Below are 71,931 nucleotides of genomic sequence, written 5' to 3'. Positions count from 1 at the left end.
CAGATATGGGGAATCAGAGGTGGGGAATCAGAGGCGATGAATCAGAGATGGCGAATCAGAGGTGGGGAATAAGACATGGGGAATCAGAGGCTGGGAATCAGACGCGGGGAATCAGAGGCGGGGAATCAGAGCTGGGAAATCAGAGGCGGGGAATCAGAGTTGGGGAATCAGAGGCGGGGAATCAGATATGGGGAAACAGAGGCGGGGAATCAGAGGCAGGGAAACGGAGGCGGGGAATCAGATATGGGGAATCAGAGGAGGGGAATCAGAGGTTGGGAATCAGAGGCAGGGAATCAGAGGTGGGGATTCAGAGGCAGGGAATCAGATGCGGGGAATCTGAGGTGGGGATTCAGAGCTGGGGAATCAGTGCGGGGAATCAGAGTTGGGGAATCAGAGGCGGGGAATTAGATATGGGGAAACAGAGGCGGGGAATCAGAGGCGGGGAAACAGAGGCGGGGAATCAGATATGGGGAATCAGAAGTGGGGAATCAGAGGCAGGGAATCAGATGTGCGGAATCAGAGATGGGGAATCAGAGGCAGGGAATCAGAATCAGAAGCGGGGAATCAGAGGCCGGGAATCAGAGGCCGGGAATCAGATGCCGGGAATAAGAGGCCGGGAATCAGATGTGGGGAATCAGAGTCCGGGAATCAGATATGGGGAATCAGAGGCGGGGAATGAGATATGGGGTATCAGAGGCGGGGAATCAGAGGCGGGGAAACAGAGGCGGGGAATCACATATGGGGAATCAGAGGTGGCGAATCAAAGGCGGGGAATCAGATATGGGGAAACAGAGGAGGGGAATCAGAGGCGGGGAAACAGAGGCGGGGAATCAGATATGGAGAATCAGAGGTGGGGAATCAGAGGTTGGGAATCAGAGGCAGGGAATCAGAGGCAGGGAATCAAACACGGGGAATCAGAGGCGGGGAATCAGAGCTGGGGATCAGAGGTGGTTAATCAAAGTTGGGGAATCAGAGGCGGGGAATCAGATATGGGGAAACAGAGGCGGGAAATCAGAGGCGGGGATACAGAGGCGGGGAATCAGATATGGGGAATCAGAGGTGGGGAATCAGAGGTTGGGAATCAGAGGCAGGGAATCAGAGGCAGGGAATCAGAGGCAGGGAATCAGAGGCAGGGAATCAGATGTGCGGAATCAGAGAAGGGGAATCAGAGGCAGGGAAACAGAGGCGGGGAATCAGAGGCGGGGAATCAGAGGCCGGGAATGAGAGGCCGGGAATGAGAGGCCGGGAATGAGAGGCTGGGAATCAGAGGCCGGGAATCAGAGGCCGGGAATCAGAGGTGGGGAATAAGAGGCAGGGAATCAGATGTGCAGAATCAGAGATGGGGAATCAGAGGCAGGGAATCAGAGTCGGGGAATCAGAGGCGGGGAATCAGAGGCCGGGAATCAGAGGCCGGGAATGAGAGGTCGGGAATCAGAGGCCGGGAATCAGAGGCCGGGAATCAGAGGTGGGGAATCAGAGGCAGGGAATCAGAGGTGGGGATTCAGAGGCAGGGAATCAGATGCGGGGAATCAGAGGCGGGGAAACAGAGGCGGGGAATCACATATGGGGAATCAGTGGTGGCGAATCAAAGGCGGTGAATCAGAGATGGGGAAGCAGAGGCGGGGAATCAGAGGCAGGTAATCAAACACGTGGAATCAGAGGCGGGGAATCAGACCTGGGGAATCAGAGGCGGGGAATCAGATTTGGGGAATCAGAGGCGGGGAATCAGATATGGGGAAACAGAGGCGGGGAATCAGAGGCGGGGAAACAGAGGCGGCGAATCAGATATGGAGAATCAGAGGTGGGGAATCAGAGGCTGGGAATCAGAGGCCGGGAATTTGAGGTGGGGAATAAGAGGCAGGGAATCAGATGTGCAGAATCAGAGTTGGGGAATCAGAGGCGGGGAATCAGATATGGGGTAACAGAGGCGGGGAATCAGAGGCAGGGAAATGGAGGCGGGGAATCAGATATGGGGAATCAGAGGAGGGGAATTAGAGGTTGGGAATCAGATGCGGGGAATCAGAGGCGGGGAATAAGAGGCAGGGAATCACAGGCAGGGAATCAGACGTGGGGAATCAGAGGCGGGGAATCATAGCTGGCGAATCACAGGCGGGGAATCAGAGTTGGGGAATCAGAGGCGGGGAATCAGATATGGGGAATCAGAGGCGGGGAATCAGAGGTGGGGAAACAGAGGCGGTGAATCAGACATGGGGAATCAGAGGCGGGGGATCAGAGGTGGTGAATCAGAGATGGGGAATCAGAGGCGGGGAATCAGAGGCAGGGATTCAGAGGCAGGGAATCAAAGGCGGGGAATCAGAATTGGGGAATCAGAGATAGGGAATCAGAGATGGGGAATCAGAGGCGGGGAATCAGACGCGGGGAATCAGAAGCGGGGAATCAGATATGGGGAAACAGAGGCGGGGAATCAGAGGCGGGGAAACAGAGGCGGGGAATCAGATATGGAGAATCAGAGGTGGGGAATCAGAGGACGGGAATCAGAGGCCGGGAATTAGAGGTGGGGAATAAGAGGCAGGGAATCAGATGTGCAGAATCAGAGTTGGGGAATCAGAGGCGGGGAATCAGATATGGGGTAACAGAGGCGGGGAATCAGAGGCAGGGAAATGGAGGCGGGGAATCAGATATGGGGAATCAGAGGAGGGGAATCAGAGGTTGGGAATCAGAGGCAGGGAATCAGAGGTGGGGATTCAGAGGCAGGGAATCAGATGCGGGGAATCAGAGGCGGGGAATAAGAGGCAGGGAATCACAGGCAGGGAATCAGACGTGGGGAATCAGAGGCGGGGAATCATAGCTGGCGAATCACAGGCGGGGAATCAGAGTTGGCGAATCAGAGGCGGGGAATCAGATATGGGGAATCAGAGGCGGGGAATCAGAGATGGGGAAACAGAGGCAGTGAATCAGACATGGGGAATGAGAGGCGGGGGATCAGAGGTGGTGAATCAGAGATGGGGAATCAGAGGCGGTGAATCAGAGGCAGGGATTCAGACGCGGGGAATAAGAGGCGGGGAATCAGAGCTGGGGAATCAGAGGCGGGCTATCAGAGTTGGGGAATCAGCGGCGGGGAATCAGATATGGGGAATCAGAGGCGGGGAATCAGAGCTGGGGAATGAGTGGCCGGGAATCAGGTATGTGGAAACAGAGGCGGGGAATAAGAGGCGGGGAAACAGAGGCGGGGAATCAGATATGGGGAATCAGAGGTGGGGAATCAGAGATTGGGAATCAGAGGCAGGGAATCAAAGGCGGGGAATCAGAATTGGGGAATCAGAGATAGGGAATCAGAGATGGGGAATCAGAGGCGGGGAATCAGACGCGGGGAATCAGAGGTGGTGAATCAGAGCTGGGGAATCAGAGGCGGGGAATCAGTGTTGGGGAATCAGAGGCGGGGAATCAGATATGAGGAAACAGAGGCAGGGAATCAGAGGCGGGGAAACAGAGGCGGGGAATCTGATATGGGGAATCAGAGGTTGGGGAATCAGAGGTTGGGAATCAGAGGCATGGAATCAGAGGCGGGGCATCAGAGGCGGGGAAACATAGGTGGGGAATCAGATATGGGGAATCAGAGGTGTGGAATCAGAGGCGATGAATCAGAGATGGCGAATCAGAGGCGGGGAATCAGAGGCGGGAAATAAGACATGGGGAATCAGAGGCTGGGAATCAGACGCGGGGAATCAGAGGCGGGGAATCAGAGCTGGGGAATCAGAGGCGTGGAATCTGAGTTGGGGAATCAGAGGCGGGGAATCAGATATGGGGAAACAGAGGCGGGGAATCAGAGGCAGGGAAACGGAGGCGGGGAATCAGATATGGGGAATCAGAGGAGGGGAATCAGAGGTTGGGAATCAGAGGCAGGGAATCAGAGGTGGGGATTCAGAGGCAGGGAATCAGATGCGGGGAATCTGAGGCGGGGATTCGGAGCTGGGGAATCAGTGCGGGGAATCAGAGTTGGAGAATCAGAGGCGGGGAATTAGATATGGGGAAACAGAGGCGGGGAATCAGAGGCGGGGAGACAGAGGCGGGGAATCAGATATGGGGAATCAGAAGTGGGGAATCAGAGGCAGGGAATCAGATGTGCGGAATCAGAGATGGGGAATCAGAGGCAGGGAATCAGAATCGGAAGCTGGGAATCAGAGGCCGGGAATCAGAGTCCGGGAATCAGATGCCGGGAATCAGATGCCGGGAAAAAGAGGCCGGGAATCAGAGGTGGGGAATCAGAGTCCGGGAATCAGATATGGGGAATCAGAGGCGGGGAATGAGATATGGGGAATCAGAGGCGGGGAATCAGATGCGGGGAAACAGAGGCGGGGAATCACATATGGGGAATCAGAGGTGGCGAATCAAAGGCGGGGAATCAGATATTGGGAAACAGAGGCGGGGAATCAGAGGCGGGGAAACAGAGGCGGGGAATCAGATATGGGGAATCAGAAGTGGGGAATCAGAGGTTGGGAATCAGAGGCAGGGAATCAGAGGCAGGGAATCAAACACGGGGAATCAGAGGCGGGGAATCAGAGCTGGGGATCAGAGGTGGGGAATCAGAGTTGGGGAATCAGAGGCGGGGAATCAGATATGGAAAACAGAGGCGGAGAATCAGAGGCGGGGAAACAGAGGCGGGGAATCAGATATGGGGAATCAGAGGTGGGGAATCAGAGGTTGGGAATCAGAGGCAGGGAATCAGAGGCAGGGAATCAGAGGCGGGGAATCAGAGGCAGGGAATCAGATATGGAGAATCAGAGGTGGGGAATCAGAGGTTGGGAATCAGAGGCAGGGAATCAGAGGCAGGGAATCAAACACGGGGAATCAGAGGCGGGGAATCAGAGCTGGGGATCAGAGGTGGTGAATCAAAGTTGGGGAATCAGAGGCGGGGAATCAGATATGGGGAAACAGAGGCGGGAAATCAGAGGCGGGGATACAGAGGCGGGGAATCAGATATGGGGAATCAGAGGTGGGGAATCAGAGGTTGGGAATCAGAGGCAGGGAATCAGAGGCAGGGAATCAGAGGCAGGGAATCAGAGGCAGGGAATCAGATGTGCGGAATCAGAGAAGGGGAATCAGAGGCAGGGAAACAGAGGCGGGGAATCAGAGGCGGGGAATCAGAGGCCGGGAATGAGAGGCCGGGAATGAGAGGCCGGGAATGAGAGGCTGGGAATCAGAGGCCGGGAATCAGAGGCCGGGAATCAGAGGTGGGGAATAAGAGGCAGGGAATCAGATGTGCAGAATCAGAGATGGGGAATCAGAGGCAGGGAATCAGAGTCGGGGAATCAGAGGCGGGGAATCAGAGGCCGGGAATCAGAGGCCGGGAATGAGAGGTCGGGAATCAGAGGCCGGGAATCAGAGGCCGGGAATCAGAGGTGGGGAATCAGAGGCAGGGAATCAGAGGTGGGGATTCAGAGGCAGGGAATCAGATGCGGGGAATCAGAGGCGGGGAAACAGAGGCGGGGAATCACATATGGGGAATCAGTGGTGGCGAATCAAAGGCGGTGAATCAGAGATGGGGAAGCAGAGGCGGGGAATCAGAGGCAGGTAATCAAACACGTGGAATCAGAGGCGGGGAATCAGACCTGGGGAATCAGAGGCGGGGAATCAGATTTGGGGAATCAGAGGCGGGGAATCAGATATGGGGAAACAGAGGCGGGGAATCAGAGGCGGGGAAACAGAGGCGGCGAATCAGATATGGAGAATCAGAGGTGGGGAATCAGAGGCTGGGAATCAGAGGCCGGGAATTTGAGGTGGGGAATAAGAGGCAGGGAATCAGATGTGCAGAATCAGAGTTGGGGAATCAGAGGCGGGGAATCAGATATGGGGTAACAGAGGCGGGGAATCAGAGGCAGGGAAATGGAGGCGGGGAATCAGATATGGGGAATCAGAGGAGGGGAATTAGAGGTTGGGAATCAGATGCGGGGAATCAGAGGCGGGGAATAAGAGGCAGGGAATCACAGGCAGGGAATCAGACGTGGGGAATCAGAGGCGGGGAATCATAGCTGGCGAATCACAGGCGGGGAATCAGAGTTGGGGAATCAGAGGCGGGGAATCAGATATGGGGAATCAGAGGCGGGGAATCAGAGGTGGGGAAACAGAGGCGGTGAATCAGACATGGGGAATCAGAGGCGGGGGATCAGAGGTGGTGAATCAGAGATGGGGAATCAGAGGCGGGGAATCAGAGGCAGGGATTCAGAGGCAGGGAATCAAAGGCGGGGAATCAGAATTGGGGAATCAGAGATAGGGAATCAGAGATGGGGAATCAGAGGCGGGGAATCAGACGCGGGGAATCAGAAGCGGGGAATCAGATATGGGGAAACAGAGGCGGGGAATCAGAGGCGGGGAAACAGAGGCGGGGAATCAGATATGGAGAATCAGAGGTGGGGAATCAGAGGACGGGAATCAGAGGCCGGGAATTAGAGGTGGGGAATAAGAGGCAGGGAATCAGATGTGCAGAATCAGAGTTGGGGAATCAGAGGCGGGGAATCAGATATGGGGTAACAGAGGCGGGGAATCAGAGGCAGGGAAATGGAGGCGGGGAATCAGATATGGGGAATCAGAGGAGGGGAATCAGAGGTTGGGAATCAGAGGCAGGGAATCAGAGGTGGGGATTCAGAGGCAGGGAATCAGATGCGGGGAATCAGAGGCGGGGAATAAGAGGCAGGGAATCACAGGCAGGGAATCAGACGTGGGGAATCAGAGGCGGGGAATCATAGCTGGCGAATCACAGGCGGGGAATCAGAGTTGGCGAATCAGAGGCGGGGAATCAGATATGGGGAATCAGAGGCGGGGAATCAGAGATGGGGAAACAGAGGCAGTGAATCAGACATGGGGAATGAGAGGCGGGGGATCAGAGGTGGTGAATCAGAGATGGGGAATCAGAGGCGGTGAATCAGAGGCAGGGATTCAGACGCGGGGAATAAGAGGCGGGGAATCAGAGCTGGGGAATCAGAGGCGGGCTATCAGAGTTGGGGAATCAGCGGCGGGGAATCAGATATGGGGAATCAGAGGCGGGGAATCAGAGCTGGGGAATGAGTGGCCGGGAATCAGGTATGTGGAAACAGAGGCGGGGAATAAGAGGCGGGGAAACAGAGGCGGGGAATCAGATATGGGGAATCAGAGGTGGGGAATCAGAGATTGGGAATCAGAGGCAGGGAATCAAAGGCGGGGAATCAGAATTGGGGAATCAGAGATAGGGAATCAGAGATGGGGAATCAGAGGCGGGGAATCAGACGCGGGGAATCAGAGGTGGTGAATCAGAGCTGGGGAATCAGAGGCGGGGAATCAGTGTTGGGGAATCAGAGGCGGGGAATCAGATATGAGGAAACAGAGGCAGGGAATCAGAGGCGGGGAAACAGAGGCGGGGAATCTGATATGGGGAATCAGAGGTTGGGGAATCAGAGGTTGGGAATCAGAGGCATGGAATCAGAGGCGGGGCATCAGAGGCGGGGAAACATAGGTGGGGAATCAGATATGGGGAATCAGAGGTGTGGAATCAGAGGCGATGAATCAGAGATGGCGAATCAGAGGCGGGGAATCAGAGGCGGGAAATAAGACATGGGGAATCAGAGGCTGGGAATCAGACGCGGGGAATCAGAGGCGGGGAATCAGAGCTGGGGAATCAGAGGCGTGGAATCTGAGTTGGGGAATCAGAGGCGGGGAATCAGATATGGGGAAACAGAGGCGGGGAATCAGAGGCAGGGAAACGGAGGCGGGGAATCAGATATGGGGAATCAGAGGAGGGGAATCAGAGGTTGGGAATCAGAGGCAGGGAATCAGAGGTGGGGATTCAGAGGCAGGGAATCAGATGCGGGGAATCTGAGGCGGGGATTCGGAGCTGGGGAATCAGTGCGGGGAATCAGAGTTGGAGAATCAGAGGCGGGGAATTAGATATGGGGAAACAGAGGCGGGGAATCAGAGGCGGGGAGACAGAGGCGGGGAATCAGATATGGGGAATCAGAAGTGGGGAATCAGAGGCAGGGAATCAGATGTGCGGAATCAGAGATGGGGAATCAGAGGCAGGGAATCAGAATCGGAAGCTGGGAATCAGAGGCCGGGAATCAGAGTCCGGGAATCAGATGCCGGGAATCAGATGCCGGGAAAAAGAGGCCGGGAATCAGAGGTGGGGAATCAGAGTCCGGGAATCAGATATGGGGAATCAGAGGCGGGGAATGAGATATGGGGAATCAGAGGCGGGGAATCAGATGCGGGGAAACAGAGGCGGGGAATCACATATGGGGAATCAGAGGTGGCGAATCAAAGGCGGGGAATCAGATATTGGGAAACAGAGGCGGGGAATCAGAGGCGGGGAAACAGAGGCGGGGAATCAGATATGGGGAATCAGAAGTGGGGAATCAGAGGTTGGGAATCAGAGGCAGGGAATCAGAGGCAGGGAATCAAACACGGGGAATCAGAGGCGGGGAATCAGAGCTGGGGATCAGAGGTGGGGAATCAGAGTTGGGGAATCAGAGGCGGGGAATCAGATATGGAAAACAGAGGCGGAGAATCAGAGGCGGGGAAACAGAGGCGGGGAATCAGATATGGGGAATCAGAGGTGGGGAATCAGAGGTTGGGAATCAGAGGCAGGGAATCAGAGGCAGGGAATCAGAGGCGGGGAATCAGAGGCAGGGAATCAGATGTGCGGAATCAGAGATGGGGAATCAGAGGCAGGGAATCAGAGGCGGGGAATCAGAGCCGGGGTATCAGAGGCCGGGAATCAGAGGCCGGGAATGAGAGGTCGGGAATCAGAGGCCGGGAATCAGAGGCCGGGAATCAGAGGTGGGGAATAAGAGGCCGGGAATCATAAGCGGGGAATCAGACGTGGGGAATCAGAGGTGGTGAATCAGAGCTGGGGAATCAGAGGCGGGGAATCAGTGTTGGGGAATCAGAGGTGGGGAATCAGATATGAGGAAACAGAGGCAGGGAATCAGAGGCGGGGAAACAGAGGCGGGGAATCAGATATGGGGAATCAGAGGTGGGGAATCAGAGGTGGGGAATCAGAGGCGGGGAATCAGAGGCAGGGAATCGGATGTGCAGAATCAGAGATAGGGAATCAGAGGTGGGGAAGCAGAGTCTGGGAATCACAGATGGGGAATCAGAGGCGGGGAATCAGAGGCGGGGAAACATAGGTGGGGAATAAGATATGGGGAATCAGAGGTGGGGAATCAGAGGGGATGAATCAGAGATGGCGAATCAGAGGCGGGGAATCAGAGGCAGGAAATCAGACATGGGGAATCAGAGGCTGGGAATCAGACGCGGGGAATCAGAGGCGGGGAATCAGAGCTGGGGAATCAGAGGCGGGGAATCAGAGTTGGGGAATCAGAGGCGGGGAATCAGATATGGGGAAACAGAGGCGGGCAATCAGAGGCAGGGAAACGGAGGCGGGGAATCAGATATGGGGAATCAGAGGAGGGGAATCAGAGGTTGGGAATCAGAGGCAGGGAATCAGAGGTGGGGATTCAGAGGCAGGGAATCAGATGCGGGGAATCAGAGGCGGGGAATGAGATATGGGGAATCAGAGGCGGGGAATCAGAGGCGGGGAAACAGAGTCAGGGAATCAGAGGCGGGGATTCAGATATGGGGAATCAGAGGCGGGGAATCAGAGGTGGGGAAACAGAGGCGGTGAATCAGACATGGGGAATCAGAGGCGGGGTATCAGAGGTGGTGAATCAGAGATGGGGAATCAGAGGCAGGGAATCAGAGGCAGGGATTCAGACGCGGGGAATCAGAGGCGGGGAATCAGAGCTGGGGAATCAGAGGTAGGGAATCAGAGGTTGGGAATCAGAGGCAGGGAATCAAAAGTGGGGAATCAGAATTGGGGAATCAGAGATAGGGAATCAGAGATGGGGAATCAGAGGCGGGGAATCAGACGTGGGGAATCAGAGGTGGTGAATCAGAGCTGGGGTATCAGAGGAGGGGAATCAGTGTTGGGGAATCAGAGGCGGGGAATCAGATATGAGGAAACAGAGGCAGGGAATCAGAGGCGGGGAAACAGAGGCGGGGAATCAGATATGGGGAATCAGAGGTGGGGAATCAGAGGTTGGGAATCAGAGGCATGGAATCAGAGGCGGGGCATCAGAGGCGGGGAAACATAGGTGGGAATCAGATATGGGGAATCAGAGGTGGGGAATCAGAGGCGATGAATCAGAGATGGCGAATCAGAGGCGGGGAATCAGAGGCGGGGAATAAGACATGGGGAATCAGAGGCTGGGAATCAGACGTGGGGAATCAGAGGCGGGGAATCAGAGCTGGGGAATCAGAGGCGGGGAATCAGAGTTGGGGAATCAGAGGCGGGGAATCAGATATGGGGAAACAGAGGCGGGGAATCAGAGGCAGGGAAACGGAGGCGGGGAATCAGATATGGGGAATCAGAGGAGGGGAATCAGAGGTTGGGAATCAGAGGCGGGGCATCAGAGGCGGGGAATCAGAGGCAGGGAATCGGATGTGCGGAATCAGAGATAGGGAATCAGAGGTGGGGAATCAGAGTCCGGGAATCAGAGATGGGGAATCAGAGGCGGGGAATCAGAGGCGGGGAAACATAGGTGGGGAATAAGATATGGGGAATCAGAGGTGGGGAATCAGAGGCGATGAATCAGAGATGGCGAATCAGAGGCGGGGAATCAGAGGCAGGAAATCAGACATGGGGAATCAGAGGCTGGGAATCAGACGCGGGGAAACAGAGGCGGGGAATCAGAGCTGGGGAATCAGAGGCGGGGAATCAGAGTTGGGGAATCAGAGGCGCGGAATCAGATATGGGGAAACAGAGGCGGTTAATCAGAGGCAGGGAAACGGAGGCGAGGAATCAGATATGGGGAATCAGAGGAGGGGAATCAGAGGTTGGGAATCAGAGGCAGGGAATCAGAGGTGGGGATTCAGAGGCAGGGAATCAGATGCGGGGAATCAGAGGCGGGGAATGAGATATGGGGAATCAGAGGCGGGGAATCAGAGGCGGGGAAACAGAGGAGGGGAATCACATATGGGTAATCAGAGGTGGCGAATCAAAGGCGGTGAATCAGATATGGGGAAACAGAGGCGGGGAATCAGAGGCGGGGAAACAGAGGCGGGGAATCAGATATGGAGAATCAGAGGTGGGGAATCAGAGGCCGGGAATCAGAGGCCGGGAATTAGAGGTGGGGAATAAGAGGCAGGGAATCAGATGTGCAGAATCAGAGTTGGGGAATCAGAGGCGGGGAATCAGATATTGGGTAACAGAGGCGGGGAATCAGAGGCAGGGAAATGGAGGTGGTGAATCAGATATGGGGAATCAGAGGAGGGGAATAAGAGGTTGGGAATCAGAGGCAGGGAATCAGAGGTGGGGATTCAGAGGCAGGGAATCAGATGCGGGGAATCAGAGGCGGGGAATAAGAGGCAGGGAATCATAGGCAGGGAATCAGACGTGGGGAATCATAGCTGGCGAATCACAGGCGGCGAATCAGAGTTGGGGAATCAGAGGCGGGGAATCAGATATGGGGAATCAGAGGCGGGGAATCAGAGATGGGGAAACAGAGGCGGTGAATCAGACATGGGGAATCAGAGGCGGGGGATCAGAGGTGGTGAATCAGAGATGGGGAATCAGAGGCGGGGAATCAGAGGCAGGGATTCAGACGCGGGGAATCAGAGGCGGGGAATCAGAGCTGGGGAATCAGAGGCGGGCTATCTGAGTTGGGGAATCAGCGGCGGGGAATCAGATATGGGGAATCAGAGGCGGGGAATCAGAGCTGGGGAATGAGAGGCCGGGAATCAGATATGGGGAAACAGAGGCGGGGAATAAGAGGCGGGGAAACAGAGGCGGGGAATCAGATATGGGATATCAGAGGTGGGGAATCAGAGGTTGGGAATCAGAGGCAGGGAATCAAAGGCGGGGAATCAGAATTGGGGAATCAGAGATAGGGAATCAGAGATGGGGAATCAGAGGCGGGGAATCAGACGCGGGGAATCAGAGGTGGTGAATCAGACCTGGGGAATCAGAGGCGGGGAATCAGTGTTGGGGAATCAGAGGCGGGGTATCAGATATGAGGAAACAGAGGCAGGGAATCAGAGGCGCGGAAACAGAGGCGGGGAATCAGAGGTTGGGAATCAGAGGTATGGAATCAGAGGCGGGACATCAGAGGCGGGGAAACATAGGTGGGGAATCAGATATGGGGAATCAGAGGTGGGGAATCAGAGGCGATGAATCAGAGATGGCGAATCAGAGGTGGGGAATAAGACATGGGGAATCAGAGGCTGGGAATCAGACGCGGGGAATCAGAGGCGGGGAATCAGAGCTGGGAAATCAGAGGCGGGGAATCAGAGTTGGGGAATCTGAGGCGGGGAATCAGATATGGGGAAACAGAGGCGGGGAATCAGAGGCAGGGAAACGGAGGCGGGGAATCAGATATGGGGAATCAGAGGAGGGGAATCAGAGGTTGGGAATCAGAGGCAGGGAATCAGAGGTGGGGATTCAGAGGCAGGGAATCAGATGCGGGGAATCTGAGGTGGGGATTCAGAGCTGGGGAATCAGTGCGGGGAATCAGAGTTGGGGAATCAGAGGCGGGGAATTAGATATGGGGAAACAGAGGCGGGGAATCAGAGGCGGGGAAACAGAGGCGGGGAATCAGATATGGGGAATCAGAAGTGGGGAATCAGAGGCAGGGAATCAGATGTGCGGAATCAGAGATGGGGAATCAGAGGCAGGGAATCAGAATCAGAAGCGGGGAATCAGAGGCCGGGAATCAGAGGCCGGGAATCAGATGCCGGGAATAAGAGGCCGGGAATCAGATGTGGGGAATCAGAGTCCGGGAATCAGATATGGGGAATCAGAGGCGGGGAATGAGATATGGGGTATCAGAGGCGGGGAATCAGAGGCGGGGAAACAGAGGCGGGGAATCACATATGGGGAATCAGAGGTGGCGAATCAAAGGCGGGGAATCAGATATGGGGAAACAGAGGAGGGGAATCAGAGGCGGGGAAACAGAGGCGGGGAATCAGATATGGAGAATCAGAGGTGGGGAATCAGAGGTTGGGAATCAGAGGCAGGGAATCAGAGGCAGGGAATCAAACACGGGGAATCAGAGGCGGGGAATCAGAGCTGGGGATCAGAGGTGGTGAATCAAAGTTGGGGAATCAGAGGCGGGGAATCAGATATGGGGAAACAGAGGCGGGAAATCAGAGGCGGGGATACAGAGGCGGGGAATCAGATATGGGGAATCAGAGGTGGGGAATCAGAGGTTGGGAATCAGAGGCAGGGAATCAGAGGCAGGGAATCAGAGGCAGGGAATCAGAGGCAGGGAATCAGATGTGCGGAATCAGAGAAGGGGAATCAGAGGCAGGGAAACAGAGGCGGGGAATCAGAGGCGGGGAATCAGAGGCCGGGAATGAGAGGCCGGGAATGAGAGGCCGGGAATGAGAGGCTGGGAATCAGAGGCCGGGAATCAGAGGCCGGGAATCAGAGGTGGGGAATAAGAGGCAGGGAATCAGATGTGCAGAATCAGAGATGGGGAATCAGAGGCAGGGAATCAGAGTCGGGGAATCAGAGGCGGGGAATCAGAGGCCGGGAATCAGAGGCCGGGAATGAGAGGTCGGGAATCAGAGGCCGGGAATCAGAGGCCGGGAATCAGAGGTGGGGAATCAGAGGCAGGGAATCAGAGGTGGGGATTCAGAGGCAGGGAATCAGATGCGGGGAATCAGAGGCGGGGAAACAGAGGCGGGGAATCACATATGGGGAATCAGTGGTGGCGAATCAAAGGCGGTGAATCAGAGATGGGGAAGCAGAGGCGGGGAATCAGAGGCAGGTAATCAAACACGTGGAATCAGAGGCGGGGAATCAGACCTGGGGAATCAGAGGCGGGGAATCAGATTTGGGGAATCAGAGGCGGGGAATCAGATATGGGGAAACAGAGGCGGGGAATCAGAGGCGGGGAAACAGAGGCGGCGAATCAGATATGGAGAATCAGAGGTGGGGAATCAGAGGCTGGGAATCAGAGGCCGGGAATTTGAGGTGGGGAATAAGAGGCAGGGAATCAGATGTGCAGAATCAGAGTTGGGGAATCAGAGGCGGGGAATCAGATATGGGGTAACAGAGGCGGGGAATCAGAGGCAGGGAAATGGAGGCGGGGAATCAGATATGGGGAATCAGAGGAGGGGAATTAGAGGTTGGGAATCAGATGCGGGGAATCAGAGGCGGGGAATAAGAGGCAGGGAATCACAGGCAGGGAATCAGACGTGGGGAATCAGAGGCGGGGAATCATAGCTGGCGAATCACAGGCGGGGAATCAGAGTTGGGGAATCAGAGGCGGGGAATCAGATATGGGGAATCAGAGGCGGGGAATCAGAGGTGGGGAAACAGAGGCGGTGAATCAGACATGGGGAATCAGAGGCGGGGGATCAGAGGTGGTGAATCAGAGATGGGGAATCAGAGGCGGGGAATCAGAGGCAGGGATTCAGAGGCAGGGAATCAAAGGCGGGGAATCAGAATTGGGGAATCAGAGATAGGGAATCAGAGATGGGGAATCAGAGGCGGGGAATCAGACGCGGGGAATCAGAAGCGGGGAATCAGATATGGGGAAACAGAGGCGGGGAATCAGAGGCGGGGAAACAGAGGCGGGGAATCAGATATGGAGAATCAGAGGTGGGGAATCAGAGGACGGGAATCAGAGGCCGGGAATTAGAGGTGGGGAATAAGAGGCAGGGAATCAGATGTGCAGAATCAGAGTTGGGGAATCAGAGGCGGGGAATCAGATATGGGGTAACAGAGGCGGGGAATCAGAGGCAGGGAAATGGAGGCGGGGAATCAGATATGGGGAATCAGAGGAGGGGAATCAGAGGTTGGGAATCAGAGGCAGGGAATCAGAGGTGGGGATTCAGAGGCAGGGAATCAGATGCGGGGAATCAGAGGCGGGGAATAAGAGGCAGGGAATCACAGGCAGGGAATCAGACGTGGGGAATCAGAGGCGGGGAATCATAGCTGGCGAATCACAGGCGGGGAATCAGAGTTGGCGAATCAGAGGCGGGGAATCAGATATGGGGAATCAGAGGCGGGGAATCAGAGATGGGGAAACAGAGGCAGTGAATCAGACATGGGGAATGAGAGGCGGGGGATCAGAGGTGGTGAATCAGAGATGGGGAATCAGAGGCGGTGAATCAGAGGCAGGGATTCAGACGCGGGGAATAAGAGGCGGGGAATCAGAGCTGGGGAATCAGAGGCGGGCTATCAGAGTTGGGGAATCAGCGGCGGGGAATCAGATATGGGGAATCAGAGGCGGGGAATCAGAGCTGGGGAATGAGTGGCCGGGAATCAGGTATGTGGAAACAGAGGCGGGGAATAAGAGGCGGGGAAACAGAGGCGGGGAATCAGATATGGGGAATCAGAGGTGGGGAATCAGAGATTGGGAATCAGAGGCAGGGAATCAAAGGCGGGGAATCAGAATTGGGGAATCAGAGATAGGGAATCAGAGATGGGGAATCAGAGGCGGGGAATCAGACGCGGGGAATCAGAGGTGGTGAATCAGAGCTGGGGAATCAGAGGCGGGGAATCAGTGTTGGGGAATCAGAGGCGGGGAATCAGATATGAGGAAACAGAGGCAGGGAATCAGAGGCGGGGAAACAGAGGCGGGGAATCTGATATGGGGAATCAGAGGTTGGGGAATCAGAGGTTGGGAATCAGAGGCATGGAATCAGAGGCGGGGCATCAGAGGCGGGGAAACATAGGTGGGGAATCAGATATGGGGAATCAGAGGTGTGGAATCAGAGGCGATGAATCAGAGATGGCGAATCAGAGGCGGGGAATCAGAGGCGGGAAATAAGACATGGGGAATCAGAGGCTGGGAATCAGACGCGGGGAATCAGAGGCGGGGAATCAGAGCTGGGGAATCAGAGGCGTGGAATCTGAGTTGGGGAATCAGAGGCGGGGAATCAGATATGGGGAAACAGAGGCGGGGAATCAGAGGCAGGGAAACGGAGGCGGGGAATCAGATATGGGGAATCAGAGGAGGGGAATCAGAGGTTGGGAATCAGAGGCAGGGAATCAGAGGTGGGGATTCAGAGGCAGGGAATCAGATGCGGGGAATCTGAGGCGGGGATTCGGAGCTGGGGAATCAGTGCGGGGAATCAGAGTTGGAGAATCAGAGGCGGGGAATTAGATATGGGGAAACAGAGGCGGGGAATCAGAGGCGGGGAGACAGAGGCGGGGAATCAGATATGGGGAATCAGAAGTGGGGAATCAGAGGCAGGGAATCAGATGTGCGGAATCAGAGATGGGGAATCAGAGGCAGGGAATCAGAATCGGAAGCTGGGAATCAGAGGCCGGGAATCAGAGTCCGGGAATCAGATGCCGGGAATCAGATGCCGGGAAAAAGAGGCCGGGAATCAGAGGTGGGGAATCAGAGTCCGGGAATCAGATATGGGGAATCAGAGGCGGGGAATGAGATATGGGGAATCAGAGGCGGGGAATCAGATGCGGGGAAACAGAGGCGGGGAATCACATATGGGGAATCAGAGGTGGCGAATCAAAGGCGGGGAATCAGATATTGGGAAACAGAAGCGGGGAATCAGAGGCGGGGAAACAGAGGCGGGGAATCAGATATGGGGAATCAGAGGTGGGGATTCAGAGGTTGGGAATCAGAGGCAGGGAATCAGAGGCAGGGAATCAAACACGGGGAATCAGAGGCGGGGAATCAGAGCTGGGGATCAGAGGTGGGGAATCAGAGTTGGGGAATCAGAGGCGGGGAATCAGATATGGAAAACAGAGGCGGAGAATCAGAGGCGGGGAAACAGAGGCGGGGAATCAGATATGGGGAATCAGAGGTGGGGAATCAGAGGTTGGGAATCAGAGGCAGGGAATCAGAGGCAGGGAATCAGAGGCGGGGAATCAGAGGCAGGGAATCAGATGTGCGGAATCAGAGATGGGGAATCAGAGGCAGGGAATCAGAGGCGGGGAATCAGAGCCGGGGTATCAGAGGCCGGGAATCAGAGGCCGGGAATGAGAGGTCGGGAATCAGAGGCCGGGAATCAGAGGCCGGGAATCAGAGGTGGGGAATAAGAGGCCGGGAATCATAAGCGGGGAATCAGACGTGGGGAATCAGAGGTGGTGAATCAGAGCTGGGGAATCAGAGGCGGGGAATCAGTGTTGGGGAATCAGAGGTGGGGAATCAGATATGAGGAAACAGAGGCAGGGAATCAGAGGCGGGGAAACAGAGGCGGGGAATCAGATATGGGGAATCAGAGGTGGGGAATCAGAGGTGGGGAATCAGAGGCGGGGAATCAGAGGCAGGGAATCGGATGTGCAGAATCAGAGATAGGGAATCAGAGGTGGGGAAGCAGAGTCTGGGAATCACAGATGGGGAATCAGAGGCGGGGAATCAGAGGCGGGGAAACATAGGTGGGGAATAAGATATGGGGAATCAGAGGTGGGGAATCAGAGGGGATGAATCAGAGATGGCGAATCAGAGGCGGGGAATCAGAGGCAGGAAATCAGACATGGGGAATCAGAGGCTGGGAATCAGACGCGGGGAATCAGAGGCGGGGAATCAGAGCTGGGGAATCAGAGGCGGGGAATCAGAGTTGGGGAATCAGAGGCGGGGAATCAGATATGGGGAAACAGAGGCGGGCAATCAGAGGCAGGGAAACGGAGGCGGGGAATCAGATATGGGGAATCAGAGGAGGGGAATCAGAGGTTGGGAATCAGAGGCAGGGAATCAGAGGTGGGGATTCAGAGGCAGGGAATCAGATGCGGGGAATCAGAGGCGGGGAATGAGATATGGGGAATCAGAGGCGGGGAATCAGAGGCGGGGAAACAGAGTCAGGGAATCAGAGGCGGGGATTCAGATATGGGGAATCAGAGGCGGGGAATCAGAGGTGGGGAAACAGAGGCGGTGAATCAGACATGGGGAATCAGAGGCGGGGTATCAGAGGTGGTGAATCAGAGATGGGGAATCAGAGGCAGGGAATCAGAGGCAGGGATTCAGACGCGGGGAATCAGAGGCGGGGAATCAGAGCTGGGGAATCAGAGGTAGGGAATCAGAGGTTGGGAATCAGAGGCAGGGAATCAAAAGTGGGGAATCAGAATTGGGGAATCAGAGATAGGGAATCAGAGATGGGGAATCAGAGGCGGGGAATCAGACGTGGGGAATCAGAGGTGGTGAATCAGAGCTGGGGTATCAGAGGAGGGGAATCAGTGTTGGGGAATCAGAGGCGGGGAATCAGATATGAGGAAACAGAGGCAGGGAATCAGAGGCGGGGAAACAGAGGCGGGGAATCAGATATGGGGAATCAGAGGTGGGGAATCAGAGGTTGGGAATCAGAGGCATGGAATCAGAGGCGGGGCATCAGAGGCGGGGAAACATAGGTGGGAATCAGATATGGGGAATCAGAGGTGGGGAATCAGAGGCGATGAATCAGAGATGGCGAATCAGAGGCGGGGAATCAGAGGCGGGGAATAAGACATGGGGAATCAGAGGCTGGGAATCAGACGCGGGGAATCAGAGGCGGGGAATCAGAGCTGGGGAATCAGAGGCGGGGAATCAGAGTTGGGGAATCAGAGGCGGGGAATCAGATATGGGGAAACAGAGGCGGGGAATCAGAGGCAGGGAAACGGAGGCGGGGAATCAGATATGGGGAATCAGAGGAGGGGAATCAGAGGTTGGGAATCAGAGGCGGGGCATCAGAGGCGGGGAATCAGAGGTAGGGAATCGGATGTGCGGAATCAGAGATAGGGAATCAGAGGTGGGGAATCAGAGTCCGGGAATCAGAGATGGGGAATCAGAGGCGGGGAATCAGAGGCGGGGAAACATAGGTGGGGAATAAGATATGGGGAATCAGAGGTGGGGAATCAGAGGCGATGAATCAGAGATGGCGAATCAGAGGCGGGGAATCAGAGGCAGGAAATCAGACATGGGGAATCAGAGGCTGGGAATCAGACGCGGGGAAACAGAGGCGGGGAATCAGAGCTGGGGAATCAGAGGCGGGGAATCAGAGTTGGGGAATCAGAGGCGCGGAATCAGATATGGGGAAACAGAGGCGGTTAATCAGAGGCAGGGAAACGGAGGCGAGGAATCAGATATGGGGAATCAGAGGAGGGGAATCAGAGGTTGGGAATCAGAGGCAGGGAATCAGAGGTGGGGATTCAGAGGCAGGGAATCAGATGCGGGGAATCAGAGGCGGGGAATGAGATATGGGGAATCAGAGGCGGGGAATCAGAGGCGGGGAAACAGAGGAGGGGAATCACATATGGGTAATCAGAGGTGGCGAATCAAAGGCGGTGAATCAGATATGGGGAAACAGAGGCGGGGAATCAGAGGCGGGGAAACAGAGGCGGGGAATCAGATATGGAGAATCAGAGGTGGGGAATCAGAGGCCGGGAATCAGAGGCCGGGAATTAGAGGTGGGGAATAAGAGGCAGGGAATCAGATGTGCAGAATCAGAGTTGGGGAATCAGAGGCGGGGAATCAGATATTGGGTAACAGAGGCGGGGAATCAGAGGCAGGGAAATGGAGGTGGTGAATCAGATATGGGGAATCAGAGGAGGGGAATAAGAGGTTGGGAATCAGAGGCAGGGAATCAGAGGTGGGGATTCAGAGGCAGGGAATCAGATGCGGGGAATCAGAGGCGGGGAATAAGAGGCAGGGAATCATAGGCAGGGAATCAGACGTGGGGAATCATAGCTGGCGAATCACAGGCGGCGAATCAGAGTTGGGGAATCAGAGGCGGGGAATCAGATATGGGGAATCAGAGGCGGGGAATCAGAGATGGGGAAACAGAGGCGGTGAATCAGACATGGGGAATCAGAGGCGGGGGATCAGAGGTGGTGAATCAGAGATGGGGAATCAGAGGCGGGGAATCAGAGGCAGGGATTCAGACGCGGGGAATCAGAGGCGGGGAATCAGAGCTGGGGAATCAGAGGCGGGCTATCTGAGTTGGGGAATCAGCGGCGGGGAATCAGATATGGGGAATCAGAGGCGGGGAATCAGAGCTGGGGAATGAGAGGCCGGGAATCAGATATGGGGAAACAGAGGCGGGGAATAAGAGGCGGGGAAACAGAGGCGGGGAATCAGATATGGGATATCAGAGGTGGGGAATCAGAGGTTGGGAATCAGAGGCAGGGAATCAAAGGCGGGGAATCAGAATTGGGGAATCAGAGATAGGGAATCAGAGATGGGGAATCAGAGGCGGGGAATCAGACGCGGGGAATCAGAGGTGGTGAATCAGACCTGGGGAATCAGAGGCGGGGAATCAGTGTTGGGGAATCAGAGGCGGGGAATCAGATATGAGGAAACAGAGGCAGGGAATCAGAGGCGCGGAAACAGAGGCGGGGAATCAGATATGGGGAATCAGAGGTGGGGAATCAGAGGTTGGGAATCAGAGGCAGGGAATCAGAGGCGGGGAATCTGAGGCAGGGAATCAGATGTGCGGAATCAGAGATGGGGAATCAGAGGCAGGGAATCAGAGGCGGGGAATCAGAGGCGGGGAATCAGAGGCCGGGAATCAGAGGCCGGGAATGAGAGTTCGGGAATCAGAGGCCGGGAATCAGAGGCCGGGAATCAGAGGTGGGTTATAAGAGGCCGGGAATCAGAAGCGGGGAATCAGACGCGGGGAATCAGAGGTGGTGAATCAGAGCTGGGGAATCAGAGGCGGGGAATCAGTGTTGGGGAATCAGAGGCGGGGAATCAGATATGAGGAAACAGAGGCAGGGAATCAGAGGCGGGGAAACAGAGGCGGGGAATCAGATATGGGGAATCAGAGGTGGGGAATCAGAGGTGGGGAATCAGAGGCGGGGAATCAGAGGCAGGGAATCGGATGTGCAGAATCAGAGATAGGGAATCAGAGGTGGGGAATCAGAGTCTGGGAATCAGAGATGGGGAATCAGAGGCGGGGAATCAGAGGCGGGGAAACATAGGTGGGGAATAAGATATGGGGAATCAGAGGTGGGGAATCAGAGGGGATGAATCAGAGATGGCGAATCAGAGGCGGGGAATCAGAGGCAGGAAATCAGACATGGGGAATCAGAGGCTGGGAATCAGACGCGGGGAATCAGAGGCGGGGAATCAGAGCTGGGGAATCAGTGGCGGGGAATCAGAGTTGGGGAATCAGAGGCGGGGAATCAGATATGGGGAAACAGAGGCGGGCAATCAGAGGCAGGGAAACGGAGGCGGGGAATCAGATATGGGGAATCAGAGGAGGGGAATCAGAGGTTGGGAATCAGAGGCAGGGAATCAGAGGTGGGGATTCAGAGGCAGGGAATCAGATGCGGGGAATCAGAGGCGGGGAATGAGATATGGGGAATCAGAGGTGGGGAATCAGAGGCGGGGAAACAGAGGCGGGGAATCACATATGGGGAATCAGAAGTGGCGAATCAAAGGCGGTGAATCAGAGATGGGGAAGCAGAGGCGGGGAATCAGAGGCAGGTAATCAAACACGTGGAATCAGAGGCGGGGAATCAGACCTGGGGAATCAGAGGCGGGGAATCAGAGTTGGGGAATCAGAGGTGGGGAATCAGATATGGGGAAACAGAGGTGGGGAATCAGAGGCGGGGAAACAGAGGTGGGGAATCAGATATGGAGAATCAGAGGTGGGGAATCAGAGGCCGGGAATCAGAGGCCGGGAATTAGAGGTGGGGAATAAGAGGCAGGGAATCAGATGTGCAGAATCAGAGTTGGGGAATCAGAGGCGGGGAATCAGATATGGGGTAACAGAGGCGGGGAATCAGAGGCAGGGAAATGGAGGCGGGGAATCAGATATGGGGAATCAGAGGAGGGGAATCAGAGGTTGGGAATCAGAGGCAGGGAATAGAGGTGGGGATTCAGAGGCAGGGAATCAGATGCGGGGAATCAGAGGCGGGGAATAAGAGGCAGGGAATCACAGGCAGGGAATTAGACGTGGGGAATCAGAGGCGGGGAATCATAGCTGGCGAATCACAGGCTGGGAATCAGAGTTGGGGAATCAGAGGCGGGGAATCAGATATGTGGAATCAGAGGCGGGGAATCAGAGGTGGGGAAACAGAGGCGGTGAATCAGACATGGGGAATCAGAGGCGGGGGATCAGAGGTGGTGAATCAGAGATGGGGAATCAGAGGCGGGGAAACAGAGGCAGGGATTCAGACGCGGGGAATCAGAGGCGGGGAATCGGAGCTGGGGAATCAGAGTTGGGGAATCAGCGGCGGGGAATCAGATATGGGGAATCAGAGGCGGGGAATCAGAGCTGGGGAATGAGAGGCCGGGAATCAGATATGGGGAAACAGAGGCGGGGAATAAGAGGCGGGGAAACAGAGGCGGGGAATCAGATATGGGGAATCAGAGGTGGGGAATCAGAGGTTGGGAATCAGAGGCAGGGAATCAAAGGCAGGGAATCAGAATTGGGGAATCAGAGATAGGGAATCAGAGATGGGGAATCAGAGGCGGGGAATCAGACGCGGGGAATCAGAGGTGGTGAATCAGAGCTGGGGAATCAGAGGAGGGGAATCAGTTTTGGGGAATCAGAGGCGGGGAATCAGATATGAGGAAACAGAGGCAGGGAATCAGAGGAGGGGAAACAGAGGCGGGGAATCAGATATGGGGAATCAGAGGTGGGGAATCAGAGGTTGGGAATCAGAGGCATGGAATCAGAGGCGGGGCATCAGAGGCGGGGAAACATAGGTGGGAATCAGATATGGGGAATCAGAGGTGGGGAATCAGAGGCGATGAATCAGAGATGGCGAATCAGAGGCGGGGAATAAGACATGGGGAATCAGAGGCTGGGAATCAGACGCGGGGAATCAGAGGCGGGGAATCAGAGCTGGGGAATCAGAGGCGGGGAATCAGAGTTGGGGAATCAGAGGCAGGGAATCAGATATGGGGAAACAGAGGCGGGGAATCAGAGGCAGGGAAACGGAGGCGGGGAATCAGATATGGGGAATCAGAGGAGGGGAATCAGAGATTGGGAATCAGAGGCGGGGCATCAGAGGCGGGGAATCAGAGGCAGGGAATCGGATGTGTGGAATCAGAGATAGGGAATCAGAAGTGGGGAATCAGAGTCCGGGAATCAGAGATGGGGAATCAGAGGCGGGGAATGAGAGGCGGGGAAACATAGGTGGGGAATAAGATATGGGGAATCAGAGGTGGGGAATCAGAGGCGATGAATCAGAGATGGCGAATCAGAGGCGGGGAATCAGAGGCAGGAAATCAGACATGGGGAATAAGAGGCTGGGAATCAGACGCGGGGAATCAGAGGCGGGGAATCATAGCTGGGGAATCAGAGGCGGGGAATCAGAGTTGGGGAATCAGAGGCGGGGAATCAGATATGGGGAAACAGAGGCGGTTAATCAGAGGCAGGGAAACGGAGGCGGGGAATCAGATATGGGGAATCAGAGGAGGGGAATCAGAGGTTGGGAATCAGAGGCAGGGAATCAGAGGTGGGGATTCAGAGGCAGGGAATCAGATGCGGGGAATCAGAGGCGGGGAATGAGATATGGGGAATCAGAGGTGGGAAATCAGAGGCGGGGAAACAGAGGAGGGGAATCACATATGGGGAATCAGAGGTGGCGAATCAAAGGCGGTGAATCAGAGATGGGGAAGCAGAGGCGGGGAATCAGAGGCAGGTAATCAAACACGTGGAATCAGAGGCGGGGAATCAGACCTGGGGAATCAGAGGCGGGGAATCAGAGTTGGGGAATCAGAGGCGGGGAATCAGATATGGGGAAACAGAGGCGGGGAATCAGAGGCGGGGAAACAGAGGCGGGGAATCAGATATGGAGAATCAGAGGTAGGGTATCAGAGGCCGGGAATCAGAGTCCGGGAATTAGAGGTGGGGAATAAGAGGCAGGGAATCAGATGTGCAGAAACAGAGTTGGGGAATCAGAGGCGGGGAATCAGATATTGGGTAACAGAGGCGGGGAATCAGAGGCAGGGAAATGGAGGTGGGGAATCAGATATGGGGAATCAGAGGAGGGGAATCAGAGGTTGGGAATCAGAGGCAGGGAATCAAGGTGGGGATTCAGAGGCAGAGAATCAGATGCGGGGAATCAGAGGCGGGGAATAAGAGGCAGGGAATCACAGGCAGGGAATCAGACGTGGGGAATCAGATGCGGGGAATCAGATATGGGGAAACAGAGGTGGGGAATCAGAGGCGGGGAAACAGAGGCGGGGAATCAGATATGGAGAATCAGAGGTGGGGAATCAGAGGCCGGTAATCAGAGGCCGGGAATTAGAGGTGGGGAATAAGAGGCAGGGAATCAGATGTGCAGAATCAGAGTTGGGGAATCAGAGGCGGGGAATCAGATATGGGGTAACAGAGGCGGGGAATCAGAGGCAGGGAAATGGAGGCGGGGAATCAGATATGGGGAATCAGAGGAGGGGAATCAGAGGTTGGGAATCAGAGGCAGGGAATAGCGGTGGGGATTCAGAGGCAGGGAATCAGATGCGGGGAATCAGAGCTGGGGAATCAGAGGCGGGGAATCAGAGGTGGGGAAACAGAGGCGGTGAATCAGACATGGGGAATCAGAGGCGGGGGATCAGAGGTGGTGAATCAGAGATGGGGAATCAGAGGCGGGGAATCAGAGGCAGGGATTCAGACGCGGGGAATCAGAGGCGGGGAATCAGAGCTGGGGAATCAGAGGCGGGCTATCAGAGTTGGGGAATCAGCGGCGGGGAATCAGATATGGGGAATCAGAGGCGGGGAATCGGAGCTGGGGAATGAGAGGCCGGGAATCAGATATGGGGAAACAGAGGCGGGGAATAAGAGGCGGGGAAACAGAGGCGGGGAATCAGATATGGGGAATTAGAGGTGGAGAATCAGAGGTTGGGAATCAGAGGCAGGGAATCAAAGGCGGGGAATCAGAATTGGGGAATCAGAGATAGGGAATCAGAGATGGGGAATCAGAGGCGGGGAATCAGACGCGGGGAATCAGAGGTGGTGAATCAGACCTGGGGAATCAGAGGCGGGGAATCAGTGTTGGGGAATCAGAGGCGGGGAATCAGATATGAGGAAACAGAGGCAGGGAATCAGAGGCGGGGAAACAGAGGCGGGGAATCAGAGGTTGGGAATCAGAGGCATGGAATCAGAGGCGGGGCATCAGAGGCGGGGAAACATAGGTGGGGAATCAGATATGGGGAATCAGAGGTGGGGAATCAGAGGCGATGAATCAGAGATGGCGAATCAGAGGTGGGGAATAAGACATGGGGAATCAGAGGCTGGGAATCAGACGCGGGGAAACAGAGGCGGTGAATCAGACATGGGGAATCAGAGGCGGGGGATCAGAGGTGGTGAATCAGAGATGGGGAATCAGAGGCGGGGAATCAGAGGCAGGGGTTCAGACGCGGGGAATCAGAGGCGGGGAATCAGAGCTGGGGAATCAGAGGTAGGGAATCAGAGGTTGGGAATCAGAGGCAGGGAATCAAAGGTGGGGAATCAGAATTGGGGAATCAGAGATAGGGAATCAGAGATGGGGAATCAGAGGCGGGGAATCAGACGTGGGTAATCAGAGGTGGTGAATCAGAGCTGGGGTATCAGAGGAGGGGAATCAGTGTTGGGGAATCAGAGGCGGGGAATCAGATATGAGGAAACAGAGGCAGGGAATCAGAGGCGGGGAAACAGAGGCGGGGAATCAGATATGGGGAATCAGAGGTGGGGAATCAGAGGTTGGGAATCAGAGGCATGGAATCAGAGGCGGGGAATCAGAGGCAGGGAAACGTAGGCGGGGAATCAGATATGGGGAATCAGAGGAGGGGAATCAGAGGTTGGGAATCAGAGGCGGGGCATCAGAGGCGGGGAATCAGAGGCAGGGAATCGGATGTGCGGAATCAGAGATAGGGAATCAGAGGTGGGGAATCAGAGTCCGGGAATCAGAGATGGGGAATCAGAGGCGGGGAATCAGAGGCGGGGAAACATAGGTGGGGAATAAGATATGGGGAATCAGAGGTGGGGAATCAGAGGCGATGAATCAGAGATGGCGAATCAGAGGCGGGGAATCAGAGGCAGGAAATCAGACATGGGGAATCAGAGGCTGGGAATCAGACGCGGGGAAACAGAGGCGGGGAATCAGAGCTGGGGAATCAGAGGCGGGGAATCAGAGTTGGGGAATCAGAGGCGCGGAATCAGATATGGGGAAACAGAGGCGGTTAATCAGAGGCAGGGAAACGGAGGCGAGGAATCAGATATGGGGAATCAGAGGAGGGGAATCAGAGGTTGGGAATCAGAGGCAGGGAATCAGAGGTGGGGATTCAGAGGCAGGGAATCAGATGCGGGGAATCAGAGGCGGGGAATGAGATATGGGGAATCAGAGGCGGGGAATCAGAGGCGGGGAAACAGAGGAGGGGAATCACATATGGGTAATCAGAGGTGGCGAATCAAAGGCGGTGAATCAGATATGGGGAAACAGAGGCGGGGAATCAGAGGCGGGGAAACAGAGGCGGGGAATCAGATATGGAGAATCAGAGGTGGGGAATCAGAGGCCGGGAATCAGAGGCCGGGAATTAGAGGTGGGGAATAAGAGGCAGGGAATCAGATGTGCAGAATCAGAGTTGGGGAATCAGAGGCGGGGAATCAGATATTGGGTAACAGAGGCGGGGAATCAGAGGCAGGGAAATGGAGGTGGGGAATCAGATATGGGGAATCAGAGGAGGGGAATAAGAGGTTGGGAATCAGAGGCAGGGAATCAGAGGTGGGGATTCAGAGGCAGGGAATCAGATGCGGGGAATCAGAGGCGGGGAATAAGAGGCAGGGAATCACAGGCAGGGAATCAGACGTGGGGAATCATAGCTGGCGAATCACAGGCGGCGAATCAGAGTTGGGGAATCAGAGGCGGGGAATCAGATATGGGGAATCAGAGGCGGGGAATCAGAGATGGGGAAACAGAGGCGGTGAATCAGACATGGGGAATCAGAGGCGGGGGATCAGAGGTGGTGAATCAGAGATGGGGAATCAGAGGCGGGGAATCAGAGGCAGGGATTCAGACGCGGGGAATCAGAGGCGGGGAATCAGAGCTGGGGATTCAGAGGCGGGCTATCTGAGTTGGGGAATCAGCGACGGGGAATCAGATATGGGGAATCAGAGGCGGGGAATCAGAGCTGGGGAATGAGAGGCCGGGAATCAGATATGGGGAAACAGAGGCGGGGAATAAGAGGCGGGGAAACAGAGGCGGGGAATCAGATATGGGATATCAGAGGTGGGGAATCAGAGGTTGGGAATCAGAGGCAGGGAATCAAAGGCGGGGAATCAGAATTGGGGAATCAGAGATAGGGAATCAGAGATGGGGAATCAGAGTCGGGGAATCAGACGCAGGGAATCAGAGGTGGTGAATCAGACCTGGGGAATCAGAGGCGGGGAATCAGTGTTGGGGAATCAGAGGCGGGGAATCAGATATGAGGAAACAGAGGCAGGGAATCAGAGGCGCGGAAACAGAGGCGGGGAATCAGATATGGGGAATCAGAGGTGGGGAATCAGAGGTTGGGAATCAGAGGCAGGGAATCAGAGGCGGGGAATCAGAGGCAGGGAATCAGATGTGCGGAATCAGAGATGGGGAATCAGAGGCAGGGAATCAGAGGCGGGGAATCAGAGGCGGGGAATCAGAGGCCGGGAATCAGAGGCCGGGAATGAGAGTTCGGGAATCAGAGGCCGGGAATCAGAGGCCGGGAATCAGAGGTGGGTTATAAGAGGCCGGGAATCAGAAGCGGGGAATCAGACGCGGGGAATCAGAGGTGGTGAATCAGAGCTGGGGAATCAGAGGCGGGGAATCAGTGTTGGGGAATCAGAGGCGGGGAATCAGATATGAGGAAACAGAGGCAGGGAATCAGAGGCGGGGAAACAGAGGCGGGGAATCAGATATGGGGAATCAGAGGTGGGGAATCAGAGGTGGGGAATCAGAGGCGGGGAATCAGAGGCAGGGAATCGGATGTGCAGAATCAGAGATAGGGAATCAGAGGTGGGGAATCAGAGTCTGGGAATCAGAGATGGGGAATCAGAGGCGGGGAATCAGAGGCGGGGAAACATAGGTGGGGAATAAGATATGGGGAATCAGAGGTGGGGAATCAGAGGGGATGAATCAGAGATGGCGAATCAGAGGCGGGGAATCAGAGGCAGGAAATCAGACATGGGGAATCAGAGGCTGGGAATCAGACGCGGGGAATCAGAGGCGGGGAATCAGAGCTGGGGAATCAGTGGCGGGGAATCAGAGTTGGGGAATCAGAGGCGGGGAATCAGATATGGGGAAACAGAGGCGGGCAATCAGAGGCAGGGAAACGGAGGCGCGGAATCAGATATGGGGAATCAGAGGAGGGGAATCAGAGGTTGGGAATCAGAGGCAGGGAATCAGAGGTGGGGATTCAGAGGCAGGGAATCAGATGCGGGGAATCAGAGGCGGGGAATGAGATATGGGGAATCAGAGGTGGGGAATCAGAGGCGGGGAAACAGAGGCGGGGAATCACATATGGGGAATCAGAGGTGGCGAATCAAAGGTGGTGAATCAGAGATGGGGAAGCAGAGGCGGGGAATCAGAGGCAGGTAATCAAACACGTGGAATCAGAGGCGGGGAATCAGACCTGGGGAATCAGAGGCGGGGAATCAGAGTTGGGGAATCAGAGGCGGGGAATCAGATATGGGGAAACAGAGGTGGGGAATCAGAGGCGGGGAAACAGAGGTGGGGAATCAGATATGGAGAATCAGAGGTGGGGAATCAGAGGCCGGGAATCAGAGGCCGGGAATTAGAGGTGGGGAATAAGAGGCAGGGAATCAGATGTGCAGAATCAGAGTTGGGGAATCAGAGGCGGGGAATCAGATATGGGGTAACAGAGGCGGGGAATCAGAGGCAGGGAAATGGAGGCGGGGAATCAGATATGGGGAATCAGAGGAGGGGAATCAGAGGCAGGGAATAGAGGTGGGGATTCAGAGGCAGCGAATCAGATGCGGGGATTAGAGGCGGGGAATAAGAGGCAGGGAATCACAGGCAGGGAATTAGACGTGGGGAATCAGAGGCGGGGAATCATAGCTGGCGAATCACAGGCTGGGAATCAGAGTTGGGGAATCAGAGGCGGGGAATCAGATATGTGGAATCAGAGGCGGGGAATCAGAGGTGGGGAAACAGAGGCGGTGAATCAGACATGGGGAATCAGAGGCGGGGGATCAGAGGTGGTGAATCAGAGATGGGGAATCAGAGGCGGGGAATCAGAGGCAGGGATTCAGACGCGGGGAATCAGAGGCGGGGAATCGGAGCTGGGGAATCAGAATTGGGGAATCAGCGGCGGGGAATCAGATATGGGGAATCAGAGGCGGGGAATCAGAGCTGGGGAATGAGAGGCCGGGAATCAGATATGGGGAAACAGAGGCGGGGAATAAGAGGCGGGGAAACAGAGGCGGGGAATCAGATATGGGGAATCAGAGGTGGGGAATCAGAGGTTGGGAATCAGAGGCAGGGAATCAAAGGCAGGGAATCAGAATTGGGGAATCAGAGATAGGGAATCAGAGATGGGGAATCAGAGGCGGGGAATCAGACGCGGGGAATCAGAGGTGGTGAATCAGAGCTGGGGAATCAGAGGAGGGGAATCAGTTTTGGGGAATCAGAGGCGGGGAATCAGATATGAGGAAACAGAGGCAGGGAATCAGAGGAGGGGAAACAGAGGCGGGGAATCAGATATGGGGAATCAGAGGTGGGGAATCAGAGGTTGGGAATCAGAGGCATGGAATCAGAGGCGGGGCATCAGAGGCGGGGAAACATAGGTGGGAATCAGATATGGGGAATCAGAGGTGGGGAATCAGAGGCGATGAATCAGAGATGGCGAATCAGAGGCGGGGAATAAGACATGGGGAATCAGAGGCTGGGAATCAGACGCGGGGAATCAGAGGCGGGGAATCAGAGCTGGGGAATCAGAGGCGGGGAATCAGAGTTGGGGAATCAGAGGCAGGGAATCAGATATGGGGAAACAGAGGCGGGGAATCAGAGGCAGGGAAACGGAGGCGGGGAATCAGATATGGGGAATCAGAGGAGGGGAATCAGAGATTGGGAATCAGAGGCGGGGCATCAGAGGCGGGGAATCAGAGGCAGGGAATCGGATGTGTGGAATCAGAGATAGGGAATCAGAGGTGGGGAATCAGAGTCCGGGAATCAGAGATGGGGAATCAGAGGCGGGGAATGAGAGGCGGGGAAACATAGGTGGGGAATAAGATATGGGGCATCAGAGGTGGGGAATCAGAGGCGATGAATCAGAGATGGCGAATCAGAGGCGGGGAATCAGAGGCAGGAAATCAGACATGGGGAATAAGAGGCTGGGAATCAGACGCGGGGAATCAGAGGCGGGGAATCAGAGCTGGGGAATCAGTGGCGGGGAATCAGAGTTGGGGAATCAGAGGCGGGGAATCAGATATGGGGAAACAGAGGCGGTTAATCAGAGGCAGGGAAACGGAGGCGGGGAATCAGATATGGGGAATCAGAGGAGGGGAATCAGAGGTTGGGAATCAGAGGCAGGGAATCAGAGGTGGGGATTCAGAGGCAGGGAATCAGATGCGGGGAATCAGAGGCGGGGAATGAGATATGGGGAATCAGAGGCGGGAAATCAGAGGCGGGGAAACAGAGGAGGGGAATCACATATGGGGAATCAGAGGTGGCGAATCAAAGGCGGTGAATCAGAGATGGGGAAGCAGAGGCGGGGAATCAGAGGCAGGTAATCAAACACGTGGAATCAGAGGCGGGGAATCAGACCTGGGGAATCAGAGGCGGGGAATCAGAGTTGGGGAATCAGAGGCGGGGAATCAGATATGGGGAAACAGAGGCGGGGAATCAGAGGCGGGGAAACAGAGGCGGGGAATCAGATATGGAGAATCAGAGGTAGGGTATCAGAGGCCGGGAATCAGAGTCCGGGAATTAGAGGTGGGGAATAAGAGGCAGGGAATCAGATGTGCAGAAACAGAGTTGGGGAATCAGAGGCGGGCTATCAGAGTTGGGGAATCAGCGGCGGGGAATCAGATATGGGGAATCAGAGGCGGGGAATCAGAGCTGGGGAATGAGTGGCCGGGAATCAGGTATGTGGAAACAGAGGCGGGGAATAAGAGGCGAGGAAACAGAGGCGGGGAATCAGATATGGGGAATCAGAGGTGGGGAATCAGAGATTGGGAATCAGAGGCAGGGAATCAAAGGCGGGGAATCAGAATTGGGGAATCAGAGATAGGGAATCAGAGATGGGGAATCAGAGGCGGGGAATCAGACGCGGGGAATCAGAGGTGGTGAATCAGAGCTGGGGAATCAGAGGCGGGGAATCAGTGTTGGGGAATCAGAGGCGGGGAATCAGATATGAGGAAACAGAGGCAGGGAATCAGAGGCGGGGAAACAGAGGCGGGGAATCTGATATGGGGAATCAGAGGTTGGGGAATCAGAGGTTGGGAATCAGAGGCATGGAATCAGAGGCGGGGCATCAGAGGCGGGGAAACATAGGTGGGGAATCAGATATGGGGAATCAGAGGTGGGGAATCAGAGGCGATGAATCAGAGATGGCGAATCAGAGGCGGGGAATCAGAGGCGGGAAATAAGACATGGGGAATCAGAGGCTGGGAATCAGACGCGGGGAATCAGAGGCGGGGAATCAGAGCTGGGGAATCAGAGGCGTGGAATCTGAGTTGGGGAATCAGAGGCGGGGAATCAGATATGGGGAAACAGAGGCGGGGAATCAGAGGCAGGGAAACGGAGGCGGGGAATCAGATATGGGGAATCAGAGGAGGGGAATCAGAGGTTGGGAATCAGAGGCAGGGAATCAGAGGTGGGGATTCAGAGGCAGGGAATCAGATGCGGGGAATCTGAGGCGGGGATTCAGAGCTGGGGAATCAGTGCGGGGAATCAGAGTTGGAGAATCAGAGGCGGGGAATTAGATATGGGGAAACAGAGGCGGGGAATCAGAGGCGGGGAGACAGAGGCGGGGAATCAGATATGGGGAATCAGAAGTGGGGAATCAGAGGCAGGGAATCAGATGTGCGGAATCAGAGATGGGGAATCAGAGGCAGGGAATCAGAATCGGAAGCTGGGAATCAGAGGCCGGGAATCAGAGTCCGGGAATCAGATGCCGGGAATCAGATGCCGGGAAAAAGAGGCCGGGAATCAGAGGTGGGGAATCAGAGTCCGGGAATCAGATATGGGGAATCAGAGGCGGGGAATGAGATATGGGGAATCAGAGGCGGGGAATCAGATGCGGGGAAACAGAGGCGGGGAATCACATATGGGGAATCAGAGGTGGCGAATCAAAGGCGGGGAATCAGATATTGGGAAACAGAGGCGGGGAATCAGAGGCGGGGAAACAGAGGCGGGGAATCAGATATGGGGAATCAGAAGTGGGGAATCAGAGGTTGGGAATCAGAGGCAGGGAATCAGAGGCAGGGAATCAAACACGGGGAATCAGAGGCGGGGAATCAGAGCTGGGGATCAGAGGTGGGGAATCAGAGTTGGGGAATCAGAGGCGGGGAATCAGATATGGAAAACAGAGGCGGAGAATCAGAGGCGGGGAAACAGAGGCGGGGAATCAGATATGGGGAATCAGAGGTGGGGAATCAGAGGTTGGGAATCAGAGGCAGGGAATCAGAGGCAGGGAATCAGAGGCGGGGAATCAGAGGCAGGGAATCAGATGTGCGGAATCAGAGATGGGGAATCAGAGGCAGGGAATCAGAGGCGGGGAATCAGAGCCGGGGTATCAGAGGCCGGGAATCAGAGGCCGGGAATGAGAGGTCGGGAATCAGAGGCCGGGAATCAGAGGCCGGGAATCAGAGGTGGGGAATAAGAGGCCGGGAATCATAAGCGGGGAATCAGACGTGGGGAATCAGAGGTGGTGAATCAGAGCTGGGGAATCAGAGGCGGGGAATCAGTGTTGGGGAATCAGAGGTGGGGAATCAGATATGAGGAAACAGAGGCAGGGAATCAGAGGCGGGGAAACAGAGGCGGGGAATCAGATATGGGGAATCAGAGGTGGGGAATCAGAGGCAGGGAATCAGAGGCGGGGAATCAGAGGCTGGGAATCAGACGCGGGGAATCGGAGGCGGGGAATCAGAGCTGGGGAATCAGAGGCGGGGAATCAGAGTTGGGGAATCAGAGGCGGGGAATCAGATATGGGGAAACAGAGGCGGGCAATCAGAGGCAGGGAAACGGAGGCGGGGAATCAGATATGGGGAATCAGAGGAGGGGAATCAGAGGTTGGGAATCAGAGGCAGGGAATCAGAGGTGGGGATTCAGAGGCAGGGAATCAGATGCGGGGAATCAGAGGCGGGGAATGAGATATGGGGAATCAGAGGCGGGGAATCAGAGGCGGGGAAACAGAGTCAGGGAATCAGAGGCGGGGAATCAGATATGGGGAATCAGAGGCGGGGAATCAGAGGTGGGGAAACAGAGGCGGTGAATCAGACATGGGGAATCAGAGGCGGGGTATCAGAGGTGGTGAATCAGAGATGGGGAATCAGAGGCAGGGAATCAGAGGCAGGGATTCAGACGCGGGGAATCAGAGGCGGGGAATCAGAGCTGGGGAATCAGAGGTAGGGAATCAGAGGTTGGGAATCAGAGGCAGGGAATCAAAGGTGGGGAATCAGAATTGGGGAATCAGAGATAGGGAATCAGAGATGGGGAATCAGAGGCGGGGAATCAGACGTGGGGAATCAGAGGTGGTGAATCAGAGCTGGGGTATCAGAGGAGGGGAATCAGTGTTGGGGAATCAGAGGCGGGGAATCAGATATGAGGAAACAGAGGCAGGGAATCAGAGGCGGGGAAACAGAGGCGGGGAATCAGATATGGGGAATCAGAGGTGGGGAATCAGAGGTTGGGAATCAGAGGCATGGAATCAGAGGCGGGGCATCAGAGGCGGGGAAACATAGGTGGGAATCAGATATGGGGAATCAGAGGTGGGGAATCAGAGGCGATGAATCAGAGATGGCGAATCAGAGGCGGGGAATCAGAGGCGGGGAATAAGACATGGGGAATCAGAGGCTGGGAATCAGACGCGGGGAATCAGAGGCGGGGAATCAGAGCTGGGGAATCAGAGGCGGGGAATCAGAGTTGGGGAATCAGAGGCGGGGAATCAGATATGGGGAAACAGAGGCGGGGAATCAGAGGCAGGGAAACGGAGGCGGGGAATCAGATATGGGGAATCAGAGGAGGGGAATCAGAGGTTGGGAATCAGAGGCGGGGCATCAGAGGCGGGGAATCAGAGGCAGGGAATCGGATGTGCGGAATCAGAGATAGGGAATCAGAGGTGGGGAATCAGAGTCCGGGAATCAGAGATGGGGAATCAGAGGCGGGGAATCAGAGGCGGGGAAACATAGGTGGGGAATAAGATATGGGGAATCAGAGGTGGGGAATCAGAGGCGATGAATCAGAGATGGCGAATCAGAGGCGGGGAATCAGAGGCAGGAAATCAGACATGGGGAATCAGAGGCTGGGAATCAGACGCGGGGAAACAGAGGCGGGGAATCAGAGCTGGGGAATCAGAGGCGGGGAATCAGAGTTGGGGAATCAGAGGCGCGGAATCAGATATGGGGAAACAGAGGCGGTTAATCAGAGGCAGGGAAACGGAGGCGAGGAATCAGATATGGGGAATCAGAGGAGGGGAATCAGAGGTTGGGAATCAGAGGCAGGGAATCAGAGGTGGGGATTCAGAGGCAGGGAATCAGATGCGGGGAATCAGAGGCGGGGAATGAGATATGGGGAATCAGAGGCGGGGAATCAGAGGCGGGGAAACAGAGGAGGGGAATCACATATGGGTAATCAGAGGTGGCGAATCAAAGGCGGTGAATCAGATATGGGGAAACAGAGGCGGGGAATCAGAGGCGGGGAAACAGAGGCGGGGAATCAGATATGGAGAATCAGAGGTGGGGAATCAGAGGCCGGGAATCAGAGGCCGGGAATTAGAGGTGGGGAATAAGAGGCAGGGAATCAGATGTGCAGAATCAGAGTTGGGGAATCAGAGGCGGGGAATCAGATATTGGGTAACAGAGGCGGGGAATCAGAGGCAGGGAAATGGAGGTGGTGAATCAGATATGGGGAATCAGAGGAGGGGAATAAGAGGTTGGGAATCAGAGGCAGGGAATCAGAGGTGGGGATTCAGAGGCAGGGAATCAGATGCGGGGAATCAGAGGCGGGGAATAAGAGGCAGGGAATCACAGGCAGGGAATGAGACGTGGGGAATCATAGCTGGCGAATCACAGGCGGCGAATCAGAGTTGGGGAATCAGAGGCGGGGAATCAGATATGGGGAATCAGAGGCGGGGAATCAGAGATGGGGAAACAGAGGCGGTGAATCAGACATGGGGAATCAGAGGCGGGGGATCAGAGGTGGTGAATCAGAGATGGGGAATCAGAGGCGGGGAATCAGAGGCAGGGATTCAGACGCGGGGAATCAGAGGCGGGGAATCAGAGCTGGGGAATCAGAGGCGGGCTATCTGAGTTGGGGAATCAGCGGCGGGGAATCAGATATGGGGAATCAGAGGCGGGGAATCAGAGCTGGGGAATGAGAGGCCGGGAATCAGATATGGGGAAACAGAGGCGGGGAATAAGAGGCGGGGAAACAGAGGCGGGGAATCAGATATGGGATATCAGAGGTGGGGAATCAGAGGTTGGGAATCAGAGGCAGGGAATCAAAGGCGGGGAATCAGAATTGGGGAATCAGAGATAGGGAATCAGAGATGGGGAATCAGAGGCGGGGAATCAGACGCGGGGAATCAGAGGTGGTGAATCAGACCTGGGGAATCAGAGGCGGGGAATCAGTGTTGGGGAATCAGAGGCGGGGAATCAGATATGAGGAAACAGAGGCAGGGAATCAGAGGCGCGAAAACAGAGGCGGGGAATCAGATATGGGGAATCAGAGGTGGGGAATCAGAGGTTGGGAATCAGAGGCAGGGAATCAGAGGCGGGGAATCAGAGGCAGGGAATCAGATGTGCGGAATCAGAGATGGGGAATCAGAGGCAGGGAATCAGAGGCGGGGAATCAGAGGCGGGGAATCAGAGGCCGGGAATCAGAGGCCGGGAATGAGAGTTCGGGAATCAGAGGCCGGGAATCAGAGGCCGGGAATCAGAGGTGGGTTATAAGAGGCCGGGAATCAGAAGCGGGGAATCAGACGCGGGGAATCAGAGGTGGTGAATCAGAGCTGGGGAATCAGAGGCGGGGAATCAGTGTTGGGGAATCAGAGGCGGGGAATCAGATATGAGGAAACAGAGGCAGGGAATCAGAGGCGGGGAAACAGAGGCGGGGAATCAGATATGGGGAATCAGAGGTGGGGAATCAAAGGTGGGGAATCAGAGGCGGGGAATCAGAGGCAGGGAATCGGATGTGCAGAATCAGAGATAGGGAATCAGAGGTGGGGAATCAGAGTCTGGGAATCAGAGATGGGGAATCAGAGGCGGGGAATCAGAGGCGGGGAAACATAGGTGGGGAATAAGATATGGGGAATCAGAGGTGGGGAATCAGAGGGGATGAATCAGAGATGGCGAATCAGAGGCGGGGAATCAGAGGCAGGAAATCAGACATGGGGAATCAGAGGCTGGGAATCAGACGCGGGGAATCAGAGGCGGGGAATCAGAGCTGGGGAATCAGTGGCGGGGAATCAGAGTTGGGGAATCAGAGGCGGGGAATCAGATATGGGGAAACAGAGGCGGGCAATCAGAGGCAGGGAAACGGAGGCGGGGAATCAGATATGGGGAATCAGAGGAGGGGAATCAGAGGTTGGGAATCAGAGGCAGGGAATCAGAGGTGGGGATTCAGAGGCAGGGAATCAGATGCGGGGAATCAGAGGCGGGGAATGAGATATGGGGAATCAGAGGTAGGGAATCAGAGGCGGGGAAACAGAGGCGGGGAATCACATATGGGGAATCAGAAGTGGCGAATCAAAGGCGGTGAATCAGAGATGGGGAAGCAGAGGCGGGGAATCAGAGGCAGGTAATCAAACACGTGGAATCAGAGGCGGGGAATCAGACCTGGGGAATCAGAGGCGGGGAATCAGAGTTGGGGAATCAGAGGTGGGGAATCAGATATGGGGAAACAGAGGTGGGGAATCAGAGGCGGGGAAACAGAGGTGGGGAATCAGATATGGAGAATCAGAGGTGGGGAATCAGAGGCCGGGAATCAGAGGCCGGGAATTAGAGGTGGGGAATAAGAGGCAGGGAATCAGATGTGCAGAATCAGAGTTGGGGAATCAGAGGCGGGGAATCAGATATGGGGTAACAGAGGCGGGGAATCAGAGGCAGGGAAATGGAGGCGGGGAATCAGATATGGGGAATCAGAGGAGGGGAATCAGAGGTTGGGAATCAGAGGCAGGGAATAGAGGTGGGGATTCAGAGGCAGGGAATCAGATGCGGGGAATCAGAGGCGGGGAATAAGAGGCAGGGAATCACAGGCAGGGAATTAGACGTGGGGAATCAGAGGCGGGGAATCATAGCTGGCGAATCACAGGCTGGGAATCAGAGTTGGGGAATCAGAGGCGGGGAATCAGATATGTGGAATCAGAGGCGGGGAATCAGAGGTGGGGAAACAGAGGCGGTGAATCAGACATGGGGAATCAGAGGCGGGGGATCAGAGGTGGTGAATCAGAGATGGGGAATCAGAGGCGGGGAATCAGAGGCAGGGATTCAGACGCGGGGAATCAGAGGCGGGGAATCGGAGCTGGGGAATCAGAGTTGGGGAATCAGCGGCGGGGAATCAGATATGGGGAATCAGAGGCGGGGAATCAGAGCTGGGGAATGAGAGGCCGGGAATCAGATATGGGGAAACAGAGGCGGGGAATAAGAGGCGGGGAAACAGAGGCGGGGAATCAGATATGGGGAATCAGAGGTGGGGAATCAGAGGTTGGGAATCAGAGGCAGGGAATCAAAGGCAGGGAATCAGAATTGGGGAATCAGAGATAGGGAATCAGAGATGGGGAATCAGAGGCGGGGAATCAGACGCGGGGAATCAGAGGTGGTGAATCAGAGCTGGGGAATCAGAGGAGGGGAATCAGTTTTGGGGAATCAGAGGCGGGGAATCAGATATGAGGAAACAGAGGCAGGGAATCAGAGGAGGGGAAACAGAGGCGGGGAATCAGATATGGGGAATCAGAGGTGGGGAATCAGAGGTTGGGAATCAGAGGCATGGAATCAGAGGCGGGGCATCAGAGGCGGGGAAACATAGGTGGGAATCAGATATGGGGAATCAGAGGTGGGGAATCAGAGGCGATGAATCAGAGATGGCGAATCAGAGGCGGGGAATAAGACATGGGGAATCAGAGGCTGGGAATCAGACGCGGGGAATCAGAGGCGGGGAATCAGAGCTGGGGAATCAGAGGCGGGGAATCAGAGTTGGGGAATCAGAGGCAGGGAATCAGATATGGGGAAACAGAGGCGGGGAATCAGAGGCAGGGAAACGGAGGCGGGGAATCAGATATGGGGAATCAGAGGAGGGGAATCAGAGATTGGGAATCAGAGGCGGGGCATCAGAGGCGGGGAATCAGAGGCAGGGAATCGGATGTGTGGAATCAGAGATAGGGAATCAGAGGTGGGGTATCAGAGTCCGGGAATCAGAGATGGGGAATCAGAGGCGGGGAATGAGAGGCGGGGAAACATAGGTGGGGAATAAGATATGGGGAATCAGAGGTGGGGAATCAGAGGCGATGAATCAGAGATGGCGAATCAGAGGCGGGGAATCAGAGGCAGGAAATCAGACATGGGGAATAAGAGGCTGGGAATCAGACGCGGGGAATCAGAGGCGGGGAATCATAGCTGGGGAATCAGAGGCGGGGAATCAGAGTTGGGGAATCAGAGGCGGGGAATCAGATATGGGGAAACAGAGGCGGTTAATCAGAGGCAGGGAAACGGAGGCGGGGAATCAGATATGGGGAATCAGAGGAGGGGAATCAGAGGTTGGGAATCAGAGGCAGGGAATCAGAGGTGGGGATTCAGAGGCAGGGAATCAGATGCGGGGAATCAGAGGCGGGGAATGAGATATGGGGAATCAGAGGTGGGAAATCAGAGGCGGGGAAACAGAGGAGGGGAATCACATATGGGGAATCAGAGGTGGCGAATCAAAGGCGGTGAATCAGAGATGGGGAAGCAGAGGCGGGGAATCAGAGGCAGGTAATCAAACACGTGGAATCAGAGGCGGGGAATCAGACCTGGGGAATCAGAGGCGGGGAATCAGAGTTGGGGAATCAGAGGCGGGGAATCAGATATGGGGAAACAGAGGCGGGGAATCAGAGGCGGGGAAACAGAGGCGGGGAATCAGATATGGAGAATCAGAGGTAGGGTATCAGAGGCCGGGAATCAGAGTCCGGGAATTAGAGGTGGGGAATAAGAGGCAGGGAATCAGATGTGCAGAAACAGAGTTGGGGAATCAGAGGCAGGGAATCAGATATTGGGTAACAGAGGCGGGGAATCAGAGGCAGGGAAATGGAGGTGGGGAAACAGATATGGGGAATCAGAGGAGGGGAATCAGAGGTTGGGAATCAGAGGCAGGGAATCAAGGTGGGGATTCAGAGGCAGAGAATCAGATGCGGGGAATCAGAGGCGGGGAATAAGAGGCAGGGAATCACAGGCAGGGAATCAGACGTGGGGAATCAGATGCGGGGAATCAGATATGGGGAAACAGAGGTGGGGAATCAGAGGCGGGGAAACAGAGGCGGGGAATCAGATATGGAGAATCAGAGGTGGGGAATCAGAGGCCGGGAATCAGAGGCCGGGAATTAGAGGTGGGGAATAAGAGGCAGGGAATCAGATGTGCAGAATCAGAGTTGGGGAATCAGAGGCGGGGAATCAGATATGGGGTAACAGAGGCGGGGAATCAGAGGCAGGGAAATGGAGGCGGGGAATCAGATATTGGGAATCAGAGGAGGGGAATCAGAGGTTGGGAATCAGAGGCAGGGAATAGCGGTGGGGATTCAGAGGCAGGGAATCAGATGCGGGGAATCAGAGCTGGGGAATCAGAGGCGGGGAATCAGAGGTGGGGAAACAGAGGCGGTGAATCAGACATGGGGAATCAGAGGCGGGGGATCAGAGGTGGTGAATCAGAGATGGGGAATCAGAGGCGGGGAATCAGAGGCAGGGATTCAGACGCGGGGAATCAGAGGCGGGGAATCAGAGCTGGGGAATCAGAGGCGGGCTATCAGAGTTGGGGAATCAGCGGCGGGGAATCAGATATGGGGAATCAGAGGCGGGGAATCGGAGCTGGGGAATGAGAGGCCGGGAATCAGATATGGGGAAACAGAGGCGGGGAATAAGAGGCGGGGAAACAGAGGCGGGGAATCAGATATGGGGAATTAGAGGTGGAGAATCAGAGGTTGGGAATCAGAGGCAGGGAATCAAAGGCGGGGAATCAGAATTGGGGAATCAGAGATAGGGAATCAGAGATGGGGAATCAGAGGCGGGGAATCAGACGCGGGGAATCAGAGGTGGTGAATCAGACCTGGGGAATCAGAGGCGGGGAATCAGTGTTGGGGAATCAGAGGCGGGGAATCAGATATGAGGAAACAGAGGCAGGGAATCAGAGGCGGGGAAACAGAGGCGGGGAATCAGAGGTTGGGAATCAGAGGCATGGAATCAGAGGCGGGGCATCAGAGGTGGGGAAACCTAGGTGGGGAATCAGATATGGGGAATCAGAGGTGGGGAATCAGAGGCGATGAATCAGAGATGGCGAATCAGAGGTGGGGAATAAGACATGGGGAATCAGAGGCTGGGAATCAGACGCGGGGAAACAGAGGCGGTGAATCAGACATGGGGAATCAGAGGCGGGGGATCAGAGGTGGTGAATCAGAGATGGGGAATCAGAGGCGGGGAATCAGAGGCAGGGATTCAGACGCGGGGAATCAGAGGCGGGGAATCAGAGCTGGGGAATCAGAGGTAGGGAATCAGAGGTTGGGAATCAGAGGCAGGGAATCAAAGGTGGGGAATCAGAATTGGGGAATCAGAGATAGGGAATCAGAGATGGGGAATCAGAGGCGGGGAATCAGACGTGGGGAATCAGAGGTGGTGAATCAGAGCTGGGGTATCAGAGGAGGGGAATCAGTGTTGGGGAATCAGAGGCGGGGAATCAGATATGAGGAAACAGAGGCAGGGAATCAGAGGCGGGGAAACAGAGGCGGGGAATCAGATATGGGGAATCAGAGGTGGGGAATCAGAGGTTGGGAATCAGAGGCATGGAATCAGAGGCGGGGCATCAGAGGCGGGGAAACATAGGTGGGAATCAGATATGGGGAATCAGAGGTGGGGAATCAGAGGCGATGAATCAGAGATGGCGAATCAGAGGCGGGGAATCAGAGGCGGGGAATAAGACATGGGGAATCAGAGGCTGGGAATCAGACGCGGGGAATCAGAGGCGGGGAATCAGAGCTGGGGAATCAGAGGCGGGGAATCAGAGTTGGGGAATCAGAGGCGGGGAATCAGATATGGGGAAACAGAGGCGGGGATTCAGAGGCAGGGAAACGGAGGCGGGGAATCAGATATGGGGAATCAGAGGAGGGGAATCAGAGGTTGGGAATCAGAGGCGGGGCATCAGAGGCGGGGAATCAGAGGCAGGGAATCGGATGTGCGGAATCAGAGATAGGGAATCAGAGGTGGGGAATCAGAGTCCGGGAATCAGAGATGGGGAATCAGAGGCGGGGAATCAGAGGCGGGGAAACATAGGTGGGGAATAAGATATGGGGAATCAGAGGTGGGGAATCAGAGGCGATGAATCAGAGATGGCGAATCAGAGGCGGGGAATCAGAGGCAGGAAATCAGACATGGGGTATCAGAGGCTGGGAATCAGACGCGGGGAAACAGAGGCGGGGAATCAGAGCTGGGGAATCAGAGGCGGGGAATCAGAGTTGGGGAATCAGAGGCGCGGAATCAGATATGGGGAAACAGAGGCGGTTAATCAGAGGCAGGGAAACGGAGGCGAGGAATCAGATATGGGGAATCAGAGGACGGGAATCAGAGGTTGGGAATCAGAGGCAGGGAATCAGAGGTGGGGATTCAGAGGCAGGGAATCAGATGCGGGGAATCAGAGGCGGGGAATGAGATATGGGGAATCAGAGGCGGGGAATCAGAGGCGGGGAAACAGAGGAGGGGAATCACATATGGGTAATCAGAGGTGGCGAATCAAAGGCGGTGAATCAGATATGGGGAAACAGAGGCGGGGAATCAGAGGCGGGGAAACAGAGGCGGGGAATCAGATATGGAGAATCAGAGGTGGGGAATCAGAGGCCGGGAATCAGAGGCCGGGAATTAGAGGTGGGGAATAAGAGGCAGGGAATCAGATGTGCAGAATCAGAGTTGGGGAATCAGAGGCGGGGAATCAGATATTGGGTAACAGAGGCGGGGAATCAGAGGCAGGGAAATGGAGGTGGGGAATCAGATATGGGGAATCAGAGGAGGGGAATAAGAGGTTGGGAATCAGAGGCAGGGAATCAGAGGTGGGGATTCAGAGGCAGGGAATCAGATGCGGGGAATCAGAGGCGGGGAATAAGAGGCAGGGAATCACAGGCAGGGAATCAGACGTGGGGAATCATAGCTGGCGAATCACAGGCGGCGAATCAGAGTTGGGGAATCAGAGGCGGGGAATCAGATATGGGGAATCAGAGGCGGGGAATCAGAGATGGGGAAACAGAGGCGGTGAATCAGACATGGGGAATCAGAGGCGGGGGATCAGAGGTGGTGAATCAGAGATGGGGAATCAGAGGCGGGGAATCAGAGGCAGGGATTCAGACGCGGGGAATCAGAGGCGGGGAATTAGAGCTGGGGAATCAGAGGCGGGCTATCTGAGTTGGGGAATCAGCGACGGGGAATCAAATATGGGGAATCAGAGGCGGGGAATCAGAGCTGGGGAATGAGAGGCCGGGAATCAGATATGGGGAAACAGAGGCGGGGAATAAGAGGCGGGGAAACAGAGGCGGGGAATCAGATATGGGATATCAGAGGTGGGGAATCAGAGGTTGGGAATCAGAGGCAGGGAATCAAAGGCGGGGAACCAGAATTGGGGAATCAGAGATAGGGAATCAGAGATGGGGAATCAGAGTCGGGGAATCAGACGCGGGGAATCAGAGGTGGTGAATCAGACCTGGGAATCAGAGGCGGGGAATCAGTGTTGGGGAATCAGAGGCGGGGAATCAGATATGAGGAAACAGAGGCAGGGAATCAGAGGCGCGGAAACAGAGGCGGGGAATCAGATATGGGGAATCAGAGGTGGGGAATCAGAGGTTGGGAATCAGAGGCAGGGAATCAGAGGCGGGGAATCAGAGGCAGGGAATCAGATGTGCGGAATCAGAGATGGGGAATCAGAGGCAGGGAATCAGAGGCGGGGAATCAGAGGCGGGGAATCAGAGGCCGGGAATCAGAGGCCGGGAATGAGAGTTCGGGAATCAGAGGCCGGGAATCAGAGGCCGGGAATCAGAGGTGGGTTATAAGAGGCCGGGAATCAGAAGCGGGGAATCAGACGCGGGGAATCAGAGGTGGTGAATCAGAGCTGGGGAATCAGAGGCGGGGAATCAGTGTTGGGGAATCAGAGGCGGGGAATCAGATATGAGGAAACAGAGGCAGGGAATCAGAGGCGGGGAAACAGAGGCGGGGAATCAGATATGGGGAATCAGAGGTGGGGAATCAGAGGTGGGGAATCAGAGGCGGGGAATCAGAGGCAGGGAATCGGATGTGCAGAATCAGAGATAGGGAATCAGAGGTGGGGAATCAGAGTCTGGGAATCAGAGATGGGGAATCAGAGGCGGGGAATCAGAGGCGGGGAAACATAGGTGGGGAATAAGATATGGGAAATCAGAGGTGGGGAATCAGAGGGGATGAATCAGAGATGGCGAATCAGAGGCGGGGAATCAGAGGCAGGAAATCAGACATGGGGAATCAGAGGCTGGGAATCAGACGCGGGGAATCAGAGGCGGGGAATCAGAGCTGGGGAATCAGTGGCGGGGAATCAGAGTTGGGGAATCAGAGGCGGGGAATCAGATATGGGGAAACAGAGGCGGGCAATCAGAGGCAGGGAAACGGAGGCGCGGAATCAGATATGGGGAATCAGAGGAGGGGAATCAGAGGTTGGGAATCAGAGGCAGGGAATCAGAGGTGGGGATTCAGAGGCAGGGAATCAGATGCGGGGAATCAGAGGCGGGGAATGAGATATGGGGAATCAGAGGTGGGGAATCAGAGGCGGGGAAACAGAGGCGGGGAATCACATATGGGGAATCAGAGGTGGCGAATCAAAGGCGGTGAATCAGAGATGGGGAAGCAGAGGCGGGGAATCAGAGGCAGGTAATCAAACACGTGGAATCAGAGGCGGGGAATCAGACCTGGGGAATCAGAGGCGGGGAATCAGAGTTGGGGAATCAGAGGCGGGGAATCAGATATGGGGAAACAGAGGTGGGGAATCAGAGGCGGGGAAACAGAGGTGGGGAATCAGATATGGAGAATCAGAGGTGGGGAATCAGAGGCCGGGAATCAGAGGCCGGGAATTAGAGGTGGGGAATAAGAGGCAGGGAATCAGATGTGCAGAATCAGAGTTGGGGAATCAGAGGCGGGGAATCAGATATGGGGTAACAGAGGCGGGGAATCAGAGGCAGGGAAATGGAGGCGTGGAATCAGATATGGGGAATCAGAGGAGGGGAATCAGAGGTTGGGAATCAGAGGCAGGGAATAGAGGTGGGGATTCAGAGGCAGGGAATCAGATGCGGGGAATCAGAGGCGGGGAATAAGAGGCAGGGAATCACAGGCAGGGAATTAGACGTGGGGAATCAGAGGCGGGGAATCATAGCTGGCGAATCACAGGCTGGGAATCAGAGTTGGGGAATCAGAGGCGGGGAATCAGATATGTGGAATCAGAGGCGGGGAATCAGAGGTGGGAAACAGAGGCGGTGAATCAGACATGGGGAATCAGAGGCGGGGGATCAGAGGTGGTGAATCAGAGATGGGGAATCAGAGGCGGGGAATCAGAGGCAGAAATTCAGACGCGGGGAATCAGAGGCGGGGAATCGGAGCTGGGGAATCAGAATTGGGGAATCAGCGGCGGGGAATCAGATATGGGGAATCAGAGGCGGGGAATCAGAGCTGGGGAATGAGAGGCCGGGAATCAGATATGGGGAAACAGAGGCGGGGAATAAGAGGCGGGGAAACAGAGGCGGGGAATCAGATATGGGGAATCAGAGGTGGGGAATCAGAGGTTGGGAATCAGAGGCAGGGAATCAAAGGCAGGGAATCAGAATTGGGGAATCAGAGATAGGGAATCAGAGATGGGGAATCAGAGGCGGGGAATCAGACGCGGGGAATCAGAGGTGGTGAATCAGAGCTGGGGAATCAGAGGAGGGGAATCAGTTTTGGGGAATCAGAGGCGGGGAATCAGATATGAGGAAACAGAGGCAGGGAATCAGAGGAGGGGAAACAGAGGCGGGGAATCAGATATGGGGAATCAGAGGTGGGGAATCAGAGGTTGGGAATCAGAGGCATGGAATCAGAGGCGGGGCATCAGAGGCGGGGAAACATAGGTGGGAATCAGATATGGGGAATCAGAGGTGGGGAATCAGAGGCGATGAATCAGAGATGGCGAATCAGAGGCGGGGAATAAGACATGGGGAATCAGAGGCTGGGAATCAGACGCGGGGAATCAGAGGCGGGGAATCAGAGCTGGGGAATCAGAGGCGGGGAATCAGAGTTGGGGAATCAGAGGCAGGGAATCAGATATGGGGAAACAGAGGCGGGGAATCAGAGGCAGGGAAACGGAGGCGGGGAATCAGATATGGGGAATCAGAGGAGGGGAATCAGAGATTGGGAATCAGAGGCGGGGCATCAGAGGCGGGGAATCAGAGGCAGGGAATCGGATGTGTGGAATCAGAGATAGGGAATCAGAGGTGGGGAATCAGAGTCCGGGAATCAGAGATGGGGAATCAGAGGCGGGGAATGAGAGGCGGGGAAACATAGGTGGGGAATAAGATATGGGGAATCAGAGGTGGGGAATCAGAGGCGATGAATCAGAGATGGCGAATCAGAGGCGGGGAATCAGAGGCAGGAAATCAGACATGGGGAATAAGAGGCTGGGAATCAGACGCGGGGAATCAGAGGCGGGGAATCAGAGCTGGGGAATCAGTGGCGGGGAATCAGAGTTGGGGAATCAGAGGCGGGGAATCAGATATGGGGAAACAGAGGCGGTTAATCAGAGGCAGGGAAACGGAGGCGGGGAATCAGATATGGGGAATCAGAGGAGCGGAATCAGAGGTTGGGAATCAGAGGCAGGGAATCAGAGGTTGGGATTCAGAGGCAGGGAATCAGATGCGGGGAATCAGAGGCGGGGAATGAGATATGGGGAATCAGAGGCGGGAAATCAGAGGCGGGGAAACAGAGGAGGGGAATCACATATGGGGAATCAGAGGTGGCGAATCAAAGGCGGTGAATCAGAGATGGGGAAGCAGAGGCGGGGAATCAGAGGCAGGTAATCAAACACGTGGAATCAGAGGCGGGGAATCAGACCTGGGGAATCAGAGGCGGGGAATCAGAGTTGGGGAATCAGAGGCGGGGAATCAGATATGGGGAAACAGAGGCGGGGAATCAGAGGCGGGGAAACAGAGGCGGGGAATCAGATATGGAGAATCAGAGGTAGGGTATCAGAGGCCGGGAATCAGAGTCCGGGAATTAGAGGTGGGGAATAAGAGGCAGGGAATCAGATGTGCAGAAACAGAGTTGGGGAATCAGAGGCGGGGAATCAGATATTGGGTAACAGAGGCGGGGAATCAGAGGCAGGGAAATGGAGGTGGGGAATCAGATATGGGGAATCAGAGGAGGGGAATCAGAGGTTGGGAATCAGAGGCAGGGAATCAAGGTGGGGATTCAGAGGCAGGGAATCAGATGCGGGGAATCAGAGGCGGGGAATAAGAGGCAGGGAATCACAGGCAGGGAATCAGACGTGGGGAATCAGATGCGGGGAATCAGATATGGGGAAACAGAGGTGGGGAATCAGAGGCGGGGAAACAGAGGCGGGGAATCAGATATGGAGAATCAGAGGTGGGGAATCAGAGGCCGGGAATCAGAGGCCGGGAATTAGAGGTGGGGAATAAGAGGCAGGGAATCAGATGTGCAGAATCAGAGTTGGGGAATCAGAGGCGGGGAATCAGATATGGGGTAACAGAGGCGGGGAATCAGAGGCAGGGAAATGGAGGCGGGGAATCAGATATGGGGAATCAGAGGAGGGGAATCAGAGGTTGGGAATCAGAGGCAGGGAATAGCGGTGGGGATTCAGAGGCAGGGAATCAGATGCGGGGAATCAGAGCTGGGGAATCAGAGGCGGGGAATCAGAGGTGGGGAAACAGAGGCGGTGAATCAGACATGGGGAATCAGAGGCGGGGGATCAGAGGTGGTGAATCAGAGATGGGGAATCAGAGGCGGGGAATCAGAGGCAGGGATTCAGACGCGGGGAATCAGAGGCGGGGAATCAGAGCTGGGGAATCAGAGGCGGGCTATCAGAGTTGGGGAATCAGCGGCGGGGAATCAGATATGGGGAATCAGAGGCGGGGAATCGGAGCTGAGGAATGAGAGGCCGGGAATCAGATATGGGGAAACAGAGGCGGGGAATAAGAGGCGGGGAAACAGAGGCGGGGAATCAGATATGGGGAATTAGAGGTGGAGAATCAGAGGTTGGGAATCAGAGGCAGGGAATCAAAGGCGGGGAATCAGAATTGGGGAATCAGAGATAGGGAATCAGAGATGGGGAATCAGAGGCGGGGAATCAGACGCGGGGAATCAGAGGTGGTGAATCAGACCTGGGGAATCAGAGGCGGGGAATCAGTGTTGGGGAATCAGAGGCGGGGAATCAGATATGAGGAAACAGAGGCAGGGAATCAGAGGCGGGGAAACAGAGGCGGGGAATCAGAGGTTGGGAATCAGAGGCATGGAATCAGAGGCGGGGCATCAGAGGCGGGGAAACATAGGTGGGGAATCAGATATGGGGAATCAGAGGTGGGGAATCAGAGGCGATGAATCAGAGATGGCGAATCAGAGGTGGGGAATAAGACATGGGGAATCAGAGGCTGGGAATCAGACGCGGGGAATCAGAGGCGGGGAATCAGAGCTGGGGAATCAGAGGCGGGGAATCAGAGTTGGGGAATCTGAGGCGGGGAATCAGATATTGGGTAACAGAGGCGGGGAATCAGAGGCAGGGAAATGGAGGTGGGGAATCAGATATGGGGAATCAGAGGAGGGGAATAAGAGGTTGGGAATCAGAGGCAGGGAATCAGAGGTGGGGATTCAGAGGCAGGGAATCAGATGCGGGGAATCAGAGGCGGGGAATAAGAGGCAGGGAATCACAGGCAGGGAATCAGACGTGGGGAATCATAGCTGGCGAATCTCAGGCGGCGAATCAGAGTTGGGGAATCAGAGGCGGGGAATCAGATATGGGGAATCAGAGGCGGGGAATCAGAGATGGGGAAACAGAGGCGGTGAATCAGACATGGGGAATCAGAGGCGGGGGATCAGAGGTGGTGAATCAGAGATGGGGAATCAGAGGCGGGGAATCAGAGGCAGGGATTCAGACGCGGGGAATCAGAGGCGGGGAATCAGAGCTGGGGAATCAGAGGCGGGCTATCTGAGTTGGGGAATCAGCGGCGGGGAATCAGATATGGGGAATCAGAGGCGGGGAATCAGAGCTGGGGAATGAGAGGCCGGGAATCAGATATGGGGAAACAGAGGCGGGGAATAAGAGGCGGGGAAACAGAGGCGGGGAATCAGATATGGGATATCAGAGGTGGGGAATCAGAGGTTGGGAATCAGAGGCAGGGAATCAAAGGCGGGGAATCAGAATTGGGGAATCAGAGATAGGGAATCAGAGATGGGGAATCAGAGGCGGGGAATCAGACGCGGGAAATCAGAGGTGGTGAATCAGACCTGGGGAATCAGAGGCGGGGAATCAGTGTTGGGGAATCAGAGGCGGGGAATCAGATATGAGGAAACAGAGGCAGGGAATCAGAGGCGCGGAAACAGAGGCGGGGAATCAGATATGGGGAATCAGAGGTGGGGAATCAGAGGTTGGGAATCAGAGGCAGGGAATCAGAGGCGGGGAATCAGAGGCAGGGAATCAGATGTGCGGAATCAGAGATGGGGAATCAGAGGCAGGGAATCAGAGGCGGGGAATCAGAGGCGGGGAATCAGAGGCCGGGAATCAGAGGCCGGGAATGAGAGTTCGGGAATCAGAGGCCGGGAATCAGAGGCCGGGAATCAGAGGTGGGTTATAAGAGGCCGGGAATCAGAAGCGGGGAATCAGACGCGGGGAATCAGAGGTGGTGAATCAGAGCTGGGGAATCAGTGGCGGGGAATCAGTGTTGGGGAATCAGAGGCGGGGAATCAGATATGAGGAAACAGAGGCAGGGAATCAGAGGCGGGGAAACAGAGGCGGGGAATCAGATATGGGGAATCAGAGGTGGGGAATCAGAGGTGGGGAATCAGAGGCGGGGAATCAGAGGCAGGGAATCGGATGTGCAGAATCAGAGATAGGGAATCAGAGGTGGGGAATCAGAGTCTGGGAATCAGAGATGGGGAATCAGAGGCGGGGAATCAGAGGCGGGGAAACATAGGTGGGGAATAAGATATGGGGAATCAGAGGTGGGGAATCAGAGGGGATGAATCAGAGATGGCGAATCAGAGGCGGGGAATCAGAGGCAGGAAATCAGACATGGGGAATCAGAGGCTGGGAATCAGACGCGGGGAATCAGAGGCGGGGAATCAGAGCTGGGGAATCAGTGGCGGGGAATCAGAGTTGGGGAATCAGAGGCGGGGAATCAGATATGGGGAAACAGAGGCGGGCAATCAGAGGCAGGGAAACGTAGGCGCGGAATCAGATATGGGGAATCAGAGGAGGGGAATCAGAGGTTGGGAATCAGAGGCAGGGAATCAGAGGTGGGGATTCAGAGGCAGGGAATCAGATGCGGGGAATCAGAGGCGGGGAATGAGATATGGGGAATCAGAGGTGGGGAATCAGAGGCGGGGAAACAGAGGCGGGGAATCACATATGGGGAATCAGAGGTGGCGAATCAAAGGCGGTGAATCAGAGATGGGGAAGCAGAGGCGGGGAATCAGAGGCAGGTAATCAAACACGTGGAATCAGAGGCGGGGAATCAGACCTGGGGAATCAGAGGCGGGGAATCAGAGTTGGGGAATCAGAGGCGGGGAATCAGATATGGGGAAACAGAGGTGGGGAATCAGAGGCGGGGAAACAGAGGTGGGGAATCAGATATGGAGAATCAGAGGTGGGGAATCAGAGGCCGGGAATCAGAGGCCGGGAATTAGAGGTGGGGAATAAGAGGCAGGGAATCAGATGTGCAGAATCAGAGTTGGGGAATCAGAGGCGGGGAATCAGATATGGGGTAACAGAGGCGGGGAATCAGAGGCAGGGAAATGGAGGCGGGGAATCAGATATGGGGAATCAGAGGAGGGGAATCAGAGGTTGGGAATCAGAGGCAGGGAATAGAGGTGGGGATTCAGAGGCAGGGAATCAGATGCGGGGAATCAGAGGCGGGGAATAAGAGGCAGGGAATCACAGGCAGGGAATTAGACGTGGGGAATCAGAGGCGGGGAATCATAGCTGGCGAATCACAGGCTGGGAATCAGAGTTGGGGAATCAGAGGCGGGGAATCAGATATGTGGAATCAGAGGCGGGGAATCAGAGGTGGGGAAACAGAGGCGGTGAATCAGACATGGGGAATCAGAGGCAGGGGATCAGAGGTGGTGAATCAGAGATGGGGAATCAGAGGCGGGGAATCAGAGGCAGGGATTCAGACGCGGGGAATCAGAGGCGGGGAATCGGAGCTGGGGAATCAGAATTGGGGAATCAGCGGCGGGGAATCAGATATGGGGAATCAGAGGCGGGGAATCAGAGCTGGGGAATGAGAGGCCGGGAATCAGATATGGGGAAACAGAGGCGGGGAATAAGAGTCGGGGAAACAGAGGCGGGGAATCAGATATGGGGAATCAGAGGTGGGGAATCAGAGGTTGGGAATCAGAGGCAGGGAATCAAAGGCAGGGAATCAGAATTGGGGAATCAGAGATAGGGAATCAGAGATGGGGAATCAGAGGCGGGGAATCAGACGCGGGGAATCAGAGGTGGTGAATCAGAGCTGGGGAATCAGAGGAGGGGAATCAGTTTTGGGGAATCAGAGGCAGGGAATCAGAGGAGGGGAAACAGAGGCGGGGAATCAGATATGGGGAATCAGAGGTGGGGAATCAGAGGTTGGGAATCAGAGGCATGGAATCAGAGGCGGGGCATCAGAGGCGGGGAAACATAGGTGGGAATCAGATATGGGGAATCAGAGGTGGGCAATCAGAGGCGATGAATCAGAGATGGCGAATCAGAGGCGGGGAATAAGACATGGGGAATCAGAGGCTGGGAATCAGACGCGGGGAATCAGAGGCGGGGAATCAGAGCTGGGGAATCAGAGGCGGGGAATCAGAGTTGGGGAATCAGAGGCAGGGAATCAGATATGGGGAAACAGAGGCGGGGAATCAGAGGCAGGGAAACGGAGGCGGGGAATCAGATATGGGGAATCAGAGGAGGGGAATCAGAGATTGGGAATCAGAGGCGGGGCATCAGAGGCGGGGAATCAGAGGCAGGGAATCGGATGTGTGGAATCAGAGATAGGGAATCAGAGGTGGGGAATCAGAGTCCGGGAATCAGAGATGGGGAATCAGAGGCGGGGAATGAGAGGCGGGGAAACATAGGTGGGGAATAAGATATGGGGAATCAGAGGTGGGGAATCAGAGGCGATGAATCAGAGATGGCGAATCAGAGGCGGGGAATCAGAGGCAGGAAATCAGACATGGGGAATAAGAGGCTGGGAATCAGACGCGGGGAATCAGAGGCGGGGAATCAGAGCTGGGGAATCAGAGGCGGGGAATCAGAGTTGGGGAATCAGAGGCGGGGAATCAGATATGGGGAAACAGAGGCGGTTAATCAGAGGCAGGGAAACGGAGGCGGGGAATCAGATATGGGGAATCAGAGGAGGGGAATCAGAGGTTGGGAATCAGAGGCAGGTAATCAGAGGTGGGGATTCAGAGGCAGGGAATCAGATGCGGGGAATCAGAGGCGGGGAATGAGATATGGGGAATCAGAGGCGGGAAATCAGAGGCGGGGAAACAGAGGAGGGGAATCACATATGGGGAATCAGAGGTGGCGAATCAAAGGCGGTGAATCAGAGATGGGGAAGCAGAGGCGGGGAATCAGAGGCAGGTAATCAAACACGTGGAATCAGAGGCGGGGAATCAGAGCTGGGGAATCAGAGGCGGGCTATCTGAGTTGGGGAATCAGCGGCGGGGAATCAGATATGGGGAATCAGAGGCGGGGAATCAGAGCTGGGGAATGAGAGGCCGGGAATCAGATATGGGGAAACAGAGGCGGGGAATAAGAGGCGGGGAAACAGAGGCGGGGAATCAGATATGGGATATCAGAGGCGGGAAATCAGAGGCGGGGAAACAGAGGAGGGGAATCACATATGGGGAATCAGAGGTGGCGAATCAAAGGCGGTGAATCAGAGATGGGGAAGCAGAGGCGGGGAATCAGAGGCAGGTAATCAAACACGTGGAATCAGAGGCGGGGAATCAGAGCTGGGGAATCAGAGGCGGGCTATCTGAGTTGGGGAATCAGCGGCGGGGAATCAGATATGGGGAATCAGAGGCGGGGAATCAGAGCTGGGGAATGAGAGGCCGGGAATCAGATATGGGGAAACAGAGGCGGGGAATAAGAGGCGGGGAAACAGAGGCGGGGAATCAGATATGGGATATCAGAGGTGGGGAATCAGAGGTTGGGAATCAGAGGCAGGGAATCAAAGGCGGGGAATCAGAATTGGGGAATCAGAGATAGGGAATCAGAGATGGGGAATCAGAGGCGGGGAATCAGACGCGGGGAATCAGAGGCGGGGAATCAGTGTTGGGGAATCAGAGGCGGGGAATCAGATATGAGGAAACAGAGGCAGGGAATCAGAGGCGCGGAAACAGAGGCGGGGAATCAGATATGGGGAATCAGAGGTGGGGAATCAGAGGTTGGGAATCAGAGGCAGGGAATCAGAGGCGGGGAATCAGAGGCAGGGAATCAGATGTGCGGAATCAGAGATGGGGAATCAGAGGCAGGGAATCAGAGGCGGGGAATCAGAGGCGGGGAATCAGAGGCCGGGAATCAGAGGCCGGGAATGAGAGTTCGGGAATCAGAGGCCGGGAATCAGAGGCCGGGAATCAGAGGTGGGTTATAAGAGGCCGGGAATCAGAAGCGGGGAATCAGACGCGGGGAATCAGAGGTGGTGAATCAGAGCTGGGGAATCAGAGGCGGGGAATCAGTGTTGGGGAATCAGAGGCGGGGAATCAGATATGAGGAAACAGAGGCAGGGAATCAGAGGCGGGGAAACAGAGGCGGGGAATCAGATATGGGGAATCAGAGGTGGGGAATCAGAGGTGGGGAATCAGAGGCGGGGAATCAGAGGCAGGGAATCGGATGTGCAGAATCAGAGATAGGGAATCAGAGGTGGGGAATCAGAGTCTGGGAATCAGAGATGGGGAATCAGAGGCGGGGAATCAGAGGCGGGGAAACATAGGTGGGGAATAAGATATGGGGAATCAGAGGTGGGGAATCAGAGGGGATGAATCAGAGATGGCGAATCAGAGGCGGGGAATCAGAGGCAGGAAATCAGACATGGGGAATCAGAGGCTGGGAATCAGACGCGGGGAATCAGAGGCGGGGAATCAGAGCTGGGGAATCAGTGGCGGGGAATCAGAGTTGGGGAATCAGAGGCGGGGAATCAGATATGGGGAAACAGAGGGGGGCAATCAGAGGCAGGGAAACGTAGGCGCGGAATCAGATATGGGGAATCAGAGGAGGGGAATCAGAGGTTGGGAATCAGAGGCAGGGAATCAGAGGTGGGGATTCAGAGGCAGGGAATCAGATGCGGGGAATCAGAGGCGGGGAATGAGATATGGGGAATCAGAGGTGGGGAATCAGAGGCGGGGAAACAGAGGCGGGGAATCACATATGGGGAATCAGAGGTGGCGAATCAAAGGCGGTGAATCAGAGATGGGGAAGCAGAGGCGGGGAATCAGAGGCAGGTAATCAAACACGTGGAATCAGAGGCGGGGAATCAGACCTGGGGAATCAGAGGCGGGGAATCAGAGTTGGGGAATCAGAGGCGGGGAATCAGATATGGGGAAACAGAGGTGGGGAATCAGAGGCGGGGAAACAGAGGTGGGGAATCAGATATGGAGAATCAGAGGTGGGGAATCAGAGGCCGGGAATCAGAGGCCGGGAATTAGAGGTGGGGAATAAGAGGCAGGGAATCAGATGTGCAGAATCAGAGTTGGGGAATCAGAGGCGGGGAATCAGATATGGGGTAACAGAGGCGGGGAATCAGAGGCAGGGAAATGGAGGCGGGGAATCAGATATGGGGAATCAGAGGAGGGGAATCAGAGGTTGGGAATCAGAGGCAGGGAATAGAGGTGGGGATTCAGAGGCGGGGAATCAGATGCGGGGAATCAGAGGCGGGGAATAAGAGGCAGGGAATCACAGGCAGGGAATTAGACGTGGGGAATCAGAGGCGGGGAATCATAGCTGGCGAATCACAGGCTGGGAATCAGAGTTGGGGAATCAGAGGCGGGGAATCAGATATGTGGAATCAGAGGCGGGGAATCAGAGGTGGGGAAACAGAGGCGGTGAATCAGACATGGGGAATCAGAGGCGGGGGATCAGAGGTGGTGAATCAGAGATGGGGAATCAGAGGCGGGGAATCAGAGGCAGGGATTCAGACGCGGGGAATCAGAGGCGGGGAATCGGAGCTGGGGAATCAGAATTGGGGAATCAGCGGCGGGGAATCAGATATGGGGAATCAGAGGCGGGGAATCAGAGCTGGGGAATGAGAGGCCGGGAATCAGATATGGGGAAACAGAGGCGGGGAATAAGAGGCGGGGAAACAGAGGCGGGGAATCAGATATGGGGAATCAGAGGTGGGGAATCAGAGGTTGGGAATCAGAGGCAGGGAATCAAAGGCAGGGAATCAGAATTGGGGAATCAGAGATAGGGAATCAGAGATGGGGAATCAGAGGCGGGGAATCAGACGCGGGGAATCAGAGGTGGTGAATCAGAGCTGGGGAATCAGAGGAGGGGAATCAGTTTTGGGGAATCAGAGGCGGGGAATCAGATATGAGGAAACAGAGGCAGGGAATCAGAGGAGGGGAAACAGAGGCGGGGAATCAGATATGGGGAATCAGAGGTGGGGAATCAGAGGTTGGGAATCAGAGGCATGGAATCAGAGGCGGGGCATCAGAGGCGGGGAAACATAGGTGGGAATCAGATATGGGGAATCAGAGGTGGGCAATCAGAGGCGATGAATCAGAGATGGCGAATCAGAGGCGGGGAATAAGACATGGGGAATCAGAGGCTGGGAATCAGACGCGGGGAATCAGAGGCGGGGAATCAGAGCTGGGGAATCAGAGGCGGGGAATCAGAGTTGGGGAATCAGAGGCAGGGAATCAGATATGGGGAAACAGAGGCGGGGAATCAGAGGCAGGGAAACGGAGGCGGGGAATCAGATATGGGGAATCAGAGGAGGGGAATCAGAGATTGGGAATCAGAGGCGGGGCATCAGAGGCGGGGAATCAGAGGCAGGGAATCGGATGTGTGGAATCAGAGATAGGGAATCAGAGGTGGGGAATCAGAGTCCGGGAATCAGAGATGGGGAATCAGAGGCGGGGAATGAGAGGCGGGGAAACATAGGTGGGGAATAAGATATGGGGAATCAGAGGTGGGGAATCAGAGGCGATGAATCAGAGATGGCGAATCAGAGGCGGGGAATCAGAGGCAGGAAATCAGACATGGGGAATAAGAGGCTGGGAATCAGACGCGGGGAATCAGAGGCGGGGAATCAGAGCTGGGGAATCAGAGGCGGGGAATCAGAGTTGGGGAATCAGAGGCGGGGAATCAGATATGGGGAAACAGAGGCGGTTAATCAGAGGCAGGGAAACGGAGGCGGGGAATCAGATATGGGGAATCAGAGGAGGGGAATCAGAGGTTGGGAATCAGAGGCAGGTAATCAGAGGTGGGGATTCAGAGGCAGGGAATCAGATGCGGGGAATCAGAGGCGGGGAATGAGATATGGGGAATCAGAGGCGGGAAATCAGAGGCGGGGAAACAGAGGAGGGGAATCACATATGGGGAATCAGAGGTGGCGAATCAAAGGCGGTGAATCAGAGATGGGGAAGCAGAGGCGGGGAATCAGAGGCAGGTAATCAAACACGTGGAATCAGAGGCGGGGAATCAGACCTTGGGAATCAGAGGCGGGGAATCAGAGTTGGGGAATCAGAGGCGGGGAATCAGATATGGGGAAACAGAGGCGGGGAATCAGAGGCGGGGAAACAGAGGCGGGGAATCAGATATGGAGAATCAGAGGTAGGGTATCAGAGGCCGGGAATCAGAGTCCGGGAATTAGAGGTGGGGAATAAGAGGCAGGGAATCAGATGTGCAGAAACAGAGTTGCGGAATCAGAGGCGGGGAATCAGATATTGGGTAACAGAGGCGGGGAATCAGAGGCAGGGAAATGGAGGTGGGGAATCAGATATGGGGAATCAGAGGAGGGGAATCAGAGGTTGGGAATCAGAGGCAGGGAATCAAGGTGGGGATTCAGAGGCAGGGAATCAGATGCGGGGAATCAGAGGCGGGGAATAAGAGGCAGGGAATCACAGGCAGGGAATCAGACGTGGGGAATCAGATGCGGGGAATCAGATATGGGGAAACAGAGGTGGGGAATCAGAGGCGGGGAAACAGAGGCGGGGAATCAGATATGGAGAATCAGAGGTGGGGAATCAGAGGCCGGGAATCAGAGGCCGGGAATTAGAGGTGGGGAATAAGAGGCAGGGAATCAGATGTGCAGAATCAGAGTTGGGGAATCAGAGGCGGGGAATCAGATATGGGGTAACAGAGGCGGGGAATCAGAGGCAGGGAAATGGAGGCGGGGAATCAGATATGGGGAATCAGAGGAGGGGAATCAGAGGTTGGGAATCAGAGGCAGGGAATAGCGGTGGGGATTCAGAGGCAGGGAATCAGATGCGGGGAATCAGAGCTGGGGAATCAGAGGCGGGGAATCAGAGGTGGGGAAACAGAGGCGGTGAATCAGACATGGGGAATCAGAGGCGGGGGATCAGAGGTGGTGAATCAGAGATGGGGAATCAGAGGCGGGGAATCAGAGGCAGGGATTCAGACGCGGGGAATCAGAGGCGGGGAATCAGAGCTGGGGAATCAGAGGCGGGCTATCAGAGTTGGGGAATCAGCGGCGGGGAATCAGATATGGGGAATCAGAGGCGGGGAATCGGAGCTGGGGAATGAGAGGCCGGGAATCAGATATGGGGAAACAGAGGCGGGGAATAAGAGGCGGGGAAACAGAGGCGGGGAATCAGATATGGGGAATTAGAGGTGGAGAATCAGAGGTTGGGAATCAGAGGCAGGGAATCAAAGGCGGGGAATCAGAATTGGGGAATCAGAGATAGGGAATCAGAGATGGGGAATCAGAGGCGGGGAATCAGACGCGGGGAATCAGAGGTGGTGAATCAGACCTGGGGAATCAGAGGCGGGGAATCAGTGTTGGGGAATCAGAGGCGGGGAATCAGATATGAGGAAACAGAGGCAGGGAATCAGAGGCGGGGAAACAGAGGCGGGGAATCAGAGGTTGGGAATCAGAGGCATGGAATCAGAGGCGGGGCATCAGAGGCGGGGAAACATAGGTGGGGAATCAGATATGGGGAATCAGAGGTGGGGAATCAGAGGCGATGAATCAGAGATGGCGAATCAGAGGTGGGGAATAAGACATGGGGAATCAGAGGCTGGGAATCAGACGCGGGGAATCAGAGGCGGGGAATCAGAGCTGGGGAATCAGTGGCGGGGAATCAGAGTTGGGGAATCTGAGGCGGGGAATCAGATATGGGGAAACAGAGGCGGGGAATCAGAGGCAGGGAAACGGAGGCGGGGAATCAGATATGGGGAATCAGAGGAGGGGAATCAGAGGTTGGGAATCAGAGGCAGGGAATCAGAGGTGGGGATTCAGAGGCAGGGAATCAGATGCGGGGAATCAGAGGCGGGGAATGAGATATGGGGAATCAGAGGTGGGGAATCAGAGGCGGGGAAACAGAGGCGGGGAATCACATATGGGGAATCAGAGGTGGCGAATCAAAGGCGGTGAATCAGAGATGGGGAAGCAGAGGCGGGGAATCAGAGGCAGGTAATCAAACACGTGGAATCAGAGGCGGGGAATCAGACCTGGGGAATCAGAGGCGGGGAATCAGAGTTGGGGAATCAGAGGCGGGGAATCAGATATGGGGAAACAGAGGTGGGGAATCAGAGGCGGGGAAACAGAGGTGGGGAATCAGATATGGAGAATCAGAGGTGGGGAATCAGAGGCCGGGAATCAGAGGCCGGGAATTAGAGGTGGGGAATAAGAGGCAGGGAATCAGATGTGCAGAATCAGAGTTGGGGAATCAGAGGCGGGGAATCAGATATGGGGTAACAGAGGCGGGGAATCAGAGGCAGGGAAATGGAGGCGGGGAATCAGATATGGGGAATCAGAGGAGGGGAATCAGAGGTTGGGAATCAGAGGCAGGGAATAGAGGTGGGGATTCAGAGGCAGGGAATCAGATGCGGGGAATCAGAGGCGGGGAATAAGAGGCAGGGAATCACAGGCAGGGAATTAGACGTGGGGAATCAGAGGCGGGGAATCATAGCTGGCGAATCACAGGCTGGGAATCAGAGTTGGGGAATCAGAGGCGGGGAATCAGATATGTGGAATCAGAGGCGGGGAATCAGAGGTGGGGAAACAGAGGCGGTGAATCAGACATGGGGAATCAGAGGCAGGGGATCAGAGGTGGTGAATCAGAGATGGGGAATCAGAGGCGGGGAATCAGAGGCAGGGATTCAGACGCGGGGAATCAGAGGCGGGGAATCGGAGCTGGGGAATCAGAATTGGGGAATCAGCGGCGGGGAATCAGATATGGGGAATCAGAGGCGGGGAATCAGAGCTGGGGAATGAGAGGCCGGGAATCAGATATGGGGAAACAGAGGCGGGGAATAAGAGTCGGGGAAACAGAGGCGGGGAATCAGATATGGGGAATCAGAGGTGGGGAATCAGAGGTTGGGAATCAGAGGCAGGGAATCAAAGGCAGGGAATCAGAATTGGGGAATCAGAGATAGGGAATCAGAGATGGGGAATCAGAGGCGGGGAATCAGACGCGGGGAATCAGAGGTGGTGAATCAGAGCTGGGGAATCAGAGGAGGGGAATCAGTTTTGGGGAATCAGAGGCAGGGAATCAGAGGAGGGGAAACAGAGGCGGGGAATCAGATATGGGGAATCAGAGGTGGGGAATCAGAGGTTGGGAATCAGAGGCATGGAATCAGAGGCGGGGCATCAGAGGCGGGGAAACATAGGTGGGAATCAGATATGGGGAATCAGAGGTGGGCAATCAGAGGCGATGAATCAGAGATGGCGAATCAGAGGCGGGGAATAAGACATGGGGAATCAGAGGCTGGGAATCAGACGCGGGGAATCAGAGGCGGGGAATCAGAGCTGGGGAATCAGAGGCGGGGAATCAGAGTTGGGGAATCAGAGGCAGGGAATCAGATATGGGGAAACAGAGGCGGGGAATCAGAGGCAGGGAAACGGAGGCGGGGAATCAGATATGGGGAATCAGAGGAGGGGAATCAGAGATTGGGAATCAGAGGCGGGGCATCAGAGGCGGGGAATCAGAGGCAGGGAATCGGATGTGTGGAATCAGAGATAGGGAATCAGAGGTGGGGAATCAGAGTCCGGGAATCAGAGATGGGGAATCAGAGGCGGGGAATGAGAGGCGGGGAAACATAGGTGGGGAATAAGATATGGGGAATCAGAGGTGGGGAATCAGAGGCGATGAATCAGAGATGGCGAATCAGAGGCGGGGAATCAGAGGCAGGAAATCAGACATGGGGAATAAGAGGCTGGGAATCAGACGCGGGGAATCAGAGGCGGGGAATCAGAGCTGGGGAATCAGAGGCGGGGAATCAGAGTTGGGGAATCAGAGGCGGGGAATCAGATATGGGGAAACAGAGGCGGTTAATCAGAGGCAGGGAAACGGAGGCGGGGAATCAGATATGGGGAATCAGAGGAGGGGAATCAGAGGTTGGGAATCAGAGGCAGGTAATCAGAGGTGGGGATTCAGAGGCAGGGAATCAGATGCGGGGAATCAGAGGCGGGGAATGAGATATGGGGAATCAGAGGCGGGAAATCAGAGGCGGGGAAACAGAGGAGGGGAATCACATATGGGGAATCAGAGGTGGCGAATCAAAGGCGGTGAATCAGAGATGGGGAAGCAGAGGCGGGGAATCAGAGGCAGGTAATCAAACACGTGGAATCAGAGGCGGGGAATCAGAGCTGGGGAATCAGAGGCGGGCTATCTGAGTTGGGGAATCAGCGGCGGGGAATCAGATATGGGGAATCAGAGGCGGGGAATCAGAGCTGGGGAATGAGAGGCCGGGAATCAGATATGGGGAAACAGAGGCGGGGAATAAGAGGCGGGGAAACAGAGGCGGGGAATCAGATATGGGATATCAGAGGCGGGAAATCAGAGGCGGGGAAACAGAGGAGGGGAATCACATATGGGGAATCAGAGGTGGCGAATCAAAGGCGGTGAATCAGAGATGGGGAAGCAGAGGCGGGGAATCAGAGGCAGGTAATCAAACACGTGGAATCAGAGGCGGGGAATCAGAGCTGGGGAATCAGAGGCGGGCTATCTGAGTTGGGGAATCAGCGGCGGGGAATCAGATATGGGGAATCAGAGGCGGGGAATCAGAGCTGGGGAATGAGAGGCCGGGAATCAGATATGGGGAAACAGAGGCGGGGAATAAGAGGCGGGGAAACAGAGGCGGGGAATCAGATATGGGATATCAGAGGTGGGGAATCAGAGGTTGGGAATCAGAGGCAGGGAATCAAAGGCGGGGAATCAGAATTGGGGAATCAGAGATAGGGAATCAGAGATGGGGAATCAGAGGCGGGGAATCAGACGCGGGGAATCAGAGGCGGGGAATCAGTGTTGGGGAATCAGAGGCGGGGAATCAGATATGAGGAAACAGAGGCAGGGAATCAGAGGCGCGGAAACAGAGGCGGGGAATCAGATATGGGGAATCAGAGGTGGGGAATCAGAGGTTGGGAATCAGAGGCAGGGAATCAGAGGCGGGGAATCAGAGGCAGGGAATCAGATGTGCGGAATCAGAGATGGGGAATCAGAGGCAGGGAATCAGAGGCGGGGAATCAGAGGCGGGGAATCAGAGGCCGGGAATCAGAGGCCGGGAATGAGAGTTCGGGAATCAGAGGCCGGGAATCAGAGGCCGGGAATCAGAGGTGGGTTATAAGAGGCCGGGAATCAGAAGCGGGGAATCAGACGCGGGGAATCAGAGGTGGTGAATCAGAGCTGGGGAATCAGAGGCGGGGAATCAGTGTTGGGGAATCAGAGGCGGGGAATCAGATATGAGGAAACAGAGGCAGGGAATCAGAGGCGGGGAAACAGAGGCGGGGAATCAGATATGGGGAATCAGAGGTGGGGAATCAGAGGTGGGGAATCAGAGGCGGGGAATCAGAGGCAGGGAATCGGATGTGCAGAATCAGAGATAGGGAATCAGAGGTGGGGAATCAGAGTCTGGGAATCAGAGATGGGGAATCAGAGGCGGGGAATCAGAGGCGGGGAAACATAGGTGGGGAATAAGATATGGGGAATCAGAGGTGGGGAATCAGAGGGGATGAATCAGAGATGGCGAATCAGAGGCGGGGAATCAGAGGCAGGAAATCAGACATGGGGAATCAGAGGCTGGGAATCAGACGCGGGGAATCAGAGGCGGGGAATCAGAGCTGGGGAATCAGTGGCGGGGAATCAGAGTTGGGGAATCAGAGGCGGGGAATCAGATATGGGGAAACAGAGGGGGGCAATCAGAGGCAGGGAAACGTAGGCGCGGAATCAGATATGGGGAATCAGAGGAGGGGAATCAGAGGTTGGGAATCAGAGGCAGGGAATCAGAGGTGGGGATTCAGAGGCAGGGAATCAGATGCGGGGAATCAGAGGCGGGGAATGAGATATGGGGAATCAGAGGTGGGGAATCAGAGGCGGGGAAACAGAGGCGGGGAATCACATATGGGGAATCAGAGGTGGCGAATCAAAGGCGGTGAATCAGAGATGGGGAAGCAGAGGCGGGGAATCAGAGGCAGGTAATCAAACACGTGGAATCAGAGGCGGGGAATCAGACCTGGGGAATCAGAGGCGGGGAATCAGAGTTGGGGAATCAGAGGCGGGGAATCAGATATGGGGAAACAGAGGTGGGGAATCAGAGGCGGGGAAACAGAGGTGGGGAATCAGATATGGAGAATCAGAGGTGGGGAATCAGAGGCCGGGAATCAGAGGCCGGGAATTAGAGGTGGGGAATAAGAGGCAGGGAATCAGATGTGCAGAATCAGAGTTGGGGAATCAGAGGCGGGGAATCAGATATGGGGTAACAGAGGCGGGGAATCAGAGGCAGGGAAATGGAGGCGGGGAATCAGATATGGGGAATCAGAGGAGGGGAATCAGAGGTTGGGAATCAGAGGCAGGGAATAGAGGTGGGGATTCAGAGGCGGGGAATCAGATGCGGGGAATCAGAGGCGGGGAATAAGAGGCAGGGAATCACAGGCAGGGAATTAGACGTGGGGAATCAGAGGCGGGGAATCATAGCTGGCGAATCACAGGCTGGGAATCAGAGTTGGGGAATCAGAGGCGGGGAATCAGATATGTGGAATCAGAGGCGGGGAATCAGAGGTGGGGAAACAGAGGCGGTGAATCAGACATGGGGAATCAGAGGCGGGGGATCAGAGGTGGTGAATCAGAGATGGGGAATCAGAGGCGGGGAATCAGAGGCAGGGATTCAGACGCGGGGAATCAGAGGCGGGGAATCGGAGCTGGGGAATCAGAATTGGGGAATCAGCGGCGGGGAATCAGATATGGGGAATCAGAGGCGGGGAATCAGAGCTGGGGAATGAGAGGCCGGGAATCAGATATGGGGAAACAGAGGCGGGGAATAAGAGGCGGGGAAACAGAGGCGGGGAATCAGATATGGGGAATCAGAGGTGGGGAATCAGAGGTTGGGAATCAGAGGCAGGGAATCAAAGGCAGGGAATCAGAATTGGGGAATCAGAGATAGGGAATCAGAGATGGGGAATCAGAGGCGGGGAATCAGACGCGGGGAATCAGAGGTGGTGAATCAGAGCTGGGGAATCAGAGGAGGGGAATCAGTTTTGGGGAATCAGAGGCGGGGAATCAGATATGAGGAAACAGAGGCAGGGAATCAGAGGAGGGGAAACAGAGGCGGGGAATCAGATATGGGGAATCAGAGGTGGGGAATCAGAGGTTGGGAATCAGAGGCATGGAATCAGAGGCGGGGCATCAGAGGCGGGGAAACATAGGTGGGAATCAGATATGGGGAATCAGAGGTGGGCAATCAGAGGCGATGAATCAGAGATGGCGAATCAGAGGCGGGGAATAAGACATGGGGAATCAGAGGCTGGGAATCAGACGCGGGGAATCAGAGGCGGGGAATCAGAGCTGGGGAATCAGAGGCGGGGAATCAGAGTTGGGGAATCAGAGGCAGGGAATCAGATATGGGGAAACAGAGGCGGGGAATCAGAGGCAGGGAAACGGAGGCGGGGAATCAGATATGGGGAATCAGAGGAGGGGAATCAGAGATTGGGAATCAGAGGCGGGGCATCAGAGGCGGGGAATCAGAGGCAGGGAATCGGATGTGTGGAATCAGAGATAGGGAATCAGAGGTGGGGAATCAGAGTCCGGGAATCAGAGATGGGGAATCAGAGGCGGGGAATGAGAGGCGGGGAAACATAGGTGGGGAATAAGATATGGGGAATCAGAGGTGGGGAATCAGAGGCGATGAATCAGAGATGGCGAATCAGAGGCGGGGAATCAGAGGCAGGAAATCAGACATGGGGAATAAGAGGCTGGGAATCAGACGCGGGGAATCAGAGGCGGGGAATCAGAGCTGGGGAATCAGAGGCGGGGAATCAGAGTTGGGGAATCAGAGGCGGGGAATCAGATATGGGGAAACAGAGGCGGTTAATCAGAGGCAGGGAAACGGAGGCGGGGAATCAGATATGGGGAATCAGAGGAGGGGAATCAGAGGTTGGGAATCAGAGGCAGGTAATCAGAGGTGGGGATTCAGAGGCAGGGAATCAGATGCGGGGAATCAGAGGCGGGGAATGAGATATGGGGAATCAGAGGCGGGAAATCAGAGGCGGGGAAACAGAGGAGGGGAATCACATATGGGGAATCAGAGGTGGCGAATCAAAGGCGGTGAATCAGAGATGGGGAAGCAGAGGCGGGGAATCAGAGGCAGGTAATCAAACACGTGGAATCAGAGGCGGGGAATCAGACCTTGGGAATCAGAGGCGGGGAATCAGAGTTGGGGAATCAGAGGCGGGGAATCAGATATGGGGAAACAGAGGCGGGGAATCAGAGGCGGGGAAACAGAGGCGGGGAATCAGATATGGAGAATCAGAGGTAGGGTATCAGAGGCCGGGAATCAGAGTCCGGGAATTAGAGGTGGGGAATAAGAGGCAGGGAATCAGATGTGCAGAAACAGAGTTGCGGAATCAGAGGCGGGGAATCAGATATTGGGTAACAGAGGCGGGGAATCAGAGGCAGGGAAATGGAGGTGGGGAATCAGATATGGGGAATCAGAGGAGGGGAATCAGAGGTTGGGAATCAGAGGCAGGGAATCAAGGTGGGGATTCAGAGGCAGGGAATCAGATGCGGGGAATCAGAGGCGGGGAATAAGAGGCAGGGAATCACAGGCAGGGAATCAGACGTGGGGAATCAGATGCGGGGAATCAGATATGGGGAAACAGAGGTGGGGAATCAGAGGCGGGGAAACAGAGGCGGGGAATCAGATATGGAGAATCAGAGGTGGGGAATCAGAGGCCGGGAATCAGAGGCCGGGAATTAGAGGTGGGGAATAAGAGGCAGGGAATCAGATGTGCAGAATCAGAGTTGGGGAATCAGAGGCGGGGAATCAGATATGGGGTAACAGAGGCGGGGAATCAGAGGCAGGGAAATGGAGGCGGGGAATCAGATATGGGGAATCAGAGGAGGGGAATCAGAGGTTGGGAATCAGAGGCAGGGAATAGCGGTGGGGATTCAGAGGCAGGGAATCAGATGCGGGGAATCAGAGCTGGGGAATCAGAGGCGGGGAATCAGAGGTGGGGAAACAGAGGCGGTGAATCAGACATGGGGAATCAGAGGCGGGGGATCAGAGGTGGTGAATCAGAGATGGGGAATCAGAGGCGGGGAATCAGAGGCAGGGATTCAGACGCGGGGAATCAGAGGCGGGGAATCAGAGCTGGGGAATCAGAGGCGGGCTATCAGAGTTGGGGAATCAGCGGCGGGGAATCAGATATGGGGAATCAGAGGCGGGGAATCGGAGCTGGGGAATGAGAGGCCGGGAATCAGATATGGGGAAACAGAGGCGGGGAATAAGAGGCGGGGAAACAGAGGCGGGGAATCAGATATGGGGAATTAGAGGTGGAGAATCAGAGGTTGGGAATCAGAGGCAGGGAATCAAAGGCGGGGAATCAGAATTGGGGAATCAGAGATAGGGAATCAGAGATGGGGAATCAGAGGCGGGGAATCAGACGCGGGGAATCAGAGGTGGTGAATCAGACCTGGGGAATCAGAGGCGGGGAATCAGTGTTGGGGAATCAGAGGCGGGGAATCAGATATGAGGAAACAGAGGCAGGGAATCAGAGGCGGGGAAACAGAGGCGGGGAATCAGAGGTTGGGAATCAGAGGCATGGAATCAGAGGCGGGGCATCAGAGGCGGGGAAACATAGGTGGGGAATCAGATATGGGGAATCAGAGGTGGGGAATCAGAGGCGATGAATCAGAGATGGCGAATCAGAGGTGGGGAATAAGACATGGGGAATCAGAGGCTGGGAATCAGACGCGGGGAATCAGAGGCGGGGAATCAGAGCTGGGGAATCAGTGGCGGGGAATCAGAGTTGGGGAATCTGAGGCGGGGAATCAGATATGGGGAAACAGAGGCGGGGAATCAGAGGCAGGGAAACGGAGGCGAGGAATCAGATATGGGGAATCAGAGGAGGGGAATCAGAGGTTGGGAATCAGAGGCAGGGAATCAGAGGTGGGGATTCAGAGGCAGGGAATCAGATGCGGGGAATCTGAGGTGGGGATTCAGAGCTGGGGAATCAGTGCGGGGAATCAGAGGCGGGGAATTAGATATGGGGAAACAGAGGCGGGGAATCAGAGGCGGGGAAACAGAGGCGGGGAATCAGATATGGGGAATCAGAAGTGGGGAATCAGAGGCAGGGAATCAGATGTGCGGAATCAGAGATGGGGAATCAGAGGCCGGGAATCAGAGGCCGGGAATCAGAGGTGGGGAATAAGAGGCAGGGTATCAGATGTGCAGAATCAGAGATGGGGAATCAGAGGCAGGGAATCAGAGTCGGGGAATCAGAGGCGGGGAATCACAGGCCGGGAATCAGAGGCCGGGAATGAGAGGTCGGGAATCAGAGGCCGGGAATCAGAGGCCGGGAATCAGAGGTGGGGAATCAGAGGCAGGGAATCAGAGGTGGGGATTCAGAGGCAGGGAATCAGATGCGGGGAATCAGAGGCGGGGAATGAGATATGGGGAATCAGAGGCGGGGAATCAGAGGCGGGGAAACAGAGGAGGGGAATCACATATGGGGAATCAGTGGTGGCGAATCAAAGGCGGTGAATCAGAGATGGGGAAGCAGAGGCGGGGAATCAGAGGCAGGTAATCAAACACGTGGAATCAGAGGCGGGGAATCAGACCTGGGGAATCAGAGGCGGGGAATCAGAGTTGGGGAATCAGAGGTGGGGAATCAGATATGGGGAAACAGAGGCGGGGAATCAGAGGCGGGGAAACAGAGGCGGCGAATCAGATATGGAGAATCAGAGGTGGGGAATCAGAGGCTGGGAATCAGAGGCCGGGAATTTGAGGTGGGGAATAAGAGGCAGGGAATCAGATGTGCAGAATCAGAGTTGGGGAATCAGAGGCGGGGAATCAGATATGGGGTAACAGAGGCGGGGAATCAGAGGCAGGGAAATGGAGGCGGGGAATCAGATATGGGGAATCAGAGGAGGGGAATCAGAGGTTGGGAATCAGATGCGGGGAATCAGAGGCGGGGAATAACAGGCAGGGAATCACAGGCAGGGAATCAGACGTGGGGAATCAGAGGCGGGGAATCATAGCTGGCGAATCACAGGCGGGGAATCAGAGTTGGGGAATCAGAGGCGGGGAATCAGATATGGGGAATCAGAGGCGGGGAATCAGAGGTGGGGAAACAGAGGCGGTGAATCAGACATGGGGAATCAGAGGCGGGGGATCAGAGGTGGTGAATCAGAGATGGGGAATCAGAGGCGGGGAATCAGAGGCAGGGATTCAGACGCGGGGAATCAGAGGCGGGGAATCAGAGCTGGGGAATCAGAGTTTGGGAATCAGCGGCGGGGAATCAGATATGGGGAATCAGAGGATGGGAATCAGAGCTGGGGAATGAGAGGCCGGGAATCAGATATGGGGAAACAGAGGTGGGGAATAAGAGGCGGGGAAACAGAGGCGGGGAATCAGATATGGGGAATCAGAGGTGGGGAATCAGAGGTTGGGAATCAGAGGCAGGGAATCAAAGGCGGGGAATCTTAATTGGGGAATCAGAGATAGGGAATCAGAGATGGGGAATCAGAGGCGGGGAATCAGACGCGGGGAATCAGAGGCGGGGAATCAGATATGGGGAAACAGAGGCGGGGAATCAGAGGCGGGGAAACAGAGGCGGGGAATCAGATATGGAGAATCAGAGGTGGGGAATCAGAGGACGGGAATCAGAGGCCGGGAATTAGAGGTGGGGAATAAGAGGCAGGGAATCAGATGTGCAGAATCAGAGTTGGGGAATCAGAGGCGGGGAATCAGATATGGGGTAACAGAGGCGGGGAATCAGAGGCAGGGAAATGGAGGCGGGGAATCAGATATGGGGAATCAGAGGAGGGGAATCAGAGGTTGGGAATCAGAGGCAGGGAATCAGAGGTGGGGATTCAGAGGCAGGGAATCAGATGCGGGGAATCAGAGGCGGGGAATAAGAGGCAGGGAATCACAGGCAGGGAATCAGACGTGGGGAATCAGAGGCGGGGAATCATAGCTGGCGAATCACAGGCGGGGAATCAGAGTTGGCGAATCAGAGGCGGGGAATCAGATATGGGGAATCAGAGGCGGGGAATCAGAGATGGGGAAACAGAGGCGGTGAATCAGACATGGGGAATGAGAGGCGGGGGATCAGAGGTGGTGAATCAGAGATGGGGAATCAGAGGCGGTGAATCAGAGGCAGGGATTCAGATGCGGGGAATAAGAGGCGGGGAATCAGAGCTGGGGAATCAGAGGCGGGCTATCAGAGTTGGGGAATCAGCGGCGGGGAATCAGATATGGGGAATCAGAGGCGGGGAATCAGAGCTGGGGAATGAGTGGCCGGGAATCAGATATGGGGAAACAGAGGCGGGGAATAAGAGGCGGGGAAACAGAGGCGGGGAATCAGATATGGGGAATCAGAGGTGGGGAATCAGAGGTTGGGAATCAGAGGCAGGGAATCAAAGGCGGGGAATCAGAATTGGGGAATCAGAGATAGGGAATCAGAGATGGGGAATCAGAGGCGGGGAATCAGACGCGGGGAATCAGAGGTGGTGAATCAGAGCTGGGGAATCAGAGGCGGGGAATCAGTGTTGGGGAATCAGAGGCGGGGAATCAGATATGAGGAAACAGAGGCAGGGAATCAGAGGCGGGGAAACAGAGGCGGGGAATCTGATATGGGGAATCAGAGGTTGGGGAATCAGAGGTTGGGAATCAGAGGCATGGAATCAGAGGCGGGGCATCAGAGGCGGGGAAACATAGGTGGGGAATCAGATATGGGGAATCAGAGGTGGGGAATCAGAGGCGATGAATCAGAGATGGCGAATCAGAGGCGGGGAATCAGAGGCGGGAAATAAGACATGGGGAATCAGAGGCTGGGAATCAGACGTGGGGAATCAGAGGCGGGGAATCAGAGCTGGGGAATCAGAGGCGTGGAATCAGAGTTGGGGAATCAGAGGCGGGGAATCAGATATGGGGAAACAGAGGCGGGGAATCAGAGGCAGGGAAACGGAGGCGGGGAATCAGATATGGGGAATCAGAGGAGGGGAATCAGAGGTTGGGAATCAGAGGCAGGGAATCAGAGGTGGGGATTCAGAGGCAGGGAATCAGATGCGGGGAATCTGAGGCGGGGATTCAGAGCTGGGGAATCAGTGCGGGGAATCAGAGTTGGGGAATCAGAGGCGGGGAATTAGATATGGGGAAACAGAGGCGGGGAATCAGAGGCGGGGAAACAGAGGCGGGGAATCAGATATGGGGAATCAGAAGTGGGGAATCAGAGGCAGGGAATCAGATGTGCGGAATCAGAGATGGGGAATCAGAGGCAGGGAATCAGAATCGGAAGCTGGGAATCAGAGGCCGGGAATCAGAGTTTGGGAATCAGATGCCGGGAATCAGATGCCGGGAAAAAGAGGCCGGGAATCAGAGGTGGGGAATCAGAGTCCGGGAATCCGATATGGGGAATCAGAGGCGGGGAATGAGATATGGGGAATCAGAGGCGGGGAATCAGATGCGGGGAAACAGAGGCGGGGAATCACATATGGGGAATCAGAGGTGGCGAATCAAAGGCGGGGAATCAGATATTGGGAAACAGAGGCGGGGAATCAGAGGCGGGGAAACAGAGGCGGGGAATCAGATATGGGGAATCAGAAGTGGGGAATCAGAGGTTGGGAATCAGAGGCAGGGAATCAGAGGCAGGGAATCAAACACGGGGAATCAGAGGCGGGGAATCAGAGCTGGGGATCAGAGGTGGGGAATCAGAGTTGGGGAATCAGAGGCGGGGAATCAGATATGGAAAACAGAGGCGGAGAATCAGAGGCGGGGAAACAGAGGCGGGGAATCAGATATGGGGAATCAGAGGTGGGGAATCATTGGTTGGGAATCAGAGGCAGGGAATCAGAGGCAGGGAATCAGAGGCGGGGAATCAGAGGCAGGGAATCAGATGTGCGGAATCAGAGATGGGGAATCAGAGGCAGGGAATCAGAGGCGGGGAATCAGAGCCGGGGTATCAGAGGCCGGGAATCAGAGGCCGGGAATGAGAGGTCGGGAATCAGAGGCCGCGAATCAGAGGCCGGGAATCAGAGGTGGGGAATAAGAGGCCAGGAATCATAAGCGGGGAATCAGACGTGGGGAATCAGAGGTGGTGAATCAGAGCTGGGGAATCAGAGGCGGGGAATCAGTGTTGGGGAATCAGAGGCGGGGAATCAGATATGAGGAAACAGAGGCAGGGAATCAGAGGCGGGGAAACAGAGGCGGGGAATCAGATATGGGGAATCAGAGGTGGGGAATCAGAGGTGGGGAATCAGAGGCGGGGAATCAGAGGCAGGGAATCGGATGTGCAGAATCAGAGATAGGGAATCAGAGGTGGGGAATCAGAGTCTGGGAATCACAGATGGGGAATCAGAGGCGGGGAATCAGAGGCGGGGAAACATAGGTGGGGAATAAGATATGGGGAATCAGAGGTGGGGAATCAGAGGGGATGAATCAGAGATGGCGAATCAGAGGCGGGGAATCAGAGGCAGGAAATCAGACATGGGGAATCAGAGGCTGGGAATCAGACGCGGGGAATCAGAGGCGGGGAATCAGAGCTGGGGAATCAGAGGCGGGGAATCAGAGTTGGGGAATCAGAGGCGGGGAATCAGATATGGGGAAACAGAGGCGGGCAATCAGAGGCAGGGAAACGGAGGCGGGGAATCAGATATGGGGAATCAGAGGAGGGGAATCAGAGGTTGGGAATCAGAGGCAGGGAATCAGAGGTGGGGATTCAGAGGCAGGGAATCAGATGCGGGGAATCAGAGGCGGGGAATGAGATATGGGGAATCAGAGGCGTGGAATCAGAGGCGGGGAAACAGAGTCAGGGAATCAGAGGCGGGGAATCAGATATGGGGAATCAGAGGCGGGGAATCAGAGGTGGGGAAACAGAGGCGGTGAATCAGACATGGGGAATCAGAGGCGGGGGATCAGAGGTGGTGAATCAGAGATGGGGAATCAGAGGCGGGGAATCAGAGGCAGGGATTCAGACGCGGGGAATCAGAGGCGGGGAATCAGAGCTGGGGAATCAGAGGTAGGGAATCAGAGGTTGGGAATCAGAGGCAGGGAATCAAAGGTGGGGAATCAGAATTGGGGAATCAGAGATAGGGAATCAGAGATGGGGAATCAGAGGCGGGGAATCAGACGTGGGGAATCAGAGGTGGTGAATCAGAGCTGGGGTATCAGAGGAGGGGAATCAGTGTTGGGGAATCAGAGACGGGGAATCAGATATGAGGAAACAGAGGCAGGGAATCAGAGGCGGGGAAACAGAGGCGGGGAATCAGATATGGGGAATCAGTGGTGGGGAATCAGAGGTTGGGAATCAGAGGCATGGAATCAGAGGCGGGGCATCAGAGGCGGGGAAACATAGGTGGGAATCAGATATGGGGAATCAGAGGTGGGGAATCAGAGGCGATGAATCAGTGATGGCGAATCAGAGGCGGGGAATCAGAGGCGGGGAATAAGACATGGGGAATCAGAGGCTGGGAATCAGACGCGGGGAATCAGAGGCGGGGAATCAGAGCTGGGGAATCAGAGGCGGGGAATCAGAGTTGGGGAATCAGAGGCGGGGAATCAGATATGGGGAAACAGAGGCGGGGAATCAGAGGCAGGGAAACGGAGGCGGGGAATCAGATATGGGGAATCAGAGGAGGGGAATCAGAGGTTGGGAATCAGAGGCGGGGCATCAGAGGCGGGGAATCAGAGGCAGGGAATCGGATGTGCGGAATCAGAGATAGGGAATCAGAGGTGGGGAATCAGAGTCCGGGAATCAGAGATGGGGAATCAGAGGCGGGGAATCAGAGGCGGGGAAACATAGGTGGGGAATAAGATAT

Source organism: Narcine bancroftii, chromosome 1, assembly GCF_036971445.1.
Source record: "Narcine bancroftii isolate sNarBan1 chromosome 1, sNarBan1.hap1, whole genome shotgun sequence".
Classification (NCBI taxonomy): Eukaryota; Metazoa; Chordata; class Chondrichthyes; order Torpediniformes; family Narcinidae; genus Narcine; species Narcine bancroftii.
The sequence above is the reverse complement of the archived record's forward strand: the minus strand, read 5'-3'. Positions refer to the sequence as shown.